This window comes from Cornus florida, unplaced genomic scaffold, assembly GCF_030987335.1.
Source record: "Cornus florida cultivar Cherokee Brave unplaced genomic scaffold, ASM3098733v1 CherokeeBrave_3.0.0_Hap2_Chr11, whole genome shotgun sequence".
Taxonomy (NCBI): Eukaryota; Viridiplantae; Streptophyta; class Magnoliopsida; order Cornales; family Cornaceae; genus Cornus; species Cornus florida.
Window position 1 is genome coordinate 74,701,813 of NW_026775581.1, and position 72,089 is coordinate 74,773,901.

Below are 72,089 nucleotides of genomic sequence, written 5' to 3' on the forward strand. Positions count from 1 at the left end.
TCACTACTCATAATATATATACTAAATTCATCTACTTTCAAAGAGAAGGGCATTCTAACGTGGACCATGAGACCCACTCCAATTTTATCAGAGTATGTTTCATCATACTTTAAGTTTACAAAATATTTTATTAAGTTTTCTCATTTCTAAATCCAATTTCAATTCCAAAGAGCAACGACAAATTTTAATTTGGGAAAATGTATGGGAAGCAACAATTCAAACAGGTCACAAGGAGCTAAGACATGGGTAACAAAGTTTGACACGACCCTCCAACACTACGAGTTAAACGAGTTTGAATTTACCTTAAACGAGTTTGGATCGTAAACGGGTAATTAACCCGTTTACTCAATCATATCATATTTGGGTTAAGGTAGTTCAATCCGTATAACTCATTTATACCTGTTTAACTATACGTGTCATAAATAAATTTATATTTATCTTTTAAAATAATTATCTAAACTTATATCTTATAATTTATTCTTTTGTAAGGTAATGACTATTTAGTAATCTAATAGAATTAAAACATATATTTTTTTAGTATTTATTATTTGATTGAGTATTATTTAATAATTTAAATAATATAATTTTTGTTTTAATAAATAGGTTATTAAACAAGTTATACCTGTAACTCATTTAATAAATAGATCGGATTAGTGTTGAAATTTTTTGATACAAATATTAAATAAATAGTGTTCAAATTAAATTATTTAATAAAATATGCTTAAATTGATAAGGACACATTTATCACCCACAAATACGAAATATCACCCCAGCCAAGACCCTTTGTACTTGTCAGGTTATCATGGAATCCCACCATGATCCTTGACCTTACATCAATAGGCCCCACTTACACACCCTCTAGGGATGCCCAAATCCGTGACCTTTACAAAAAGCAATAAGCTCCTCTCTCTCTCTCTCTCTCTCTCTCTCTCTCTCTCTCTCTCTTACTTTTTTTTTTTTTTTTTAGGTAAAGTCTTACTTTTCCCTCTTATAAATGCATATCTACTCATTTTTCCATTTCTCAATCCCACACCACTTTAATACGCCCTTTCCTTTTCTTCATTTGGAAGCCTACTCTCCAAGATAGAGAGAGAGGGTAATTAAAAAAACAAAAGGCATAGTTAGGAGAGAGAGAGAGAGAGAGAGAGATGAGAACTATTGGGGCAACCTTAGACAGTACTACTATGACAACCCCACCAGAGGCAACATTCTCTCCGCCGGCTACTCTACAACATGACTCGCCATGGCACTCTCCAGTGCCGTACCTCTTCGGAGGTCTCGCCGCAATGATGGGTTTGATAACCTTCGCTCTCTTGATCCTCGCTTGCTCTTACTTGAAGCTTTCCGGCCACTTGGACAGCAACCAAGGTGGCGAGAGAGATTCCGAGGTTGGCGATGACGAACCGGGTGATTCCGAGAAGGCTATGCCGGTCTTCGAAGAGAAGATTGTGGTTATAATGGCTGGAGATGTAAATCCGACGTTCTTGGCCACACCCATGTCCAACAGAGCTTCTTCCTTGGGTGATAACAATGGCTATTCGACAGATAACATGGAGAGAGAAAAAGCTGAAATTTATGTTGAGAAGCAAAAAGAAGAGATGGGTGATCAGACTACAAGAGCAACAATGGAAAATGGAGAGGCTAATTTGGAGACGTCCCAAGAATCCCATGAGAGCTTAGAGCAAAACCACTGATTGAAGTGCAGTTATATATATATATATATATGTGTGTGTGTGTGTGTGTGTGTGTGTGTGTGTGTGAAAGAGAGAAGAAAGTTTTTCCTTATTCTATTCTCTCTCTATTTTTTATTTTATTTGGGTTAGAGGGTTTTCAGGGGGAAATGTAAATTTTGCTGAGATGAAATGGAAGATTTTGAGTTTTCTTTTTTCCTCTCCCTAATAGCAATTTGCTTCATCCACATTCCATTTCATGTCTTTTTTTTTATATTTTATATGAATATGAATTCTAAAGAAATAATGCTTACCTAAATAAAGATTAATGTGTTTTACTATTATTATTATTATTTTAAATTGTGTTACATATCAAAGGTAGGAAAACATTCATGATTCTCAAAACCTTCCTTGAATTTTTTAAATTGAACAAATAAGGACATTTTCTCAATTTAAAGACCAAAATATCTTAATGTACTTCAAGACAAAATAAAAATAAAAACTCTATAAATATTTTGAAATTTTAAATAAAAAAATTAATCAAAATTAACCGTCAACCAATATTAAAGAACAATTTGTACATATTTTTTTATTGTTGATGAGTTAGTATATGCTCATACTCAATGAGTAGTGATGGGAGGCATCTTACCATTAGAAGACTTTGGCTTAGTATAATTAAAGCTTTTCAAATATGCTAATTTAAATTCAGATTTCATTTTAATTGCTCTCAAACCAAAAATGGAATAGAATACTCCCAAAAACCTTATCGATTGAGTTAATTCGGACAGCATAAAGATCAATACCATATGCTAATTTTAATGAGTAGTGATGTTTGGTGCATAATTTTTACTCCTATATGATAGGAGAGCTTCTTACCCTATTGAAGGGGTAAATGTTAAGGGTTAGTTGGTGCCAAAATTCGAACTCATGCGCTCCAAGAATTAACAAGAGGCATCTTATCAGTTAGGTTAGAAGACTTTGGCTTAGTATAATTAAAGCTTTTCAAATATGCTAATTTAAATTCAGATTTCATTTTAATTACTCTCAAACCAAAAATGGAATAGAATACTCCCAAAAACCTTATGGATTTAGTTAATTCGGACAGAATAAAGATTAATACCATATTCATTTCACAACAGAATAGATGGAAGAAAGGGAATAAAATGACAAAAGTATATAGTATTAGGGAATTATATTCTGTAGGATCTAGTCTGTATGACGTGACTGCCGGAATATTACGGGCGACGACGACGACCGGAGAGACGGTGGAGAACGGAGCGGCATTGAAGAGGACACGTGGTGAGGTGAGCTTTCAATTTTCTTGGGATGCAAGTAGGGAGACACCTGTCAGCGTATTTATTGGTGGTGGTGCTTTGTTGAAAGCAACGTGTGAACTCTGGCGGGTTGCCCGTGCTATGCGGCTACGCGACTCCGCGTTCCTCTTAAATGCAGCCGTTTTCTCGTTTTCGAAATACAAAGCAGCTAGCTGGTCATGGTCTGCGAAGGGATTTTGAAAAAAAATTCTAGTTATGGAATTATCATTATTAATTGTGATTATAAATATTAAAGTTGTTCTCTAATATTTTTTATTTATTTATTCTATTTACTGTTGAGTTCTAGTTATTATTTGTGGTGTTTTTTAAAGGAATTACTTGTAAATTCTTTAAAGTTTAATAAACCTCTTGCTTTAAAAAAAATCTCAATCCACACTTGTATACAAATAGAGTTCTTAATAATATACATTAAAAATGCACTTACAAAAATTTTTAATCACTATTATTTTTTTAATTTTATATTTTCGTGTGGAACAGATGGGGGTGGGGGGGTGGGTTAATATACTTCGCATGACTATGTTCTTCCTAATATTCATTACCAGTAACACACCACTATATCTTAGATTTTTTTTTGGGAAAATTACATATAAATGGAGTCAAAGTTCCATATTTACTTAGAGACTGAGTCAAAATTCCATATTTCTCTAAAATGGATTGCTGAGGTGGCACATAGTTTTTTACTATTTAGAAAATTGTGGTGCCTAAAATGCCATTCCCTAACAAAAAAAGTAGTACCTTCAGTGCAAAAAAGTAATACCTTCAGTTCAAAAAAGTAGTACCTTCGGAGAAAAAGTAGTACCTTCGCGGGTGTTTAAAAAACATGGTACCTGGACGCCAAAAAGTAGTACCTTCAGTTCAAAAAAATAGTACCTTCGAAGAAAAAGTAGTACCTTCGCGGAAGGGTATTTTAGGCACCACAATTTCTAAACAGTAAAAAACCATGTGCCACCTCAGCAATCCATTTTAGAGAAATATGGAACTTTGATTCAGCCTCTAAGTAAATATGAAACTTTGACTCCATTTATACGTAATTTTTCCTTATTTTTTCCCTAATGATGAACAAAAATTCGATCAAAATGCTTTTGTTATTTCTCAAAAATAAATAAATAACTACAAAATAAGTTCATATCCAAAACTTTATGCATGAGTATAATTGGGGTGAGAGTCTGTGTGGTCATATTGTGAGCGGATGTAAGGAACTACTAAATTACAAGTACACATTCTCACATTGATTGAAAAGGGAAAATGCCATATATATAAGATTTAGTACATTTCAAATGGTGTGAGGTCTTTTGAGATAAAACTTAGGAACAAAATCGCCTATATATATATATATATATGTAGGATTGATACACTTCAAATGGTATGACCCTTTTAGGATAAAATTTAATAATAAAATTGTGCGGACCTGACCCTTTTTGGTGGAAAAATTTAAGAACAAAACTGTGCAGACTATGGTTCAAAGCGGACAATATTATATCGTGTGCTGGAGCGAGTCTCGGGAACATTGGGCCTCATGGGGTGGATTGTTACAACCTTGTGGACGGGTATGAGTTGATTGATTAAATTAATATCAATCTAAAAAGAAAAAATTTAAATTTTTAAAAAAGAAAGAGCATTCATATCTATATTTATACTACTATTAGGAGTATATAATTGTTGTATTTTGGTTAGCTAAATATAATGAAACATTTATTGATTCATTAACATTCTCAAATAATTACAAAATTTAAATTACATGTATATAAAAATTGCTTACATTTTATTAAAAAATTGGTATGAAAAATGTATATAAAAATTGCTTACATTTTTAATAGTATTATAGATTGGTTTTTCAGTGAAGCTTAATGTTAGAGATCCAAATGGAACGTTAAATGGGTGTAAATGGGTGAGTATGTAACACTATTCAATAGTTTAAGTTTTTGAGTCAACAAACAAGCATCCACCCGTTACAGTTGATATTAAAGGCAGATCGAGTTCTTGATCCGATGTCACGTTAAACACCCAATCCAAAAGTGTCCAGATTATCGTACCGAGTAAGCAGGTGATCCGATCTCAAACGAGTGCGTTATGAATTTAAGTGTGGAAGGATGTTACCCAATAGCGGACTCATCCCCGGCTCTTAAGCGGGAGTTTATTTTGTTGGTTGATTGGGCCTTCAAGAGTCAATCAGGCCATGCAAAACGAATTAGGCTTGGAGGTTTGGGCAAAATACAACTTGCTTATGGGCTGCAAATTTGAACCTCTTTTTAATACTGGTAGATCAGCCCAATAAGGCCCCCTATCTGAGGAGATTTGTACAGACACTCTCTCTCTCTCTCTCTCTCTCTCTCTCCCCCTAGAACTCAAACCGCCGCCTCCTACGCCGTCCTCTCTCTACGCTGGAAAATGCAAACGGTAAGTCTTCCGATTCTGTGAAGCTCGAACCACTCTCTCTTATAAATCACAAAATTTTATTTAGAAAAATGTATAAATAATATATCTATATGTAATATAAATCTATATATGTTGCCAGATTTTTACTCGTATTTCTCACTATTTCTTGGTAATAAATTTGGAGTTTCAGCTCTTAATTGCCTCCGAAGAATCCCATATTATTCTTCGACTCTTGAACTTCAGTGCACAAACCGTAGATTACGTCAAGGACGGTATTGGGCAGATTTTTGCTGAATATTTTTGTTGCAAATCCAACCTTGATTTAGTCAATAAAAGGTATACAACTTTAAACTCTTTGGTTAGATGTTATATCTGTGTGTGTATATATATTGATTTGGCTTCTGCTTCAACTACATTTTAATTTTGTTGGAATTTAAACAATAAAAGAATCACACACATCATATTGTTTTGCTCTGATTTTGTAGTTGTATACATTTCCACTATCTATAAGAACGTATCTCCATTTTGTTGCACATGATACACAAATCATCTATAGATTTGCTCACAGTGCAATGGGTTAGTACCTGGTACAAATAGAAGGAAGGTTTGTAAATTTGGCTTGAACTTTCTTTTGGGGTGTATTTGGAGGAAAGGAGCATTGTGAATATTGTGGAAAATGCGTCGAAAATCATATTTTGGTATGGGGTCAAATAAGGGTCAGGATTCAATTTTTGTTTATTTATTTATTCTTATTTTCCCTTAGTTTGTAATTGTCTTTGTGTTTTCGTATCCTTGATTACATGGTACTTTCCCTTTCAGTTTATAGTTTATTTTAGTCAGAAAATACGCATTGCTACTTCTTCTTCCTCATTTTTTATTTGTTTTGGAAGAATCCTATATGTCCTCATCTTTAATGGTTTGTGCCAGAAACACAATTTTTTATCACTCAGTCACTTGATCTATTTTCTTTATTTTCGTAATTTCTAAACTTTATATTTGGGACTTCTAGGCACGATGGGTTACTGCCTTGTACTCTTGAAGATATCATTGCAGCTGTTGGTAATCAATACCAGCAAAAAACCAAAGATTGGTTTCCACAGAACAAGGGTCATGACGATAAAAGAGATCCACGTGCAGTTTTCAATGTGTTGGATTCAATGCTGAAGGGTAGCTTGGAGCGGTTGAAAACAATGAGGTTAGCTTTTGTCATGTGTAAATTTAAAGAAAAATTATTGCCTATGTTGTTTTGGCTGGTTTGGATGGTAGAGTAGTGCAGCTTTCTTGTAATTTTTTACTGGAGTTGCCGAGTTGTTATGGAAGGATAGCCGTAGCAATCCTTCTTGTTTTGAAATTGAAGTTGAAAAAATGCTACTTTAACTACTTTACGTCTTTCTTGCCTATTTTTTTATTACTTCCCTTTTTAGTTTTTAGTTTCAAATTGCGGCTGAGTCTAAAAGCTCCAATTGATACTTGTAATTTCTCAAATTGGTGAAAGTAGAAATGGAGTGCAACAATAATGGAGTGCAACAATAATCGAGGTTTGAACTTGCATGAGTTTTAGGAAAAGTTCCATCTGAAGTTATTGTTGCTCAAATTAGCTGAAGTGTGATACGAAGATAATTCTTTAGGTTTTGAGTTTGTTCCTTACAGTTTGAGTCCTTTTTTAATTGGAAGTAGTTGAAGTTTTTCTTAAACATCATATTTCGGGGTTTCACCTAATGTTATTAATTTCGGTCTGCCAAGTTGTGCTGCCTTCAATTTAGTCTACCACTACCACTTCTTCTGTAGAATTCTCAATGGTTGGATGAGACTGGATGACTCATATACAGTCTCTTGTCAAATAATAAAGCCCTAGTTTGCATGATCAGCAGTTGAAATGGGAATATGTTTGATCTAATTAACAAAATGATAATGGGAAATCCTGTAGCTTGAATATATGTACAGTTAACAATATCCTCTGTAGCACACAGTAATTTCTCTATTAAACAAAAATATTTGTACAGTTCTCTTTAAAATAAATAAGATGTACCCTAGGAAGCATGACACTTTTAGGGAGATTTTGTATGCATGTCGGATGTGTTAGACACGGATACTTTAGAAAACATGTTCGGCAGAAATTATGCATGTTAATACAAACATAAGAGCAAAATTCTTATATTTGAAGACATGAGTTCCTGGATACCCCAGAACGTGGAACCGATGAATCTTTTGTATGGGGCATGACTTTTTTTTGGCGTGGAAAAAGAATCTAATTGAAAGAGTGTATCATATATAGGTTTATACAAAATCAATAGAATGTTCGACCACATCTAAAAACTAAAGATACACAAAGGCTTTGAAAAAGGAGATCTTTTGAAGGAAAGGAGACTCCTCCTATTGGGACTCTTAAGTTCTGTATTATTACCACCCTTTTTTGTTGGGTTATAGGGAGGAAATTGTAAATCTATGGAGGAAATTGTTGATAATTTGGTCTCTTTGAGTGTTTAGAGGCCCCATTTGGCCTTGTGTTTCTTTTGTGGGATGTGTCCCCCTCTTGGGATCTTTAATACAACCTTACTTATCAATTAAAAAAAAGTGGTTTTGGGGGGGGGGGGGGGGGGGGGGGGGGAGGGGGCATGCATGGTAAAAGTAGTAATGGTTATGGTTGTCTTTATATATACATGTACACATGTATACATACATATGTTATACCCTTCTTTATGTGACATATTTAGTTATCTTATAATGATTCATAAGTTACAAAACTTTCATTGTTGAAGAGTTAGTTTTCATAAAGTAATGTTTATTATGTACAATATTAATATAAAAAATTTATTCATTGTCGTGTTCTTGTTTTGTCCTTTGCCCTAAACTTTTAAAAAAGAATTATTTTATCATTTCAGTGTCATGAGGGCGGGTCCTTGGCGCAACGGTGAGGTTGCTCCATCCGGACCTGGAGGTCACGGGTCCGAAACGGCAAAACAGCTTTACAGAAAAAAGCCAGCTATCGGAATCGAACCGATGACAATCGCATTACAAATGTGATGCTCTAACCTCTGAGCTAAGTGGGCTTACATAACAGAAATTTTACATGGATAGGAATTTAACAAACAATTGGAATCTTAGCAATTAACTATTATTTTCATTCTTAGCTATTCATATTAATATGAATAGAGAAACGAATAGAATTTAGGATTTAAAATCTATATCGAGTATTATAAAACATAACACTTAATATAGCAATATATAATTTCGATTTATTTATCACAATTACAATTCTATGCATGTAGAGGTAAGGCTGTGTACATATAGCCCTCCCCAATCCTCGTAGTGGCAGGAGCCTTGTGCGATTGGCTAGCCCTATTTCCGTTTCATGTCCTATCTATGTCCCTCCTTTTCTCAAGATGTACGCAAATTGTTGAATTTATCATATCTTGGTGATTAATGTCCTTGAATTTTTCAGGGAAAGCATGTCATGGTTACATGTAGGCCTTAGTGACTGCAATGTGGAAGCTGATTACATTCAACATGTAGCCACTATTAGGACATTGTGCTTAGAAGGTAAGTTGGGAGCTGCCCTGTGGCTTCGGAGCAAAATGATGCAGAAATGTGTTATTCCTGACGTGCTTACGCATAATTACCTTGTAAATGGACTTTGCAAATCTGGTGATTTGGAGAAGGCAAATTGGATTGTTAGAGAAATGTTATACTGGGGCCCCTCTCCCAATTGTGCTACCTACAACACTTTAATGAAGGGTTATTGCCTTGTTGATAAGGTGGATAAAGCTTTCAGTATTTTCTCTACCATGACTAATTCTGACATCATGCCAAATAGAGTTAGTTGTAACATTCTTGTACATGCACTTTGCAAGAAAGGTCTACCAGATGATGCGAGGAAGATTCTTGCAGAAATATTAGATGAAAATTGTGACAGTGATACCTCAAAATTAATCACCTCAACTATACTTATGGATGGTTATTTTAAGAATGGAGACATGGTTCAGGCACTCAATCTCTGGAATGAGATGTCTCAAAGGGGTACTCAAATAGATGTTGTTGCTTATAATGTTATTATCCATGGATTTTGTTTAAGTGGAAATATGATCCTTGCATATAAATACTTGTGTGAAATGTTTAAAAGTGGCTTGCATCCCGATGTTTTCACTTACAATACTCTTATAAGTGGGCTTTGTAAAGAAGGAAAGACTGATGAGGCTTGCTATATCCATGGTGTTATGTCAAGAATGGGTGTTGCTCCAGATCATATATCATACAAATTGATCATTCAAGGCCTGTGTATTCAAGGAGATGTAGTTAAAGCTAATGAGTTTCTTCATTGTATGTTAGAAAATTCAATTGTACCTGAGCCTCTCATTTGGAATGTCATAATTGATGGCTACGGTAGACGCGGATATGTACAAAATTCTTTCACAATTAGAGACCAGATGGTGGCATTTGGTTTTTTCCCGGATACATTTACTTATAATGCGTTAATTCACGCGCAAATAAGAGGAGGAAACATAATTGAGGCTCATTCTCTAAAGAAAGAGATGCTCTTAAATGGTATTTCCCCTGATTTGGTTACTTATAATCTGTTGGTAGGTGCTACTTGTAATTTTGAACACATTCAGCCTGCACTCCGATTACATGATGAAATGCTGAGGAGTGGTTGTCATCCGGACATAATAACTTACACCGAACTAATTAAAGGTTATTGTGTGAGAGGTAAAATAAAGGAGGCAGAAGAACTTCTTGTCAAGATGCAGAGGTCTGGTTTACCAGTTGATCATGTACCATTCCAAATACTTATGAAAAAATACTGCAAGATGGGAGAGCTTGACAAGGCATTTGACCTTTATCAAAAATGGTTAAGAAGGGACAAATGAATATCCCTTCATTACCAAACTTTTTTAATGCATAGACACTGAGGATATGCTATTTCTGGAAAGCATGGCTCCATTATGGCACGTGAGTTCATTCTTTTATCTACGTGGCTCTCTCAGTTCAGGTTTGGTTAGGCTCATTATTTTAGCTGGTCACTTGGAAAACAAGGTCATCTTTTGTTTGAAGAAAGGTCACTTATAACACCTTGTTTCACTGAGATTTGGATGGCGACACAAGATGCCTCTTATTAATCAATGGCTGAATCAGTTCTCGAGCTTGCTGCACATGACCTGAATTTCTCAGACTTATGGTGGTGGCAGCTTTCTGCCTGTTGTAGCTGTTGTCTTCATTTGATCCTTCAGCAGGCATGTGACTAAACTGGTGTTTATTCAACCTTCTCATGATAATTGATATTTGTTTAATTTGTTCTGTACCATTTTAGATAATTTTTCCCTCTATTAATGATCAATATATACTATCTTACTGGTGTATGAGTATTATTGGGTTGAGAATAATTTGATTAAATTTAAGGAGATTAATTCAATTTTTTTTTTTTTTTTTTAACTCAATCTCGTGAAACACTAACTCTCAATAGAAAATAGGATGCAGGAGCTACTACAAATTTTCTGTAATAAAATTTTATTATTCAGCTTTTTGTATGATAGTCAGCTTGTAATCTATTTATTTAACTTTTAGCTTGAATTTTAATTATGGTGCTATATTTATGTTGAATCAAAAGCTATTGAGATCATAAAGGATAGTTGTTTTGAATTATATAGCATAGTTATTGGTTATAATATGGTTAATTTGTTTCGGAGAAGCAAATTGATCTATGTATCATTGCCAGAATTATTCTGGCTATCTATGCTTGTGCATTTTACTAGTTCAAATCTTGGAAAGAAAACTTTGATTGAAATTATGTGTAACCAATGTCTAGCTTGAATTATTAAAAATGTGTAGAAGATGCGCAATTGAGTTGTATTATGTTTTTTTTTTGGAATTTAGAGTTGTATTATGTTGTGAAACATAATATAAGGATCCAAGGTATTAACATGGTTGTTAAGATCTTGACCTGGATCTTACAATCCTACAATTTTATGATCGAAAACTACTGAATCGATCCTGATCCGACAAAAAATTCCATGTAGGTTGAATTCTTGTGTAACCGCATAGGATCACTGGAATCATGGGATCCCAATTTGACTCCTGATTCTATTGAGCCCACTATAAAGCCATAGAATGCTACTCTTTTCTTCTTTTTGATAATTTATGTTCCAAGATCCAAAAATATTATGAAACAAAAAAATATTTCTTTTTTGCATTTGTTAACTAACCCCTAATGCTAATCATATAAGATGTAAATGTATTTTTTGCGTTTGTATATTATGTCATGTATTTTTTGCGTTTGTATATTATGAATCAATCCCGATCCAACAAAAAATATTTATTTTTTGCATTTGTAAACTAACCCCTAATGCTAATATTATATAAGATGTACATGTATGTAGGTGTTTCCCTTGTGTCCATGTAGTTGTTCCCATTTGTTACTCTCATTTTAGCCGAGTTCTCTTATCCTAAGACTTAGTGATTAGGTAAGTCCGACACTTGATGTGTCCATACTTGAAATCAATACCCTAGCTCAAGCAACATAGCCTGGGTCATTGCAGTCTTCATTATAATCTTACCCAAAAAAAAAAAAAAAAAGAAAGAAGAGAAATTAGTCTGCGTCATTGACTGAAAAGCTTCTCACATGTCTTGTAAGGCTGCTCCAATTTTTTTATTCATTACATACTTAGTCTTCCAAGTAGTTGTCATTGCTTGGTGTAATGGTGAAACATGAAGAGTTTGACTTGAAAGACTGACGACGTGGTTCGAGTGTGAGAGAAGTCTTTTTGTCCAAAAATAATGTCAAATTATTAAGCCTATAGCTTGCCTTTCCAGAAACACACGTGTTCAGGACCGAGGCTTTTCATACTCTGTTCTATAGAACTGAGCAGAGGTCACAATAACATACCTTTCCCAAGTGAGTGGTGCCATATTTTCGTTTTCTTTTCTTCATCCCCACCCTCTCCCCTTCTTTCTTTCTTTTTATTTTATAAATCTCAGTCTTCCACGTCTTTGTTGTTCTTACTGATGTAAGATCATGTAATTATGTTGGAACTTGGATTGTTAATCCTATTCCTTGTCTTTTGTTCACTATATTCTTAAGTTTTCAGTTTTCCTCGTCTGCCATTAAGTTGAAGAATACTCTAAATTGTCCACTGACTTCATTCTTCTTATTTTTTGCAAGACTGCAGAATGATGCAATCATTTGATGGAGGCTGAGTGCTGGATGGCATTTAAGTTCTTAAACAGGTTCATGCTATTGGTGTCGTGGCTTTTCATATGGCATCTTCCTTACAAGTAAGTCACATTTTTGTCTTGGACTTCCATCCTTAGTCCTTCAAGTTGACGATTCCTTCTGAGGTCTATATCTTGATTGTAGTGTGAAACTTGTCAGTTGGGCAAAACCATAGAATCTAGTTTGTTTCTAGATTAATCACTTAGCATCTTATGATTTGGTATGTACTGATGTATGAGTATGTTAGGATTTGCTTATTGTGTGATTTTTCTGGAGGATTATGCAATGATGACTTGGTTTGTCTAATTTACAATTCTTTCATAAAGAAGTTGACAACAACTTAGTGAGTTTGATCATACCATTCGTATATTGAAATCTGATAGTGTTATCCTCTAGAAAAATCAGCAAGAATGGCATATGCAGGATGTTCCCAAAGAATTTTGGTGTGATGCTACTGTCACCATGGACGGAACCAGAAAATTATGTTGGAGGAGGGGGGGGGCGCAAATTTTTAGTAATTTCAGGGGGGACAATAGTAATATTTTATGGGTATATAATTGAAAAAAAACAAATTAACAAGGGTGTATTACTTAAAAAAAAAATTCGGGGGGGGGGGGGGGGGGGGGAGAATTTGCCCCCCTCATATACATGAAGGTCCCGTGCTTGACTGTTACTGCATGCTTTCTTATCTATCACTGACTTCATCTATTTGTAACAGTCAAATCTCTTATGCCATTTGTTTCATAAGGTCCCGCTATTGCGAGGTTTGGGGAGAGTTAGATGTATGCAACATCGTAGCCTTAGCTCTGCATGTGGAGAGACTGTTCCCGTTTTGAACCCATGACGTCCAGGTCACAGTGGAGCAATCTTCCTGTTGCTCTAAGGCCTCCCTCATTTGTTTTCTATTCTATAGGTTTTAAGTTGTCACATTATTGGTTATGTTTGATTTCCTAGGTCATACTCTTAGTATTGAGAAGTTTTTCTCTTGATACTTGTTTTGGGTAATTCTCGAACCCAAAAGTGAAAATCTTGAAATTCTTACTATCGCGATTATGCTATCCTTATAGTATGAAATCAAGTCACCTATTTGACTTTATACTTATAGTTGACGAGGCGCACAGTTGAAAATCTTGAAATTCTTGCTAGCCTGCGATTATAAATTTATGCTAGATTTAAGTTAAAAGAGTAGAAAAATTCAAACAATTGGAAAACTTACCGATCAGAGTATTGGATGGCTTTAATTCAAAATTTAGGCTTAAATCTTGTCTTTGTGAGCTTTGAAGGGCAACTCTAGCCTTTTGGCAATCTTTGGAGGGATAAGAGGCAATCTTTTGGCAATCGTTGGTCCTTTGCTTGGTGTGTGGGAGGGGATTTCAATGTTGTTCGCTCACCTTTTGAGAGGTCAACGGGGGGTAGGTGGACGTCAGATATGGAGTCCTTTTCGGAGTTTATTGATGAGTTTAGGCCGGTGGATTTGCCTTTGGAAGGAGGGTCGTTTACTTGGTCTAGTGGCCGCTCTCCCCTTACCCTCTCTCGGCTCGACAGATTTCTTGTGTCGGGGGAGTAGGAGGAGAGGTTTTCTGATGTTGTGTAGGCTACTTTGGCTCGTCCTATCTTTGATGTGGGGATGTTCCTCTCGCTCTCGCTTTTCCTTAGCTTTTCAGGATTGCTTCGGATAAGCAAGCCTTCGTGATCAACTGTTATCATTTTGATAGTGGGAGACTGGTTTGGGATATTCGATTTAGGCGATTGTTTCAGGACTGGGAGATTGAGGAGGCCATTCGTTTCTTGGAGTTGCTGTATCGCTAGAGGATTGTGGTTGAGGAGTTTGATTGTTGGATTTGGGCTGCCAACTCTCAGGGGCGTTTTGAGGTGAGGTCTTTTTTTTCCAGGTGTCTCTTGGATGATCCTAGAGTTCGCTTTCCAAGGAAGTCTGTTTGGCGCTCAAAGGCTCCTCTCAAGGTGGCTTTTTTTGCGTGGACCTCTGTTTTGGGAAGGATCTTAACCCAGGATAACTTGAGAAGGAGAAACCAGGTGGTGGTCAATCGTTGCTATATGTGCTTTCGAGATGAGGAAACAGTGGATCACCTTCTCATTCTTTGCACCATGGCTAGAGATTGTTGGGATTTGATGATTGGCTTGTTTGGGATCCTCTGGGTTATGTCGGGAACCGTTAGAGGGTTTATTGAGGCTTGGAGAGGTTGCCATGTGGGGCCGGGGCCCACATTCAGGATGCTTGGAGGGCTACACTTCTCTGTGTGTGGTGGTGTTTATGGCTTGAGAGGAATAGGAGATATTTTGATGGAATGGAGATGTCGATTTCTACGCTTAAGTTCTCTATTCTTTCCACTCTTTTTTGTTGGGTTTCAGGGAGAGATCATAAATGTTTAAAGGAGATTGTCGATTGTTTGGCCTTTCTGAAGGCTTAGAGGCCCCTTGTGGTCTTGTGTATTTCTCTTGGGTTCTGCTCCCCTTCTGAGCGCTTTTATATAAAATTTTATTTATCAAAAAAAAAAAAAAAAAAAAAGATTGAATAAATGGCAAAAAAGAAGGGAAAAACGGGATTTTTATATCAAAGGTCTTGATTTTCCATTATTAGGGCACTAGTGGCCATGATGGCATAATTACGATTTGTTACAGCTCCATAACAATGATATTATAGTTGTAAAACGTGATACACCCCGTGTAATTTATTTGCACTTTGATATCAGTGCGTGATTAAATCAAAGCCCACCAAGCGCATTAAGAATCAACTGATGCACCACGACTCCAATTGATACTTGGGAATTTGGGTGGAAGACTTTAGTACAGGTAATTTTGATGTTAGATCAGTCTGAGAATCTTAAGAGGATCAGGCATTCTTAATTTTACTTGAAGTGACATTTGGTGTTCAACAAGGTGGCTTTCTTTTGTGGGCTTCAACCTCAGAAAAGTCTTTGCTCATTTATGGTCTAGTTTGAAGAGGCAAATTTTTACCAAATGAACGTTGTATATGTAACAGTAATATGTAAAATTTCAATCATCTAGTGATCTATTGTTTGATGGTTTGAAGCATAGATGCAAACATGGGTTGCAGACTTGAAAAGGACACTCCAATACAACAAATCTTAAAAGAGGACACAAAACAGTCATAAGAAATGTATTTGTTTCATTGAATGATAGTCTGTACAACAAAAATGACTATAATATTAAATTACTACTCACATGAAAGAAAGGTATATCTTCAACCAGGGACGGATCCAGGAAGTTGTGGGTGGGGGGGCAAAAGTGAATTTAGTGTAGTAATTTTAGTGGGGGCAAAGTGAAAATTTTATACGTATATAATTGAAAATAAGAAAACTTAGTGGTATATAGCAATAAAAAAAATAAAAAATCAGTGCCCCCACTGACTGTAATGCGCTTCCGTCCCTGTCTTCAACGTCCAAGATTTGTTGGTCACATGCCAGCAAATGTCCAAAAATTGTAGGTCCAGTGTCTAAATTGAGTATTTTATTTTTTAATATGAACAAAGTTGCTTTGGACTTGTTCGCAAGTTTTAAGAAGTGTTGATATCCAACAAGGACACACCTTGCTCTTAGAATTATCCATGCTAACTTGGTCTTGATAAAGTTACGGTTCCTTATTTTCTCCTTATTTCAGATTTAGCGGGTTTTTCCTAATCCAGTGTGAGGTGTTGGTGGGATGAAGGAAGGGCGGGTTTTGTAGAGGCGAGAGGAGTGTGAAATGTGGCATTGCTTTGTTTATGGCGGTGTATATGAAACAAGTGCAACGATTGCTTGGTCAACGTTATAGAGCTTTCAATTTGGAACTAAAGAGGTATTTGATATCCCTTTAATTTTGGCATTCAGGAGTGGTTTCAATTCTTTCAACTGATTTGTTGTTTTTATTCTTTTTTGGGAAATATGGGGGCATAGATTGTTTGTACTTTTCTTTTCTTCCTTTTTTTTTTGTTGATATATCGCGTGGGCATGGATCGTGACTCGTGGTGAATTGCTTTATCTATCCAAATATATATGTATACACACACACACACACTAGTAAAAGACACGTGCAATGCATGTGGTGAACTTAGAAGTTAGTTTTTAATCTTAATTTAACAAGACTCCAAATTACATAAGGCAACTCTTTAAAAAAAAAAAACTCTTTATAGAAACAAATAATAGAAACTCTTTTACAAATAATAAAAAATCTTTTATAATGTATTTTAATTCCTTACACTTTTTGCTTTCTCCCAATTCTAATTTTTTTTGGACTTTAAAAACGTATGAGAATTTACTCATTCTAACCTATTTTTTAATAATAATAATAATAACTCCAAATTACATAAGGCAACTCTTTTTAAAAAATAATAAAAACTCTTTTTTAAAAAATAAAAAATATCTAATTAAAAATTCTTTAAAAATGTATATATAAATATGTGATAAGTCTAAATAAAAACTCTTTTAAAAAAATAAATATGTAAATATGTGATAGAGTTTTTTAGAAATTCTCTTATATATATATAGGATAGAAATTTAAAATTGGATAGAAACTCTTTGTATAGAAATTTAAAATTGGATAGATACTTTTAATAATAGTATAGATATATACAGGTTTAGTTTTCTTGTGTTCTTTCTTGTTGATACATCTTATGTAAGGGTGCACACCGTTCGGTTCCTTACGGTTCCGGTCGGAACTGGAACCGTTCACAACGGTTCCTAAAAAACAGAACCGGAACTGGAATCGTATAGATTGGAACCGAGCCGTCATTCACGGTTCGGTTCCACAGAACCGTTGACTGAGGAAGATGATGAGCCGTGATGATAACGAGACGACGATGCCACGACGGTGTGTGGTTCTGAGAAAATAAGAGGCCGGAATCACCAATGGACAACTAATCAAAGTTGAACAGAGGATACTAATACAGAAGGTGGGAGGAGGCGGCTTCACTAAAGAACAGATGAGAGGTTTTTCATCAGAAATAAAAAGAAAAAGATGGGAGGAGGCGGCTTCACCAAAGAAGAGATGCGAGGTTTTTCATCGAAAAACAAAAAAAGAAAAAGATGGGAGGCGGCGGCGGCTTCACCAAAGAAGAGATGAGAGGTTTTTCATTTGAAAATAAAAAAGAAAAAAGAGATGAGAGGTTTTTCATCGAAAAACAAAAAAAGAAAAAGATGGGAGGCGGCGGCGGCTTCACCAAAGAAGAGATGAGAGGTTTTTCATTTGAAAATAAAAAAGAAAAAAGAAAAAGATGGGAGGCGGTGGCTTCAGCTTCACCGAAGAAGAGATGAGAGGTTAGGTAGGTTTAAAACTGTACTATTTTGCTTTATTGCTTTTGTGGTTCCGAGAAGTCACGTGGGTGAGGAATCTGATGACTAAAATAGACTAATTGTGACTATACAATTAAATAAATATGGCAGACAAACTTGACACTTGACTGTAGGGTTAGTAATATAATATAATTAAATATAATATATATATATATCCGGTTCCGGCTCGGTTCCACTGGTCTAGAACCGGAACCGGAACCATAAGTCACAGTTCCAAATTTTTAGGATCGGGACCGGGAGAACCGGAACTGAAGCTTTCGGTTCGGTTTGGTTCTCACGGTTCCACGGTTCTTTTGTGCACCCCTAATCTTATGTATTGCTGTTGCGCCACCTTAGCATTCTCTTAGTGAATTGCTTTATTGATAAAAAAATAAATAACTAAAAAACAAATATTTTACCACACCCTCACCTAAAAAATAAAAAAAGTAATTGATTGTTAGATAAAGTAGTGTGCGCTTGACAACTTTAACTGTCATTAGCGTCTCCCATGCATAAAGCTTGGAGAAACTAAGAATGACACTCTTGTACCTAAAGAAGTGTCACGAGTCACGACCTCTAAAATATATGCACACACATATAGATACATAAGATAGTTTTTATATTTTTAAAACGTCTAAATATCTGGGGTAGGTCTAACCATGTAACCTAACTAGCGTGTAAGTCCAAACCCTGTATTCCCACGATGATAGTTGTTTGTTTCCATTTACATCCCACATTTTCTAGTGATACTGTTCATCTCATGTTCACCACATTCGCTTTATGGGCTTATTATGTTCCTAAAATATTAGCCTCTTCATGTAAAAAAAGAAAAAAAGTACTAAATTAAGGACAAACTGTAGAAATCATCAACTTCAAAGAATCTTGCTTGGTGGGGAAGTGAGGTCGGCAGTTCCTCACCAAGGACCGTCGTTGTACATTGACGGGGAGTCCGTCGGAGGTAGGAAGTCTGTTCTCTCCTCTTGTTTGGTCGGAAGATTTGATAAGGAAGTGGGGAGCTGTGATCGTGTGAAAGAATGGGCAGCGCGGGCTTAGAATACGACTTGTGGAGTGGGGGTAACACCGTTATCCGACTCACTACTTTTCCGGTTTCCTTCTTAAGCAGAGGCCTAACGTGTGCTGAAAGAAGGGCGACGACAGTGGAGTTCTGCAACTTTGAGGATCGACGTGTGGTCCTTTCGTGTTGGGTGTTGTGGCGTTTCTGAGTGATCAAGGTCTCAAGCAGATCAGGCTGTTTGGCCTTCCATTGCATCTCTAGTGTCATGCTCTGTTCGTTGAAGTGGGGGAGCTTTGTGGTGGATACGTGAGATCTAATGCAGATGAGACTAGGGATGCCGAAGGCGTTCGGATAACAGTGCGATCCGGTCGTGATTGTCCGAAGTTCGTGTTTATTAACGACGACACCTTCTGTTACAAGGTTGCAATTTGGGAAGAAATTTTGTCGGAGCTTGTTCCTTCAACGGAGAGTCTTGAAGGCAATGACGGATCTCATCTTATGTCGGAAGAGAAATGGAATGAGATTCTTAGTAAAGGAAAAGAAGGGGTTCTCGAAATTCAGCAAGCAGTGAAGTTTATTGGAGGTAGACGACGAAGTGATCTTCACGCGCTGCCCAAACGCGTCGTTGATAAGCAGCGTAGGAGTACACATGGAGATCGACGAGATGCCCCTTCAGATTCAGCCTTATCCTTATCTCTTGATGATAAGGTAGGGGAGGATTCGTCTTTTTGGGCTGAGGATGGCGGTGTGTTGGGCCAAAAGATGTCAATACAGGCCAGGGCCTGGTTTTAGTCTTGGGCTCATTCAACCTAAACCCAACAGAGCGAATTTGGGTTCTAGGCCTTTTCGACGGGTACAGAAAGGGCCACTTAGATTCGGCCAAAGTGGGCAGCTTCAGGTTGGGCCTATTAGATCTGGGCCTAATAGAAGGGTGCGAAAAGGGCCTAATTCTTTATTTATCTCTTTTCAAAACACCAAACCTGGTCCTAAGCTATTTAAAGAAACACAAGCCCATGTTAAGCCTTCAACCCATTTGCTGAAACCCCGAGTGGAGGATGATGGACGTCGGTCGCCGTGGATCTCGGTGGACTCGGACTGAAAAACAAAAATGGGTTGCATGATCTCACACTTCTTCTCCAGGTTTGAGTTCTGATCATTCTCTAAATGCCTTCTCTACTTCTACTTCTTCGGGTGGAGTGGTGAGTAACAGGAATGTTGTAGAGGATGTTTCGAATCAATAGAGGAGTCTTATTGGGTCTTCAAGTTCGGGGTGTGTTGGGTCAGAGTTGGATGTCTCAAAAGTCACAACTGGGAGTGTGGGTTTTTTCGATGGAGTGACAGTTTGCGTTGGGAAAGATCTGCATTTCAAATTGAATAATGATTCAGCTGTAGCTCTGCTTAAAGAGCTTCGGCTCTTTGCTGCAGTTGAAGGTTTGAATAGTCAATCATCTGTGAATGAGGTGATTTTGTCAACTCCACCTGTAGAAGTTGATGCTTCGGAAACAGAGGGGAATATGCAGTTAGGAGTGGTTGATGTTCCTTCTCAGCAGCACTGTTCTAATGATTCTTTTTCCGGGACGGACTTTAATCAATCTGAAGTGGATTTAATGAAACCTCTGGCAGTTGTGCGGCCGGATTGTTTGGAGACGACCAGTGATCTGGGTATGGAATGGGTTATTGAGAATATTGGAACAGTAAGTGAAGCTTTGGGTGTCTCTGCAGAAGGTTATGAGGAACAAACCTTGTCTATTCTTCACGAAATTGTTGCAGGAAATGGTAGTACTAAACCAAATCGTGGCACAAAAGAAGTCAAAGTCAGAAATTCACATCGGAAAGGCGAACATGAAGTGAAGAATCAGATTTTTTGTGTATTATGACGGGAAGAATGGGACGACCAAAGAAAGGGGAAGAACCAGAAGTGGTAAACGGGGAGGAGGAGGAGAATTGATCGTTTTTGGTTCTACATGAAGCTACGACTAATAACATGGGATGTTCGTGGTCTTAATGATCTGAAAAGAAGAAAAGTTGTCAAGGTAGCTTTGAGGAAGTGGAGTGCTCATGTCGTTTATTTATAGGAAACTAAGATGGCTACTATCACTGTTGAGATTGTCAGGAGTCTTTGGGGAGGTAGGTTTGTGGAATGGGAAGTGCTAAATACAGCAGGCACTTCAGGTGGTATTCTTCTCATGTGGGATCGAAGGTGGTTGTCAAGTCTGAATTGTTGGAAGGGTATTTTCTCTGTGTCTTGTCTATTTCATATGGAGAAAGACAATTTCAGGTGGGTGTTTTCAGGTGTTTATGGGCCTGATAGTGATATACCAGTCTTGTGGGAAGAGCTTCGCTATGTTAAGGATTTATGGTCATTGCCTTGGTGTTTAGGTGGGGATTTTAATTTTGTTAGGTCCCCATTTGAGAGGTCCACAGGGGCAGGTGGTCTTTAGAAATGACCATGTTTTCAGAATTCATTGATAGTAATTTCCTTATTGACCTACCATTGGAAGGAGCGGCCTTTACTTGGTCTAATGGTAGGGAACTAGTTACTTTTTCCCGGTTGGATAGGTTTCTGATTTCTGGGGCGTGGGAAGAGCATTTCCCGGATGTCTCTCAGGCTGTGTTGGTTAGAGTCACATCTGATCATATGCCTTTAGTTCTTGATTGTGGTGGCTTGAGTTCTAGACGCACTCCTTTCCGCTTTGAAAACATGTGGCTTAGATCCGAGGACTTTCAAGGGAAGGTTCAGTCTTGGTGGGAGAAAGCGAATTTCACAGGCTCTGCTAGTTATGTGTTAGCTAGAAAGTTTCAGTTTCTTAAAACTGAGTTAAAGAGGTGGAATAAAGAAGTGTTTCCGAATCTTGAATGGAAGAAGAATAGAGTTCTTGCTGATATTGCTGAATCGATCGTCTTGATGAGGTGGGACAGAGTAGGGAATCATTACGATCTAAAAGAGCCTCTTGCCAAGCGGTTTTTGCTGAGATTGCTCTTATGGAGGAGATTTCGTGGCGCCAGAAGTCTCGGGCTTTGTGGTTAAAAGATGGGGATCGTAATACAAAATTCTTTCATAGACTTGCCAATGCTCACAGAAGATGTAATCACATCGGGCGTATCTAGGTTAATGGTTCTAAATTGTGGAGGGAGGATGAGGTGCGCGGGGGAATCGCTTCTTTTTAATTGAGACTTTGGATTGGAGACCCACTCTTGATGGTCTTCCATTTAATTCTATTTTTGCGTTGGATAGTGATATGATTGAGATTCCATTCATGGAGGAGGAAGTGCTTAAGGCACTTTCTAGTTGTAACGGGGATAAAGCTCCAGGGCCAGATGGGTTTACAATGCGGTTTCTTAAGGAGAGTTGGGAGGTGGTGCGAGCTGAGGTGATGGGCACCTTTCAGGATTTTTATTCTCATGGCACATTTAAGAAATCATTGAACGCATCTTTTATTGCTCTCATTCCCAAGAAGGGCGGTGTCTCTGATATTAAGGACTTTCGGCCAATTAGCTTAATTGGATGTTTGTATTAGCTTATTGCCAAGGTTCTTGTCTCCAGGATGAGTAATATTTTGGATGGTCTCATTTCAGAATCACAGAATGCTTTTGTTGGTGGGAGGCAGATTTTGGATTCTGTTCTTATTGCAGGGGAATATGTTGACTCTAGATTAAAAAGTGGGGTTCCTGGTGTTTTGTGTAAGCTTGATATTGAGAAAGCTTATGATCATGTTAATTGGAAGTTTGTTTTGTATCTGCTTTGGAGGATGGGGTTTGGTGAAAGGTGGATAAAATGGATTGAAACTTGTATCTCGTCAGTTATGTTTTCTGTGCTCGTGAATGGTTCACCTGCGGGTTTTTTTGCTAGCTCGCGTGGTCTGCGACAAAGAGATCCATTATCGTCTTTTCTTTTCCTTATTGTCATGGAAGGTCTGAGCAGGTTAATGAGAAAAGTGGAAGATTTGGGTTACATCAGGGGGTTCAGAGTTGGCAGAGATGTTGAACATCAGATGCAGATTTCCCATTTGTTGTTTACGGATGATACTTTGGTATTTTGTGATGCTGAAGTTTCTCAACTCATATATCTGAGGTGCATTCTTGCTTGCTTCCAAGCGGTTTCTGGGTTAAAGATTAATGTCAGAAAGAATGTGCTTGTCCCAGTGGGAGATGTCCCAGATATTTCCTCCTTAGTTGCTGTCCTAGGGTGTGGAGTTGGTACTTTTCCTCTTCTTTACTTAGGATTGCCTTTGGGAGTTTCTTCTACACGAGTTGGGAATTGGGATCCAGTAATTAATAGATATGAGAAAAGATTAGCTGGATGGAAAAAGCAGTATCTATCTAAGGGGGGGAAAGTCACACTCATTAAGAGTACTATCTCATCTCTTCCTACCTATTTTTTATCTTTGTTTCAAATTCCATGCTCTGTTGCTGAAAGGATTGAAAAAATTTAGAGGGATTTTCTCTGGGATGGAAGGGGAGAGGAGTTTAAGTATCATCTTGTTAATTGGGATCAAGTTTGCCAACCGTTGAGGTTAGGTGGGTTAGGCATTCGAAAAATCGTTCCTTTCAATCGTGCTTTCTTGGGAAAGTGGTTATGGAGATTTGGAAGGGAACGTTATCGTTAGTAGAGAAAAGTTGTCTCGTGTCGTTTTGGTGAGGAGAGTGGGGGCTGGTCATCTCTTCCAGTCACTATTACGGGAGGTGTTGGTGTGTGGAAATTCATTCGGAAGGGCTGGGATGTTTTCTCCACACATATTAGATTCAAAGTTCGTGATGGCAGACATGTTCGTTTTTGGGAGAACCTTTGGTGCGGCGATCAGTTGCTGTCTCACTCCTTTCCTAGACTTTACAGTATTGCAGCCAATAAGCATGTCTACATGATTGATTGTTATCAACTTGATAACAATGGAGTTACGTGGGATGTGCGGTTTAGGCGGCCCTTCAGGATTAGGAAATGGAGGAAGCTTGTGTTTTTTTGGATACGTTGTATAGGCAGAAGGATATTGGTAGAGGGTGTGATGATATTTTGTGGGTTCCTTTAGCTTATGGTCGGTATGGCGTCCGATCTATGTTCTTCTGTTTGTCCAATTTCGTTGGTCCTGAGTTCCCTTGGAAATCTGTTTGGCGTTCTAAAGCTCCTCTTCAAATCGCATTCTTTGTTTGGATTGCCACATTGGGAAAGATTTTGACATTGGACAATTTGAGAAAGAGAGGCAACATCATTGTTAATTGGTGTTGTTTATGTAAAGCTGATTGTAAATCCGTGGATCACATTCTTTTGCATTGTCCTGTGGCGTATGATTGTTGGAGTTTTATTTTTTGCATGTTTGGCGTTTTCTGGGTAATGCCTAAACACTCCTCACAATTGATTAACGCTTGGAAAAGTTGTCCTGTTAAAGAACAAGCTCGTGATTATTGGAAGATTGTTCCACATTGTGTCTGGTGGTGTTTGTGGCGTGAGAGGAATAACATATCCTTTGAAGGAAAAGAATCGTCTTTAGCTAATTTAAAAATTCATATTCTTCGTTCTTTGTTCTGTTATGTAAGAGGAAATGCATGCTCCTCGATTGATGATTTCTTTGATCTCTTGGATTCTATTGGTCCTTAGGCCTTTTTTGTTCTTGTATTAGGGATGCGTTCCCCTTTTGAACGTTTTTCTAATATATTTTTACTTATAAAAAAAAAAAAAAAAAAAACAACTGAAAAGTTAGAGATTAGTGATGATCTACCCTTTTTAAATCTGTAGCCATATACTAGTGAGTTTTTCTTGGCAAGTGAAGATCCTACTTGAATACTTTTACTATATGCTTAATGTTTTGTCTTCATGAATTGGAATACATAGAAGTTTTCGTAGATATGGATACATATATACATATAAATGTTGCATAACATGAATTCATGGCTGGTAGTTTATATAAAGGCACTAAATTAGGAATCAATAAGATACATGTCGTACTGACAATTATATTGCATGAATTTTATTATTTTAAATTTTTTTAAGTACACCCATACACCAATATATTGCATGGATATGAAGTTAGATCTGATGTGTGTTGTTGAACCTTGCTGTGTATTTAGTCTGATTATATATAATACAAATCTCCATATGTAAATATTCCTATATGCATGTAGATTTGTAATTTCTGTTTTGGGGATTATTGTTCACATGAAGGTTCCAATGGAGATATATATATATATATATATATATATATATATATATATATTTCTCTTGAATGGATGATTTATAGTAAAATAAAAAAATATATGTGTGTATTTATATTAAAAAATTTAGATCTGGTTTATCGTTATAAGGTGAGGAAACCCAATTTGTAGTATGTATTTTTAAGCTGCACCTTACTTTACCATGTCATGAATCAATGTTAAAATTGATCGATTGGGACTGTTCTAATAGAAAAATTAAAGTAAATGAATTTGCCTCATTAGAGAGTTAAGTGGTTAGACGAAGGAAGCACAAGTGGAAAACACCGCTGGGACTGAAACTGGAGGAAACATAGGGTAAAATTAGGATAAAGTAGAATTAAATAAAATTCATCTAACTTGTGTTGAAGTAAGCTTAAAAACTTAAGTTTAGGTGAGACCAACACGGACTGATAGTGAAATAAAATTAGATAGTAACACGTAATAAATAAACAGCAAATGGGACCCTTATTTGTGGTTGTGGGTCAGTGTGCACTCTCCCTAGTAATGGTTATAGGTCAAAGTTGGATACATAGGTAGTACTAGTGACATCCTGACATGGGTTTGTGTGGAAGTAGCAAGGACTTGAGGAGAGTGAATTTGGCGGTGATGGAAACATGCGGTGATGGAAACATTAAGAGTTCAGTCAAAATGTGTGAGACCATGATCTTTAATAAGGAACAATTGTGTAGGTCCAATTAAGTAGTGGTACTAAAGCGAGCATATCTTGGGGGAAAGTATGTACGACTATTGCCATTGAGGTATGTACATAAGGAGTTATATGATTCCTCTACGTCTACTGATTACCTGGTCTCTCAACCACAAAGAGGGGATGCCGATAGGTTTTATACGAACTATTCCTTGATTTTTGGAGAGAGATGTCTTCTCATTGGAGATGATATTGGACAATGATGTATGATTATAGAGGGATTTGGGTATGATTTTTACCATTTTGGTGAAATTGTATCCACACAATTGAGTCACAATTGAGTGGTTAGATGTTAGCGGTATTATTTGCATGTTCGGGTATTGGTTTGAATCATTGACACAGTAACAAAAATAAAGTTATAATTAATGTAAAATCTTGCCGATGTGATGATGAAATTTAAATTGTCCAATAGTGACGTGCCTTAAGGAAGTGATTAATGGGATTGGTGAGGAGTATTGATTTTGTTAAATGCATATTAATTGTTTAGTTTAGATATTGCATTGCAATTCAGCTTATTTAACTTATTAATGGATTTTCAACGTAATTGTATTACCTGCTAGTTACATGATATATAATGTTGAGGTTAGACCATTGCTTACCGGGTTTTCTTGGCTCACTTTAATTTTTCTTACATATCATGTAACTGCATATTTGGAGTGTCGGAACTATCATAGGGTTTTGTTAGTAGAGTATTTATTCCTTTAGTCGGTTGTTATTTTTGTAGAGAGACCATTTTAGTGAGATAACTTAGTATATGAACAGAATATGTAACCAGTCGTGCATTTGTTGGGTGAAAAGCCAAAAGATCTCCTTGATCTCAACTTGAGGGCGTGTCCGGCTTCTATCTGATTAGCTGAACAGAAAATGTAACCAGTCGTGCATTTGTTGGGTGAAAAGTCAAGATCTCCTTGATCTCAACTTTTGGCCGTGTCCAGCTACTATCTGATTTTTATTTTCCAATAGTACAGTCGCTAGAATTGAGTTTGACCTTCTGGGGAAAAAAAGAAGAAGAGTGAGATTGACTGGCTTATGGGATAATTTATTAATTTGACTACAAAATGTGATCATTCCCTTAAATTAAGGAATCAGTTGAGACCTTTATATCCCTAAAACACAAGGTCAAACCCATTCTTCAACATGCATCTTCCACTTAAAAGTTACAACCTTTCATTTAAAGATATTGCTATTCTTCTCTACCCAAATAAACCAAAAAGACTACATAAAAGACTTATCCCTAGAATTTTCCGTTCCTCTTCCCAACCAAAAGATAGATCTTTAACAATTGACAATCCAATTAATACCTGCCAAACTTAAAGCCTTGTCCCACATGAAGTTGTTCTAAACAATGGGTGAATTTGTGAAATGATAAATCCGATATGATTTTGTGGAACTGTAGTCCAAGAGGTTTAAGTTTTTTCAAAGACGACCTTTTCAATGATATATGTATTTGAGAAGGATATTCCTCCTCATTGTACTTGTAACTTTGTATTTAACAGGCTGGGAAAGGAACAAATAACTATGGGGTTATTTTTTTCTTAGAATAAATTTCATAATGAGATCTCACTTAATTTTTTTTATACCCGGTTGTTTGCTTGAGTGCCACTCCTGCCACCCCTAAAGTAGAAGCTGTAGGTTCAAGTTCTGATTGAGATGTTTATGTGCATTTGTTGTAGCAAATAAAATTCTTTTTTGTTTTGTGATTTTATATGTTTGGTTGCCATAGTGGGGTTTGCTCCTTGAAAGCTGCTTGCTTTTCAGTGCTTTAATTCTTAAAAATTGCACTGTTCAATCCTAATCTTCCATTCCATTTAATTTTGTAGTTTGATTAACTCAATATTCCTCTCCTCTCCCATGGTTTTTTTTTTTTTTTACCCCCAAAGTTTCTTAATCCTTTTGTAACACCATTTTGAATTGGAAAAACATAAAAGTAATTTCAAAGTTTAATAGTGTAATTGCCTTATTCCAATTGAATTTCTTCAATCCTTCTAATCAATGCATTCATTTCTTATTATCTTTTCTTGCACTTCCATTTTTTAATTATGAAGAATTGGAACTTATTTTACCTTGCTCAAACCTAATCTTCTTGCTGGTTTAGCGGGGAAATGAAAGGAACGCGTGGAAGAAAAAGATTCATGGGCTTTTACATATAACGTTGTCGGTCAGTTGAGTTGGTTTCTTTCCAGGAGCTGGTGAGTGATTATGAACGATATCCCGTCATGGAGGACACAAAAAGAGATTTTGTTTGGCCTGCTTTTCTGTGAGCATCTTTTTAAACGAAAATGTCATAGAATCCGACATCCGTTACATCTGGGCTTCACTCTTTCTACTCTTTGTGGGATATAGCAGAGGCCTGAATACATGGATAATTAGGCTTTCGCATAACAGTAAGCTAACAGGTTTCCTATGAATGATGTTTCATCTGGATTCTATTTTAATGTTTGCTGAATTCTAATGCCATCTTTACTCTCAGGTTCTTCTGGTGCACTTGGCAGGTTTAGTGCATGGTTGGAGAGAGAGAATTTATTTGGCAGACTCATTCATATGGGATTAAGGCAACGATGATGACGATGATGAAAAAAAAAAAAAACGTAGTGAAAATATATTACTGTTATTCAATGTTTGGTTGTATAGTTTGATTAGTAGTAGCACATTTGTGAAGAAAAATCTTTTATTTGCAAAGTTCAAAATTGAATTATATACTATTAAATTTGGATATTCAAATGTACTTCGAATTGTAACTTAGGTTAATCTTATACGAAGTAATTAATAAGAAAATGTTGTAAGATTTACCATTTCTTAATCTAACCATGATAAGAAATTTTCTTTTGGTCCAAGCATTACTTGCAGAAGGGATTTTCTGCTCACCATCCCCTGCACCTAAAGTCGGGAACAATCTGAGGTGGCTAACCTAAGCTCAATTAAACGTGATTTTTCAGACTTGGGCAGCCATGTTTGGAGTTAAGCTTGAAAATTTTGACCCGAACTTAATTAGAGTTGGACTTGGCGTCATTTGAGGTTTGGGTGTCAACAACTCAATTTCAACCCAAACATAAATTAAGCTCCAAACTTTCACCAAACTTGGGTAGCCATGTTTAGAGTTAAGTTTGGGTTGAAAAATCTCGACCCGAACTTAATTAGTGTTAGATTTGGCACCACTTGAGTTTAGATGCCAACAACTCGATCTCAGCCCAAACATAAATTAAGTTCCAAACTTTCACCCTAGTTCACCACAATGTAGACGTGTTTGGATCACGAAAGCTTTCACAACTCTTCAAATACATGATAAAAAATGGATACAAACTTTACAATAATTGTTACAAGATATAAAATAGATTACACCGTGTATAGGCTCGATCTCATCCCAAACTAACTACCACCTAATATCTATTTCACTTCTATGGCAAACAATCACGTAATAAATTTGAAACTTTGGACAATTCAATTCAACGCCCAGTTTTATTTATTTATTTATTCTTTCGTATTGTACGTTGTTGGTTAATTCTTCTTATTCCTATATGATTGATTTGAATTTGGGTCTGTAAAAGTGCAAAACTTTTGTATTCCCAAATTGGATTTGTTGGGTTTTGTTTGTTATGTCTGAATTATTTTTTTCTCTTGAATTACACATCCAATCCAAAATCTGAAAGCATCGATACGCAAAATTTGTGTTGGCTTCTTACTCTTCAGTTCATCTTTCTCATTTCCATTTTTTTTATTGTTAGGGTTCGAGTTGCGGCGAGACATGACCCCTCAATTATCAGGTAGCTAATTTCTAAATGGCAATTTTAGTTATTTGCTAATTATGTCAAATTTTTTAGCTTCATATTCTTCTACTTTCTGTTATGATTATTGTTTTGATTTCATGGTAGGATAATTAATGAATTAAATACTTTTGAGAATTAAAATTCAGTTCATACTTTTATATCTTTTATATGTAGGTTTACTTCCTGTGAAGGCAAGAAATTTATGGCATGAGTTGGATCGGAAATATTTTACTTGTTTGTTGAGAGGTTATATTTTATTAATTTATAATATTACGGACTGTTTTCTTGATGTATTAAAAAAATTGTCTTATTTTGTTGGGTCAACTTCTAAGAATTCACTCTCCAATGAATATCCAAATTTCTTTTGACAAAAAAGCCTGTTTGGAACACCATTTCAAATATATATATATATATTCCCTTACTTGGGAACGATTCTGACTCAAACAGAACTTCAAAATTTAATTCAAGTGGTCATCAATATTGTAACCAAATGCTACGGAGCTTGAAGAGGCCGTTCGTTGAAGTCCCTACCATTCGGATCTGCTATTAGAGTCGAGGCGAACTGAGAATTTGTATTTGTGATGGTCAATTTCAACAGCAACTTAAGGTTGAGATTCATTGTAGTTACCAATTGCTTTCGTGAACATAAAATAGATTTTAAGGGTTTGGGGGGAAGGGGAGATGAGGAATTCAATGACTTGAGAGCCGACGACGGAAATGGGAATAACGGCATCGATCCTTGAAGATGTGTGGACTTGGCTTTGCCCTGATGGGAAGCATGGAGGATCGAACAAGGACTGTGTTGGGAGGGGAGGAGAGAGGTGGGTGGTCGAAGAGGTGAGAGAGGTGGGTACATTCAGTGCGTATTTTAGTACAGAGCAGGACAACGCCATTTTAAATTTAGTATTGTAGGTATATTTTCTCAGTTCACTTGAAGGACATATTTGGCATTTTAAAATTACACATTCAATTTTATAAAATAATATTATGTTATCAAAGGTCATTTTTGTCAATTCACATAAAGTTAACAGTTCAATGGGACAATTTTCTAGTTTTTGTTAGTTACGGGAGTAATTTGTTAATTTAGGGGGTTATATGGAGTTTTTGGTAACTACAGGGTTTTTTTTTTTTTCTTAGACCTATATATATTCCTTCTTAATTTATGTAGCTCACTGAGTTAAGTGACTTTGATTCGTAATGGAAGGGATGCCTTTGCTTTTCTCTTTGTCCTCTATTTATATCGAAAAATATATTTTTTTCCTATTTTAATTTTATCAAAATGTTGAGTGGCGTGAATTATTAGATTAGACTTGTATTTTTATTTTTTTTTAACCATATCCTAAAGTAGGCCTAAATAATCCATAAACAAAAGATACTTTTGAAGACAATGTCCATTCTTAGACAAAAGATTGCTTTAAAGCATTAATTCCATGGTCTCTGTTCAACACATGAACAAGACCATTGTTGGGTCACCTTTTAAGGTACTGTAATACCACCTAGTTATATCCTTATCCTTTTCTGCCAACATGGATTTGATCAGTCTCAAAAACCAAATATAAAAATGCCATATGTGGGTGTTGGATATGGGCTCGGATCAAAAGAACTAATTTTCTAAAATTTTACTAATTTACATAATGTGGAAAATGGAAGTCCTTATTTGTAGATGACAATTTTCTCAATGGGGACGGGTACCCGCCCCACCCTGTTCCTTTTTCCATTTAGCTTGGACGGGAGGGTTTTTATTAATAAAAATTTATGCGGTTTCGGGGCTGGGGCTGGGGCTGGGGCCGGGCCGGGGCGGGCGACCGTTAACCTAGGTAAATTACTAAATTAATTTTATTTTATTAGTATATATAGGGAATTCTAGAAACTTTAGATTCACTTAGTTTTTCAGTCGTTTTAGAGAGTGCAAAGCCTTGTGAATTAAGAATGCTCGTACTTTTAAATTTTATGTTAAATTATTGTGTCTATTTTTTATGAATTTTTTTAATAATTATATAATTGTATTTGAGGAAAAAATCAATTAGATTCGCACCTCAATATTTGTGAATGATCATGAGAGTTAATGATATAACATTACTCTTTTAAGGTTTGGTTCCCAAAAAACTTGTAGAGTTGCATTTTTTTATTTTTTAGCCAAAGTTTGAAAGATCAAATTCAATTGTTGGTGAACCACACAACTTAGGAGATGATATATATATATGTGTGTGTGTGTGTGAACAATGATATTTTAAAATATTTTTATTTATATCAAATATTTTTTAAAAACAAAATTGGGTTTATGGTTCAAGAACTTGGATTTAAGGAAGAATTCCAAATGATTTTCATATTCAACATCAATAGGTTTTATTATGCTAAATAGTCTTTTGCAAGAGAAACTATTTGTCTATCTTAGTTTTTCGCGCACTATTTTGGCGCATTGAGTGATAAATTCATGTGGAGTTCTTTGCCTGATCATCAAAGTAAGCTACTTGGATTCATCATTTGCAGCAGATAACCAAATCCTCCAACAACCACATTTATCTGCACCACTACATGAACCGCTCTATCATTAGAATTCTATACACGGTCTGCTAATAAAACCAACTTCATCTCACGCTACATCTCATATTTTCAAATAAAAAGTTAAAAAGTTTTAACCAAGGAGACAGTCCATAAATAACGTTATAAACACGGATTCAAATTTTGTACGATTTCAATAACTAAGTATCCAACAATGTCATATTTGATAAAAATAGAATCTCTTTCTTAAGATGTTAAATTCAATAATTGTCACATCAATCAATAATAAAAATTGATCTCTAAATTTTTGTGTATTAAACTCTAAATTTTTACTTTGAGTAACGCTATAAACACGGATTCATATTTTGTACGATTTCAATAACTAAGTATGCAATAACGTGTCGATATTTGATCTTTCTTCTTAAGATGTTAAACTCAATAATTGTCACATCAATCAATAACAAAAATCGATCTCTAAATTTATGGGTGTTAAACTCTAAATTTTTACTTGGATGAACTGTCCTCAATTTCTTTTCAAAGTGAAAAGTTGTGAGTTTAAAAAACAAAACTATCCTACAAAAGTCTTTGATCCATTCGCATTTTTTTTTTTTATGAAAATCCTGAGTATTCGATGCTTCTTCTCGACTAATTCTCGAGGTTCTGTGTAAAGTGATTCCTCACACGAATTGGGTTAAACTCAGATTATGTTTGCGATTGTAGTCTAAAAAAATTACTTATATTTAAAAGAAATTAAATCTGAGACTTGAGATTTAACGGAACTCCAAATCCCAAGTCTTTTTCCCTAGGCCAACTCCTCGTGATTATCCATTTGGATAATTGCTTTGTCAATTCTGTCCATTTCTACCCCCATACCTTCACCAAGAGCCTCCCCTACTATTTTGATTCAGATTTCTCAAGAACATTTAAGAGAGACCCCACTCACCCACACCCGCACTTGGCATTATCAATTCTCGTTTTTCTTCTTATGATACAGATTGCAAAAAGACAAACACCACACAACCCACGCACGTCTCACGTGGGTTCCACCCTAAAACGACACCACTCCTCTCCCCTTCTACAACCTCCTAAGTTTTCTCTTTATTTGGCTAAGAAATCTCCACGTGTCAAACTCCTATTCGTCACTCATTAGATCTTCTTTACCAAGTGGATAGAGAGAGAAAATGAGTGGCAAATGACTATACCAACTGGCTAAGACACAAGAGATGACCAAAGGAGTGGTATCTGTATCGCCAAAGGTACGGGAGTTCTAGAGAGAGAAAGTTGTGTTTTAGATAGAGAGAGAGAGAGAAAGTAATGGGGGGAGAGAGTTGGAGCTTGGTGGGGAAACTGTGTGACTCGTGCAAGTCGGCAACGGCGACTCTGTTCTGCCGAGCCGACTCGGCGTTTCTGTGCATCGGGTGTGACTCCAAGGTCCACGCGGCCAACAAGCTCTCGTCGCGCCACGCGCGCGTGTGGATGTGCGAGGTCTGCGAGCAGGCTCCGGCGAGCGTCACGTGCAAGGCCGACGCGGCCGCCCTATGCGTCACGTGCGACCGCGAGATCCACTCCGCCAACCCCCTCGCCCGCCGCCACGAGCGCTTTCCGGTTGTCCCCTTCTACGACTCCGCCTCCGCCTCCGCCGTGAAGTCCTCAACCGGCGACGACAGGTACTTCTCCGAGCATGACACCGCCGGCGGGGAGGCCGAGGAGGCTGAAGCGGCGTCGTGGCTCCTCCCAAACCCTCACCTGAAGGTCGTCGACAGTCCCGATCTCAAATCTACAACTGAATATCTCTTCTCTGATATGGATCCGTACCTTGATATGGATATCATATCGGTGGATCAGAAGCCTCATCAGCATCAGCAACAGCAACAATACAGCTCAGGCACTGATGGAGTGGTTCCAGTTCAGACGAACAAAGTTCAACCAGCACCGCCACAGCCTCCGGCGGTGGTGGACGGTGTGCCTTGCTATGACGTCGATTACTCTGGATCTAAACCTTTCATGTACAACTTCAACGCTCCATCTCTCAGCCAAAGTGTACGTACATATTCTTATCTCAAATCAGTTTATCCTCTGTTTGGTCGCCAGTAATATAAGAATGAACAAATTAAGTAGTCAAAATAAAACTAATAACCAAGTGAATACAAACAGATGATCAGATTCGGAGACAAAAAAGAAAGTTTTCTTTTCATTTATAAGGAATCTTCTGACTCTGTTTGCTGGCCAGGAAAATTGAGGAAAAAGAAACCGGAAAATGTAAGGAAAAGTGAAAATAAGAATACAGATGATTCTGTTTGGTGGCCAGGAAAATGTAAGAAAAAATGTCAGTCTTATAAAACCAAATAACATATAGTAAAACGTGAAAATCCACGATTTGATTTACTTTTCCTCATTTTCTCATCCACCAAACAGTTTATTTATTTAGAAAAGATGCAGAGATATAAAATATGCTGCGTACTCTTAGTTGGTGTTTGAGGTTTGTGATGAGTTGATGATTTGATGGCAGTTATCATCGTCGTCTCTGGAGGTCGGAGTTGTGCCGGACTACAACGCCGGCGTGGCCGATGCATCGAACAGTTTGGGACGGAGCACAGGCGAGACTGTGGCGAATCCGATCTCGGGAATGGACAGAGAAGCTAGGGTTTTGAGGTACAGAGAGAAGAGAAAGAACCGAAAGTTCGAGAAGACGATTCGATATGCTTCGAGAAAGGCCTACGCCGAGACCAGACCCAGAATCAAAGGAAGGTTCGCGAAGCGTTCAGAGGTCGAAATCGACGGCATTTATAATGCTGTTTCGTCGCCGGCTCTTATCGGCGCCGATGGTGGATACGGCGTCGTTCCCTCGTATTAAGTTTTTAGCTTAGTTTTGTTTGTTGCTTTTGGGTGGGGTGGTGTTGTAATGTGTTGATACCGTTGATGAATGAACGATATGTATGTACAGTACGTGTTTTTGATCGACGGAGTTCGAACCGTCGATTTAGTAGTTATTTCTCTGGTAATGTGTAGTGTGTAATCAGTCACTTTCTGAACACCCCGCCTGATAGAAAAACTCTCATGTTATGTTTGGTAGCACGGAATCTGAAAATGCTTATTCTGAACTGCAACATCGCATAAATTTTCTGAACACCTAGGGGGTATGATAGAAAAACTATCATGTTATGTCTGGGAGCTCGGAATTGAGAAAATCAATTTATTTTTTGAACACCTAGGGTAGTATGATAGAAAAACTCTCAGTTATGTTTGGGAGCACAGAACTGAGAAAAGTATAGTCACTCTCATATTATGTTTGGGAGCTCGAAATTGAGAATTGAGAAATTCTATGGCTAGGCTTGTTCCCAACCAAGGCATAGCTTCATCTTTCTGGTAGAGAGTTTTGAGGGGTTTTTTTTTTTTTTTTTTTTTTTTTTTTTTTTTTTTTTTTTTTTTTTTAGGTTGAGAGTTCTAATTTCTTCAATCCTTTTTAAATTTTTTTCATTCATCAATGTTTGTTAATCTATTTTACATGTTTAGTCCGATAAACTCAACTTCAATTTCAGCCTGAACCTTTACCAACCAATTAGAGCCAAGAAATTTTTTTAGCACTCGTGCCCTTGTATCAGAAGGTTGCAAGAGCTCATAGACAAATTAAGAGATTAAAAAATAATATACTAATAAAAAAGTGTCCTCCTTCCTAATAGATGTTATGGATGATGATGGTTGAGTTTTTGGAGCATGATAGGAGAGAGAAGTGTATCAAAATGTGGAAGGTGATTAGTCATTGAGATACTATTAATTATTAAATAATTAATATGAAATTAGATCTGATTATTCCTCTTTAAATAATTATCAGCAACCTTTTGACTATAGGAGTAGTAGATATGATTAATTATTGAATAATTGTTCATTAATCTGTAAGGTTGGCTATAAAAGTGAATTTTTGTCTTGCGGAGGGATTGAGATCCTCGTTTGTATACAATTTTTGCTACAGTATTTTATACACTCCTTTATTGCAAGAATTCAATATATTTACTTTAAAAATGCAAGAAGTACATGTTTGTAAAGGAAAATGCTTGGATGCTGTTTGTGAAGTATTTTTTTTTATCCTGCAAGCTGAGTTCGCCTAATAAGAGGTTGACATCTCTATTTAATATTAATAAATATAAAGCATGGGTTATACCCATTACTTAGGACTAGACCCGTTTTGCTTCTTTTCCACCCGTGAGCGTATATCTCCTTCTTTTTTCCTCCCGTCATGATCTCTATTTTACATTGTTTCCTCTATTCACAAATCCAAACTCTAGGAAGCAACTCATTGATTTCAGACAGTATTATGATCTTAGCAAGGATTGTTTCACATTTTTGAAGTAGGTATGTTCAAACATTATATTTTCCAATGCAAATTATTTTTTCTTCTTTCAAAGAGCTTAAATCGAGTATGGGTATTGTGAAATTTTTGTTCAAAATGAGTTTAATTCAAGCTCCAGACCCTCATTTTTTTTTTATTATTATTATTTTTTTTTTATGCAAATTTATGTCTTTGTTATTACATTTATAAAATTTTCTACATTTAGTTTGATGTCTTGGGCAATATGTAAAGTGTAATACACATCATCTGGAGTAAAAATTATTTACAAAATATAAATTTATTAAAATGAAACAATAATGTACAAAGTCAAGGAGGCATCCCTTTGGTGCAAAAAAAAAAAAAAAAAAAAAAAAAAAAGAGCATCCCAAACCAGTTTCTGGATTTCATTATTCAAATTTAAGGCTCCAAAGAAAATAATCTTTTGACAACCAAACCAACTCTTCTGGTACAAGATTCCAATGGGCTTTAGTATGACACAGATTTTTTGGGAGCTTCAAGTTCCTACAACAGCCAAGTTTCAAAGGGTAAAATTTTCAAATCAAAACTAACCTTCAAGGAAAAAACATCACATCATTGTTATGCATAAACGAAAAAAATATATATATATTTTACATTTTCTCGATTTTACTTTTCTAATTCATGAGCCTTTGCCGTGTGTGGTGAGGGCAAGACATTGGGAGATGGGACCATAACGTGAGAGAAATAAAAAAGAAAAGGAAACTAACACACGTGGGATGTGATGACTTTGTAGACGGGTGTGTCGTGGGCAGGTGTGAGAGACACTGTCAGGGTACCACACCGGTGAGCTACAGGTGCACAAGTCCCACATCGCCTGGGTAGAGGAAAGTTAAAGTGATTATATGTAATTGTGTTATCTCTAATTGGTATGAGGCCTTTTGGGGTGAAACTCAAGAGCAAAACCGTACGAGCTCAGACCCAAAGCGGACAATATCATACCATGTGGTGGAGTGGGTCGTTACAAATGGTATCAGAGCCTGACCCGGGTGTGCCGTGGGCGGGTGCAAAAGACACTGTCTTTCCCAAAGCGGACAATATCATAGCATGTGGTGGAATGGGTCGTTACATGGGAGGAGAAAGAAATAAAACAAGTCTAATCCTAAGAAATGGGTATAACCCATGCTTTATATTTTTTAATGTTAAATACTGGTGTCAGCCTCTTATTGAGCCAACTCAGCTTGCAGTTGTCCTGATAAGACATGATCCAAGTATTATCCTTTTGTTAAAGGAGTGTAATTACGAAATAATAATTACATACAAATATAATAATTACATACAACTACTTAGGTATGTAATTATTAATTCGAAGATGCAAGAACAAGTTATATGCAATAATTATGAAGTATTGGTGTTGCATTCTCAAAAACAACATTTTGTTGCCAAAGTGATGCACTAGAGAAGCATAGCATCCCCTTCTAGTGATACAAAGAAGTTGAAAGAGGTGACCGCAATCCAGTGACGGAACAGAGATTTCTATGAAAGAGGGTGGCTTTGAACAACAATAATGTATGGTGGGATATCATTAGAAATTGAGTGAAGACATATTTAAAATTTTCACAAAAGAGTAGGGACATTTTTAAAAATTTTACAAAATCTATAGATAATTTTGTAAGTAGAAAACATTTCTGCGGGGGAGGCTGTCCCCACTGGCCTTTCATGGGTCCGTGCTTGCCACAATCTCATCATAATCAACACAACTGCATTTGAGGGTCCACAAGACTCATACACGTCATGCAGACTGCGAAACCCAAATTCAACCACCATGGTAAAAGAGACATGTATAAACAGTAGAGAGAAAGAAGCTCATCATTCATACAACACAATAGAAATCAGTCTTGCTAAACTATATAGCCCTTAACGATCAACACGACATGGTTTCACATACAGTGGCTTCTTATGCAAAACTTCAATCATTCAAACGCGCAATGCAAGCCCGATAATGTCAAGTGCCATTAAAAGGACCAAAAGGATGAAGTTTAAACAGCTTATACAACATATGAGATAAGAATGTAGTTCATCGTCTTTACAGATTCACGCACAAAAATTTCCACGTAGCTGCATTTAAGGGTCAGGTATACCAGGATACAATAGGGATGACAATTTGACCCGCCCCCACGGTTACCTGCCCCACCCCGCACAGTTTTTGGTGATTTTGGGGAACCGTTTTGTTTATTTGGGCGGAGATAGTTTGATGTAATAAAAACCTACACGGGTTTGGTGCGGGGGCTGGAAAAGGTTGCCCCGTACCGCCCCACCCCGTTTAGATAGACAAATTACTTAAGTACCCTTATTTCATTAATATATATATTTCTCACTATATATTAAGTATCATATATAACAATATTAAAGTAACAAATGAATTTGATTAAAAGGAAATTTGCAATGACGAAGAATTGAAGATGAGGGAAAAAAAAAAAGAAAAAAAAAAGAGCAAATCTATTTCAACAATAAATAAATTTTGGTCTTAAACGAGGCGGGACGGGTACCCGCGGGAGTAAAAATGTTAAACGGTTACGGGGATGGGGTGAAAAATTTCCCTATTTTTGCGGTTTTGGGCAGGGACGGGGAGGGGGGCGGGGTTTTTAAATGGTTGTGGGGGCGGGGGAGGGTACACCCGCCCAAACTGGCCCCTGTTGCCCTCCCTACCTGCACTAAGCGGTTTGGTTCTCCGCTTGATGCAAAGTGGGTGGGAACACTAATGTGCTTTACGTATTATCGGCTTTTTAGAATGTAGTTGTATCCTAGGGATCGCAACGGGGGCGGGTTTGGGCGGGTGTACCCTCCCCCGCCCCCGCAACTATTTAAAAACCTCGTCCCCGTCTAAAACCGCAAAAATGGGAGAACTTTTTACTCTATCCCCGTAACCGTTTAACATTTTTACCCCCGCGGGTACCCGCCCTGCCTCATTTAAGACCAAAATTTAATTATTGTTGAAATGAATTTGCTCCTTTTTTTTTTTTTTTTTTTTTCCTCATCTTCAATTCTTCACCATTACAACTTTCCTTTTAATAAAATTCATTTGTTACTTTGATATTGTTATATGGGGTACTTAATATACAGTGATATATATATATATATATATATATATATATATTAATGAAATAAGGGTACTTTAGTAATTTGTCTATCTAAACGGGACGGGGCGACCTCCCTCCGCCCTCGCATCAAACCCGCGTGGGTTTTTGTTGCATCAAATCATCCCCACCCAAATAAGGAAAACGGTCCACCAAAACTGTCAAAAACGAGGGGGGGTGTGGCGGATAACCGCGGGAACGGGTCAAATTGTCATCCCTAGGTGCAGGCAAAGATCCTTAAACAAGAGCCATGATTAGTGCACTCGCCTTGGTTTGCCAAGAAATGGACAGCAACAATAGCAATGTGATCTGCACTCTCTCTGATAGGGTTTCGTGCATCAGCCTCGTTGCTGGCTTCCTCTGCGTCTTAAAGAAAGGTTTAACCATTGCAACAGCCTCCTGAGAAAAGGCACATATATCATTTCAGAGTTTGAAGAATGTTGAAATGTGCAGACCTATGGAATAGGGCCAGGGTAAAAAAAAAATGCAGATTGATAAATAAATAAAATAAAAGACTAGATCAATTTATGCTGAAGTATTTATGAGGTGGATCATAAAGGTAAAAGAGACGAATACAGAGTCCAAATATAAAGAGAGACATCAGATAAACTTGAAAAAAGGTGAAACTTTGGTATATACCTCATTTGTTACAACATCCCATAGTCCATCACTTGCAAAAATAAGGAACTCGATGGAGCTATCAACTTTTTCCTATTGCAATTTTAATAAAAGATGTAGAAAAAGTATCAATCCAGATATGGTAAAAGAAATGTTGATATATGCCATCGTAATTAAGGACTTGCAATCCACCCAAATATCTCCATCATATATGCCATCGTAATTAAGGACTTGCAATCCGCCGACACTACTGGATGCTAAAAGCACCCCTCCAGCGCAACTCTTAAATGTCATTCTATGTAGACAAGGACATAGGTCCCCATATCAGACATGTTATGTTTTATATCAACATACAGCCCTTTGTTCTTTAGCATATGGTACCATTAGAAAAAAAAGATTAGGAAGTTGGGCCATGTTTTTTCCCTCTTTTTTGTGCTAAGTAAAAGTTGGGGCCATGTTGATGTCTAAAAATTTGAAGATTAGAGGTTTTTGTGCACTGGTTTCCATGTAAAACATTGTGTTCGTAATAAAATTGAACCAACATGAACAACAAAACACATTTTCAAAAAAAATAAAGGTGACGATGACGAGAAGATATTGGGTAAGCCAGACATACCAAGTTATTGGTATACCCACCCAATGAACATACACCATTTCAGTTGGTTGAAAGCAGTTTTAATGTGTAAGTTGGACCAGTTTGATTGAAATATGCAAGTTTATTCAAGGGGCATTCCTATGACATGGCATGCTAGGCTCACCCAATATCTACTCCACGATGACGCGTCTATGCGGATGCACTGGCACCTCTTTTCAAAAAGAAGTCCATCTTTCACTTTATATGAATATAAATTCATTCGAGTAATGCTCTTATGAGAACTCCCTCGTCATGAGCTCTTCATTTTAACCAATAAATTGAAAAATATATTAAATGATTCATTTGAATTTTTACAGATCTCAAAAAATTGTCTCAATCCCGTGGTTAAATATGGAGAGCTCGTGCCTCTTCTCACGAGGGAGTTCTCACGATAGCACTACTCAATTCAATATTTGCACCTAACCAGACCTGAATTTCTGGATCGGCTGCAACATTCTGCTTCAAAAGCCTATCACCAAATGCACACGAAAGAAGAAGTACACCTCGAACTCTCCTATTAATAAAATTTTGAGTCACTAAAGTGCCACCAATTTGATAAACATAACAACGGATAAGGTAACCAGATGACGCCCTTACCAGCCCACATAACAAATCCTCCAGCATCTTCAAACCATTGTCACTCATCAGTTTGGTCAGGCTAGTGATCTCGAGAAACAGCAATTGCTGAAGGAAGTAACAAAAAACGTCCATCAGATATTTAATGGATGCTGGGGATCATCATAGAAGCAAGCATCCTCCACGAGATCTCTAAAATTATGATACAAATATCCCAAAAGTTATGTATATTTTGGAATTTGTCACTTTTAAATTTCAAGTATGTAAACACATGCATTTTCATCATTTATTTTGGCTCTTTGACCAAAATGTTTCCCCTTTCTCTACGCGCATATAGAGAAGTATAGATGTATTCAGCACTTTCTTCTTATGTCATATATTTCCTACTAGAAACACATGCATGATTCATGTAGTTGACCGCAAGTAATTGGGAAAAGGCTTTGTTAACTTGCGTTGACAAACACATGCGGGCAATCATTTGGAGATAGTGTAAATATGCTTTGCTGATCAATATGCATGCTAGAATTGGTGCACTAGTGGCGTCGGTGATCGCAGTCCATGCATAGTAAAGGAAATTGGTATCAGAGAAGGGATTGATGATGAGGCCTTGTGCCAAAGATCAGAGTATTCCAATTTCTTATGTTGACAAATTCCTAGACAAAATTGGGTTGTAATTTAGCAAAATGTCTGTTAGTCCCGTATATAAACAAATGAAGACAAGGGAGATGGATCTATGATTAAGATGCAAGGAAAGTTCATCGAGCTGAATCGCATGACAAGTACTTAACATGAAGCATCAACCGAAAGCTCGGTCGTTGACCTTTCAATTGAGGTAGGGTCAGAAACCCAAAAAAGAACGTCTGATACTTCAATCAATCGACTATATTGATAAGAATTCGGAATCACTAGACTTCTTCGATTAATCAAACGTGAAGCCCAACTGACTGCTCAAATGTCAATATGCAAATTTAACTAGGGGGTAAGACAGAAAAGGGGAACAAGTAAAAGAGATAATAAGAGAGAACATGCATATATCTTCGACAATCAATATAGGACTTCATATATGTGATTTGACTAAATCAAAACAAGAAGGTCAATCAAAGATTATCAACCAACCAATTAGGTGCTTCTGAAGGGAAGAGAATCAGATGAGCAATCAAGGAGAGCGAACTTTCAAGGCTTCGGCTTGGTCAGGAAGGTAAAGAGTTGTCGTCTGATGTTTTTGGGCTAATAGAGGTTGGCAACAAGTTTAGTCCACATCTACCACAAATTTTGAGCATTTCGAATTCAGAAAATCGGTTCATAAACAGATCATAGAGAAATTAAAAGATGACAGGAATTACAAAATCAGAATACATGGAATGGCATGTACTGGAAAAGTGAGAATGGCTGAAGAAATCGCCAAACAAGCTGAAAAAGAGAAGCTTTTGACGAGGAAGAAGTCAGCTTTCATTGAACTTTCCACTGTTGTTAAAAAAAGTACTTCAGCTTTCTCCAACAAAATATTGAATTCCTTCCTCCAAATAAGATAATTAATTTCCAAGATCCTTGCTCCCAAGTTTTCTTCACAACACTCGAAACCCCTAGTCCTACCAATCGATATGTTAAATCTGTACAATGGCTTGGAGCAGAGCTCAATGAGCAGTAACATGCCATCTTCCCATGTGAATCTGTAAAGTGGTTAAGCAAGTCAATGAATTAAGTTCATCAACCCTTGCATTCCCTTTTTCGGTTCATCCCCCGAAATTCATATGGAAAGAAGAATTCATCCATGGTGGATAAACTTTTTATTACACCAGATGGAATGTGATCTCAAGCGCTCTACAGCTTATCAAATGTCCTACTTCCAAAGCCACCTCTTTGAGATTAGAATCATAATCGCTTAGAATCTCAAGATTTCTTAGTTCCTTTAGAAAAGCTAGGCTCACCTGCCCACAGTAACATAGACCCAACAGGCAACATCCGAAGGTTGATCAGATTTAGAGGCGATGATGGAAGTCAAGTCGCACACTGCCGAAATCTAAAACTTCAAGCTTTTCCGTCCCTTTAAAAAAGCTATCTGGAATTTGTAGTTTATGATTGAAGTTGAGTAACAATACCAAGATGTGTAGTTCTGGACATTCTAGCTACAGGGAAGCTCACATATATTTTGGGCTATCAGTGAGATTACCTGCGGGGTTTCTTCAGCAAATGAGATTTCTTCATTGTGACTAAACTTCTGCAGATATCAGACTGTCACAATCAACACTGATTTTCAGTAATAAAACAACAAATGGTTTAACCAAAAGAAGAAAAGAATAATAATTGTAACATGTTCCCAACCACTTATTTTGTCATTGAGTTGTCATTTCTCAAAAGTTACAGTAGCTCCTATCACGCTCCCCGCAAGCAATTAGACTTGATACATGTACAGTACCATAAATGTCAAAAGATAACTCATCTTTTGAAAGCTAAAAACGTTTCATAGTGCTTCTCTTTACCATTACTCTTGAAAGCCAAGTTACTTACCCTCTACAACATAAAGACCTAAACTTTGGCATTATTTTGCATAAAGTGGATACTCTTATAACATAGTAGAATAAACCAGCCAACATTGCAAGTATTTGTACAAAGATGAAACTATTAACTGATTATGTAAAATATATGAAGAATTGATCCCATGGTATTATACCAATAAACAGAAAAGTAGAAAGTAAAAAAATATAGAGGACAAAGATATCGGAATTGTAAATGATAAGTTTCAATCAATTCTTGCCAATATCCACGCCATGAAATTAAGAACATAAACCCAATACCCCAAACATGATGTCCAAATAATAACATCCACGCCCAGACCGATAAACTATTCATAGCAAAGGGGTTATATCCATCATCAAAGTTGTGATAAGTTTAACCATAAATAATCTCTTAACCATCCCATCAAATAAGTGGAAGATTCATTAAACTGCGAAACATTATCCAGCCATAATGTGATGTGTTTCCAATGCACATAAAAAGTAACCCATCCAATGGTAGTTAACATCCAGAAAAACTGCTAAATAAAATGCGTCCCAAGCCGAAATATCACAAATACCGCCTCGTCCCCAACCATCGCAAGGAAGACTATAACCGAAATCCTTTTTATGAAGAGGGAAAAAATAATAATAACAACGCTTAGAAAAAAAATAAATAATAAAACAAAATCAAAAAAGAAAGATGAAACTGGCCAAAGTTCCAACATTGACAATAATTTACTTGGAATTCACTAAAATTCAAAAGAACATCCAAACAACTAACTGCCAAGTGGTCTAAGGTTCGACTCCTCTTGGGTGCAAACAATTCCTTGGATGGGGTGTGTGTCAGTATCAACCAGGGAAACAAACAAAAAAAAAAACAAAAAACTAATTGCCAAGTGAACAGTAATTACCTAATGCAACAAACAAAGGCTGTATGCAACATAGAATAGTGGAGAAGGCATGTTATGTCTGCAGTGGTATTGATTTTTCCATTCGCATATTTATTATGGCATAACATAACCACTTACGTCTAGTATACATAAAATAAATCTCAATAATGCTCTATTTCATACAATGGGATGGAATCCTTGAGGGGTGAAAGGTAAGAGGAATAGAGAAGGTATCCCTAGGAAAAAGAAGGGGTCCTTCCATCCATTTGTTGGCTGAGTAGGAAGGAAAGGATGAAGGGAATGAGTGTTTCACAATTTTACCACTATAACCTAACAATTTAGGAATGATTTTGAAAATACAAAATAATGTTAGGAAATTGAGTCATTTGTTGGCATATTCCACATCAAAGCATACTTGTATAGAGTGTCAGAGTGTTGAGTTAACAAAGAACATCACTTGAAGACATGACAGGCACAACTTGCAAGAAAGATGGATATTCAATCACTTGAATAGGGTCTTAACATGTTTTGAAAATGTTTTAAAGTTAATTGGCTTTTCAAAACTAAGCTAAGAATGTGTTTTTATGAAAATTGGAGTCAGAACCTGAATTCAGTAAGGTTCGATAGATCAAAACTTTTTTAGATCGATTGATAGAACTCCTGTTGACTATAAAATGGGTTTAGGTTAGATAGAGAGTAGAGAAGAGAGAGAATCTTTCATGCTGAATACACATCAAAGAGATTGAGAAATCCGTTTGCAACAATCAACCGACGTAATAGAGCACTGAGAGGCGAACAATCAATAAAGAAGCAAGTTCGTGGGGATTGGATGTTGTCGAATGGATCAGAAGAATGACCTGGAGATCGTTAAAGGACTAAAGATTTGGTATTCTAGTATGTCTAGATATCAGTAAGGAATTCGACAGTACAGAACTATTACCTGATTGTACATCTTTCTCTATAGTGGATTGTTCTTGACCTGACGAGGGACAGTGATTTTTTTACTCTCTTTTTAGGGTTTTCCATGTAAATTTGTGCATCTCTCATTTACTATACTTTTTTTATTTACTGCTTAGTATATATTTGTGAAATGGAGTTGAATTGCAAACTAATATTTTCACAAGTATCAAATGTTATAATTAATTGGTAAATTAAGTTTAGTTTAAAGGGCAGAAAAATATCCCTAAGGCCCCCCAACCCCCGCGCGTGCCGGGGTCCGTTACATCAAGAGAATCCTATGAATTAGTATATTTTTGATTGTTACTGAACTGTTTCAGTTGACCCCATCAAATAAAATAGAGGGAAGCACTTAAACTCCTTTCCACCCACTTTTGTGTGAAAGAGATGCGGTGGGCTTAGAGAGAGAGGCCGCCTCTTGTCTTTCTGTTATCTTCCCTTCCTTTTTCCTCCTACCATACAATGGAAATCTTACTCATCCTTCCCTCTCCTCTTCCCCTTTCCTTCCTTCCACTCTTCTCTCCTATCAAATGGACCATAAACAAAAAGTATAATCAAATAATAAACAGTACAGCAGATAGTGGTGACAATTGCGCATTAGAAAACTTCTAGTATAAAATTACAAGGGCATTTCTTTACTTGGATATTTATAAGTGGATTTATGAGAACATTAAATCAAACAGAAGAAAGGCACATTGTAAACCTAAATGACTATTAGGACAAAGACTACAAAACAAACAATTCAGAACTTTTTGAAGAATTGATGTTCCATAAGTTGGACAAGGCTGGATGTTACCCAAGCAGAACAACTACCAATAGCAAATATGGAAATAAAACAATCTCCTGGCATAAAGGAGAACATAAATTGTCAATGTGCTATTAATATCAAGACAAGGAAAGACAAAAACAAAAGGATCAAATGACCACCAAGGGCTGTAGCCTAGTGGTACTTCCCCACCTTCCAAAGTAGAAAGTCGAGGGTTCAAGTCCCATAGGAGCAAAGTGCGTGCGTGAGTTTCAAATAGGAAAAATAAAATGATTAAATATAAATAAATAAATAAAACTTATGAGTCTTACCATTGCCCCCCCCCCTGCAAATAACAGCTCTGATCCCCAACATTTGCATCCGGCATAAGATCACCAAGAAGGATGGCAGTGGAAGCAGTTGATCCAGCATCTCTGTTCTGATTACTTTCTGATGTCAGACATTCTGAATCTGTATAGTGGTATGCATCAGCTGTAATGACGGAGAAATATGTGAAAAACCATGAAATAATGAAGAAATCAGCAAAAAAACTCATGAAATAATTAATAATATAAAAAATAATAATTTTGTACAACATCAAGAAATTGTATAGTTAAGATGAGATAAACATATGGTTGATTTGGTATCAGAAATGAACTTTGGATGTCTGATCAGCTTACTGAAAAGATTTTGCTTTACATATTTCGCAGCTCGAGCACCTCCATGACCTGAAACAACTGAAGAACAGAAAAATGCAGAGCATGACAAGAGGCAAGCAATGGATTGAGCATACATATGAAATATCTCTCATTTCATATATTGCTGAACCATGAAAATTTTAAAACCAAATGGAGGTACATGAGGATTTAAAAAGAGACTAATCTTTCATCTAGGGATACCTAAGGCCTTACTTCTCAAGGATAAAGCAAAATGAGTACTATCAAAGAACTCAATAGAAGAGATTGAAAAAAAGAAAATGTCAAAAAATTAAATGAGTGATGAATATGCTTACAAAACTTTTCAATGAGGAAGTGTTGATGATGCATAAATCCATGCGAAAATATTAATATTCTGTGAACATGATCCTACTGTTTGTCGATAACGGTAAACAAGAGAGAGAGATTGAAAAGACTGGTACCATCAAAGACTCCAAAGACACCATCTCCCCATCCACGCCATCAACTCTTGTCTCGAAGAAATCCTCCATTGAAGACCTTTTCCAAGGAGAGCTTGCATAATCATAGCTGAACTTGCCATTCTGACTGTATTAAGGTGACAAATTACACTTAGCATTGGACAAATCCTGTTCGACTCTTGGGAAAGAATTGTACTGATTCCAAAGATATATGATGTCCTCAAACTACTAAATTTCATAACCAGTATTCAAAACCGACAATTGTTCTTTAAACAATTCACAATTAGATAGGTCACAAGCCCCTATTTATTAAAGAACCAACTTCAATCATGAAACTGATGTTTTTATTCCATGCAACCCTCTTAAACACAACAGTAAAGAAAGAGAGCTAGAGATTTATATATTATAAGGAACTCTGTGTGGGATCTTTATCAGTACAGAAATTTTGATGCATCAAACCTTTATAAACCAAATAGTTTATGAAACAAGACACTGCAAAGGAATGCAAGAAGTAAAATGACGCAAGTGCCACTTGAGAATCAAAATCATTACTTGTAGACTAAAGTAAGTGGATTTATTACCACTAGTTGATTGCTGTTAATATAGCTTTAACAAGACAAAGTAAAGTTATTTCATCCTGCAATCATTTAAACATGGAAAATTTTCACCACTGCTAACATAAAACTACATAATTTTTTTTCCAGCATTATTAACACACAACTACATGACTTTTTGTCAAGCCTCAAGACTCTATAGCAGAAAAAAAAAAAAAAAAAAAAAAAAAAAACATTTCTGGAATACCCACATGTTGCTTCCTGGTTGAAACATTTTGAATTTTTGACGTAATCTCACATTAGGATGATCTAATTGGATTTTGGATGGTTAGCTAGCTTCATCATCTTATCATCAAAGAAAACTCAAACCAAATTTCCAGCAAGTATTTATGAAAGAACAAACATGTCATGGTTTAACTGTACACAGTTGTACAGTTGTGCAGCAAATATTTCCCAGTGTATAGAACTCTTTCTTGTACACCTTCATACTGATGAATCATAAATAGCATACAACCACCCAGAAAGAATATCATTAGTTGCTTAATAAGAAAATTTATTTCCATGTATTGTTTTTAAAAGTGAGATAAATGCTGCTATGCAATTTTTTATTTTTTGGTAGGTGATGTTATTATTATAAAAAAAATATTGACATCAGGCTTTTCATGTTTTTTTGTTTCATTTCTGTAAATCATGCTGTTTGAAATATTGAACTAAGTTTTCATCAAGCTCCCAAATGAGGTAATATCTTCAGTGGCATACCGATGGATCTTCATATAACACTTAAAAGTATAAGTGATGGAAGTGTGCAGCATATATTAACACGTACCACTACCGAATTCTTTCTCACGCATCTTGACACTGATGTTTATGCATAATGTACCAGTGTACAATAAGCTATGAGATTGTAATCGTTTAACGTCAAGAAATTTCCACATATTTTGGGTTCACAGGGATTACTTAAAGGCTTGATAAATTCTTTGGATTGGACTATTTAGATTTTGGTACCGAACTCAGATCTTGCCATTGTTTCAGGAGTCAATGTGATGCTTACAGTATGGGAATGAAAAGTTTATTAGTGGAAGGTGATGCTTCAATTTGCATAGGTGATAAAAGGAATGAAGCACTGACCCTAGGATGCTAAGTGAGACTGATTTCTATGCTAAAAAAGGAGCATTTACTTTCTTTCCTTTTAGGGGCCACTTCCAACGCCATGTGAAGTAATTTCTAGGGGAAGTTTTGCAGGAAGTATCGTACATGGATATTGCATCGCCTTTTTAGTGGTTCTCTTGTCTTTACCTATGATTAAGATACATCCAATCGAAGCAATTGACCTTTCAATCGAAGTAGGGTCATAAACCCAAAATCAAACGACCGATACTTCAATTGTTAGACCCTACAGATCAGAATTTGGCGTCACTAGACTTCTTTGAGAAATTGAACCTGAAGCCTGAGTGCAACCGATCAAATGTAGATAGGCAAATTATTATTCTTATCTTTCTTATATATTTAATAGAATTCAAATTTTCTATTTTGTCTAGGACTCCCATAGCAATTCCAAAAGTATACTTTTGGTCAATCTTCGTGGTAAGAAAGAGAAAAGGGGGAACGAGTAAAAGAGAGAATAACAGAGAGCATGCATATAGCTAAGACAATCAATCAAGAACTTCATAAATGTCACCATCTTATACATGATTGAGTAAAAAAAACATCAAAACAAGGAGATCAATCAAAGATTATCAACCACCAACCAACTGGGTCCTTCTGAAGGAAAAAGAATCAGGAGAACAATCAAGGAGAGCGAACTTCCAAGGCATCAGCTTGGTCAGGAAGGTAGAGAGTTATTGTCTGATGTTTCTAGGCTAATAGAGGCTGACAAAAAGTTCGATATAGTTGGACACCCTGCTCCTCTGGTTGATATTTGGTACACATCTACCATAACATTTGAGCATTTCGGATCCAAAGAATCGGTTCATAAACAGATGCGTTGAGAGATGATAGGAATTACAAAATCGGGATACATGGAATGGCAGGTGTTGGAAAGACGAGGATGGCGGAAGAAATCGCCAAACAAGCTGAAAAAGATAAGCTTTTTTATGAGGAAAAAGTGGTGCTTTTTTATGAGGAAAAAGTGGTTAGGCGTGTCTATAAATTAAGTTCATCAGCCTGGCATTATTCCCTTCTTCAGTCCACCGCCGACATTCATATGAAAAAGTACAATTCCTCAACTGTCCTATTTCCAGAGCCACCTCTTTGAGAATAGAATCATAAACACTTAGTACCTCAAGATTTCTTAGCTCCTTGGAAAAACCAAGTTCACCTGCCCACAATAATAGGGACCCAACATTTGAAGGTTGATCAGATTTAGAGGTGATGATGGCAGTCGCACACCACCCAAATCTAAAACTTCAAGCTTTTCCGTCCCTTTAAAAAAAGCTATATGGAATTTGTGGTTTACGATTGAGGTCGCATAACAATGACAATGTGCGTAGTTCTGGACACAGGGAAGCTCACATATGTTTTGGGATATCAATGAGAATACACCACATGGTTTACGATTGAAGTCGCATAACAATACCAAGAGGCAGAGTTCAAGACACAAGGAAGCTCACAAATATTTTGGGATATCAATGAGAATACCCCACGAGATTCATACTCATCTTTCTCTGGCCACTTTGGGACACCCATTTTGGCTAAAAATCCCTCTTTTGATGCAATTGAGATGGCATGCATTTTGACGAAGTCCTCGCTTTCACCTTCCAACAGCAAATGAGATTTCTACAGGTTATCAACCAACACAAATGTTCTATCTTTGGTTGTTTTCATTGTATATTAGCTATCATTGAGAAACCTCATTGCCACTCCATACATCGCCAAGTCATCAATCGGAATCTCAGCATCCCCTGGAAACAAGGTCGCATTAGATACTTGTAGCTCCACTCTATGCATGGATGTTCTCTCCCCTGCAATTTCTCAATTATACAAGGGCATCATCCCAACATGCTTTTCTCAATTGTAGTTCGAGCAACACTGAGCTATCAACAGAAAAGCATGTGTGGGATGATGCACTTGTACAATTAAGTTGAATGCGCACAACTTTTCTCCGGGAGATCAGCAAAACTTTGCAGCCCTTGATTTGAAGATGAGATTTCTATTTCCTCCAACTTAATTTCTATCATTCCAAATGTCATCAATTATTAGAATGAATCTTTTTTACCATTCTTCAATCTGTCGTGGAGCTCCCCTTTCTCCCAACTTCAATCTCTGGTTTGAATGACAGATTTGACCACCTTTGTTTTTTTAGATCTGGATTTTGGGAGAAGACTGCCTTGGCAACCTCATAAAAAAGCTTATCTTTTTCAGCTTGTTTGGCGATTTCTTCGGCATCCTCGTTTTTCCACTACCTGCCATTCCAGGTATCCCGATTTCGTAATTCCTATCATCTTTCAACGCCGATCTATTTACGAACAGATTCTCTGCATTCGAAATGCTCAAAATTTGCAGTAGATGCGTACCAAATATCAACCGGGGGAGTATGCAACTGAATCAAACTTGTTGCCAACTTCTATTAGAAAGAAAATCAAAATATGACTTCATGCGGCCAATAATCTTCTCAGGTCTTCCTGCATTTTATTCACATCCGTTAGCCAATTCAAAACATGAATCTAGTAAATTATGTTAGATGCCCAGGAAATTGTAGGAAAAAGAAACCCTAAAATGTTATACAATTGACACTCAGTATTATAAAACAAAATATGACATAGTAAAATGTGAAAATCCCCTATACGATTTTCTTTTCCTCATATTTTATCCTCCACCAAATAGTTAATTGTAAGAAAATAGATGCAAAGATATAAAAAACAAGCTAATTTAAAAAAAAATAGATGCAAAGATATATAAAAAAAAAAAAAAAACAGCTGTTTCAGGTGTGTGACGAGTTGATGATTTTCTTTTCCTCTTTTTATCCTCCACCAAAGAACTAATTTTAAGAAATTAGATGCAAAGATATAAAAAACGTACTAGTAACAGCTGTTTGAGGTGTGTGGCGGGTTGATGATTTTCTTTTCCTCATTTTATCCTCCACCAAACAGCTAATTTGAAGAAAATAGATGCAAAGATATAAAACGGTAACAGCTGTTTGAGGTGTGTGACAAGTTGATGATTTTATTTTCCTCATTTTATCCTCCACCAAACAGCTAATTTCAAGAAAATAGATGCAAAGTAACAGCTGTTTGAGGTGTGTGACGAGTTGATGATTTTATTTTCCTTATTTTATCCACCACCAAACAGCTAATTTTAAGAAAATAGATGCAAAGTAACCGCTGTTTGAGGTGTGTGACGAGTTGATGATTTTCTTTCCTCATTTTATCCTCCACCAAACAGCTAATTTTAAGAAAATAGATGCAAAGATATAAACAAAAGTACTGGTAACAGCTGTTTGAGGTGTGTGACGAGTAGATGATTTTCTTTTCCTCATTTTATCCTCCACCAAACAGTTAATTTTAAGAAAATAGATGCAAAGATGTAAAAACGTACCGGTAACAGCCGTTTGAGGTGTGTGACGAGTTGATGATTTAATGGCAGGTGTTGTCACCGTCGTCTCTGGTGGTCGCCGACGTGGCCGACGCATCGAACAGTTGGGACGGAGCACAGGTGAGACAGTTGCGAAGCAGACAGATTGGGACGGAGGCGAAGCAGATCTAGGGCGTGGACAGAGAAGCTAGGGTTTTGAGGTACAGAAATAAGATAGAACCGAGAGTGCGATTTTAGTTTGTTGCTTTGGGTGGTGTTATAACAATGTCTTGGTAGTTGCTTGTATTGATGATGATCGAGCTGTATGCCACGCGTTTTGATCGATGGACTATTAACCGTCGATTGAGTTTGGTGAGGCGCCTCTTTCAAAAGTGTAACAGTCACGAAAGTCAACAATGGTGGGCCCTACACGTTTTTTGCAAGTGCTCTTTTAGTGTGCAGTGTGCCACCAACAATGGTGGGCCCTACACGTTTTTTACCAGTGCTCTTTTAGGGTGCATTGTGCCATGTAAGTCAACAATGGTGGGCTCTACACGTTTTTACAAGTCCTCTTTTAATGTGCACTGTGCACTCTTTTTTCCCCATTTTATTATTTTTTAGTTCTACAATCACACACCATTATTTAAGAAACAAAAATATATTACCTCCATTTCAAAATTAAATACCCTATTTAAAACGAAGAAAGTATATAAAAACGTGTAAGTGTAGTGTGAAACTTGGTATGAACTCCACCGAATCAAAAAGTACACGCCAAAGAATTGAAAGCCTCCATTGTGCTGCTATTATCAGCATTTGTCAATAAATAAATAAATAAATAAAGGGTAAAGTACACTAACACCCCCTGAAATTTAGCATAAAGACAGATAAATGAAAGTTATTTTATTTTTGGACATTCACACCCCCTCAAGTTTGATAAAATGGACAAAGACACCCAACAATGGTAAATTGACTTTATTACCCTTTGATATAAAATTAACAAATGCAATTGACTTAAATATCCTTACCCTCTTCTTCTCTTTCCTCTCTCTCAAACCCTAACTCAAACAACTACTATAATATATATATATATATATATATTGTCTGTATAGACACACAACATATACATACTCATATATATATCACCACCACCACCACCAGAAATCACGCAGTCACATATATCAACATCATCCCTCAACATCATCATTATCAATTCATCACGATGACGAGCAAGGAAGACAAAATTGCCAAAAATTGGAGCCCGATATTGATCTAACCCACAATGGCGCTCAAAATTGGAGCCTGATCTTGACCTAACCCACGACGACGACGATGTGAGACGGCGACTTCAAGACATCGACGGCGATGTGAGACGGTGGCTTTAAAAAGGCGATGGATTCTTCCCCGCAGCAAAACCATGAAAAAATGGAGCCCGATCAAATTTGTACCCATGGATCGACCATAACAGAGCCCCGCAACGAGCGAAACATCAATTGCTGATGAAGATGGTGAGCCGTTCGTCGGCCGGTGGTTGGAAGGTGTGGAGGTGGTGTTATGGCCGAAGCTTTCAGGTCTGGGTTAGGGGTGGTGGTGATTGTTATATGTGTGTGTATATATATAGATATATTTAGTCGATATACCAACCCCAGTTTTAGTCGCGAAACTGTTAAGGTTCCTGTTTCTGTTTGCAAGTTTGATCTAGAAAACTTGTCTGTGGCTTGATTTCATATTTTGCTCTGGACATCATATTGCAGCCCTCAGTACTAGACCACCTTTTTCATAATCATCGGAACAACAAAGGATTTGGTTAAGACAACCAATTTGGGATAGTACTGGCCGATTAAGGCAACCAAATTTGGGCGAAACAACAATGTTTCGTTCTTTCATTTCACCACTTATATTTTTAACCTGAGGATCCTCTTTCCATTTCAAATGGATTTGCAACCGATTTCTATATTTGTTTAAAAGGGTAAAAGGACAACAAGATAGATATATATATATATATATATATATATATAGAGAGAGAGAGAGAGAGATGAAAAGGGTAATTTGGTCATTTAAATATTTTGATATTTTATAATTAAAATTAATAAATTAAGGAAGAATAAAATGGACTTTTCACATATTTTAAGGCTTTGTTTGGATGAGAAATTTCACAAGGGGGTGTGGTTGTCCAAAAATGGACTAACTTTCATTTATTTGTCTTTACCCCAAATCTCAGGGGGTGTCTTTGTACTTTACCCATAAATAAAATAAAATTTTAGTAGCTTTTGAGGGGAGAGGATATAAAAAAAAAATAAAAAGAATTCAAATTTCTCTATTACCCGGTTTAATTATATCACAAATATAATTTTATTAGGGTTAACTTCCGTTACACTTTTTGAGGTATGTCCTAATTTTAAGGAGACCCCCAACGTTTGCAAAATTTCAGTCAGACCTTTTACGTTTTTTTGACACACATCAGTCTCCCCCCTCGGTTAACGGTCAAAGCTGGTCAGAGATATTTTTTGCTGACATTAGTAAAAAATTAAATTTTAATTCCCAAATTACCCCTCAACGGTTATGTTTGGCTACATAATATCTATCTAACCAAACACTCCCCTCAAAACGCGCACACACACACATTCTCTCTCTAAACTTTATCTCTCTGCAAACCCATTCTCTCTCTAAACTTTGTCTCTCTGCAAACCCATTTCTGTCTCCAACCTCGAAGGTTTAGGCAGTTAATATAACATCTTTTGGAGTATGGAACATTATCAAGCACTAGTTCAGTGACACCCTTGAGATATATTTCAATTTTATAAAGATCCAAATTCCGGAGTTCCAAGAACTTCAAGTACTTGTGATTAGAAATAATCTTAATATAGTCTAATCCAATACAAGAACACAGGCTCAAATTCTCCATGAACTAACAGTTACGTATGATTCTGAAAAGACTCTCGGGGGTTACTCGGACCGAGTTGAGTTTTAGAGTCGTCGGATTCACACAACCTTCGAAAGCCGCAGTAATGGAGTCGTCAGATTCACACAACCTTCGAAAGCCGCAGCAATGGATTCGTCAACGCTGAGTTGGTACTTGTTGAGTTCAAGGACATGGAGAGTTCCACACCTGAAGAGACTCAACAGCAAGATGGACGACTCGAGATACTGCACAGTTCCATCATCTATGCAAGTGAGTCGGAGCTCTTCTATGGATTTGTTCACTTTGAGGCGATTGATCAGTTTAAGCAACAACCGCCAATCCTCCGGGGAGTGAGAAATCCGGCAGACGGTGATATTAGTCCTTTGAGACGACATGACGTGTTCAATGATCTGGAATAGAATTAAATCAAGTAGGTTCACATCTTCGACGTGGACGGGGTCGAAATAGAGGCGATGAAAGGACCTCCACAGGTGGCTCCACCGGCTAGATAAGATGGTGGTTGCTACAGCTTCTTTTGCCGGAAGCAGTGAGATGATTGAACATAATTTTTTGTGGTTATGCAAAGAAAACAATAAATAAATAACTAAATAAAGAGGAAAAACAAAATTCTCTTTTTTGTTTTCCATTTCTTTGTACGAAAATCAGTAAATCGATCTTCTACTTTAGGACACCATTTCTTTGATTAGCATTACACCACATCAATCATAAAAAGTAAATATGGACGGTTATTCGCTATATATCAGTGAACCCCCTCTCTCTTTATATATATTGATGGATTTGTTGCTAAACTAGTTTGTAAAAAATGCAGAAGGTAGTCCAACGAGAGAAAATGAGTGGTATTTCTTCTGCAAAAGAGGCAGAAAATATAGGAATAGCGTAAGACCAAATAGAGTCACTAGATCTAGTTTTTGGAAGGCAACTAGGTTTGGCGCAATGGCTCAAGAGGGCTCAAATGTGTTCTTTAATGATGGATTGTCTCGGCCGTTACAAATCGACAGTGAAGATGAACCGCACCAGTGACGCAAGGATACAGATGTGATGGAGGTGCTCGTAGACGACGAGCTTTCCAGCAAGCCAAACCCAGTTTTTTGTAACCCTAACTTTGCTAGTGAGATATGAGAGATGAGAGAGATGGACTGTTTGGTTCAAGAGATAAAGCTAACCCAGAGTTATAAAACATGTTTGGTTCAAGAGATTGACTGTTTGGTTAAGTGTATATACGAAAATGACAAAAGGGTAAATTAGTCATTTTATTTATTTATTTGTTTTTGTCAGCCGACAATGTCTGACAGGGGGTCTGACTTAAATTTTGCAAACGTGGGGGGTCTCCTTGAAGTTAGAACATACCTCAGGGGGTGTAACTGAAGTTAACCCATTTTATTATGTCACATGCACAATTTTTAAATTGCTTATGCAAACGGCTACTATAAATATATTTTCGTGTGTGCAGCATTTCATTCTATTTTACAACTTGTATCTCTTTTCTTTCTTTTTTTAATAAATTCCTCAAAAAAGCAAGTGTTGTACATCATTGTTTTTTGGTGTTGGAATATGATATTGGTGCCTAAACCAAAGTACAGGAGTCCTCCATAGGTAACATGTGTATTGAAACATGTCATATGAAAGGTGATTAGCATTTGATATAGGATCAATCACCTGGGGTGTAACTTAGTGTGGGCTAACCTGAGCTATAGCCCAGGTTTCCAAAAAAAAAAAAAATTTGGTACTACTACTTCATATTAATCATAGTGCAACCCAATCAGTCATAACCCAACCCATGCCCGTGTCCAATCCATAATAAAACAAAAATAACAAATAGCACAGCCTAACAATGAGCAACTCTCTGAACAAAAGAAAGAAGCAACAAGCTGACGAAATCTCACTTATCTTATAAGAGAATATTCATTCCATTCAAATAGCTCTTTTAGTGTAACCAAAGCTACAAGCCCATCACTTATATATATTTATTATTATTATTATTATTTTGCTATTTTTGAATATATATAAAATATCTGTCATAAAAATTATTGTGTTCATCTTCTTTCTCTTCCCTTTTGCAATCCTAGCTCCGCCCCTACATACACACATACACATAAGGGCAAAATATTTGTGCTGCAACTTAGAGAGAGAGAGTCATGTATAGTCACCTGAAACAGAAAGGAGCTCATCATTCATACAACAATGGAAATCAGCCTTACTAAAGAAAGGTTGGCCCTTGACATTGGTGACATTACTTTAACCACTGGCTCAATATAATTTGAGACCTTAAGTGAAAAAATAAAATGGTTTTTTAATAGAGTCTACTCATATGTTCATGCTATTAAAATTTCAATCTCTAATTTTATCGTTAATTAATTGACTATGTACTTTCTAGAAGACATATTCAACAATATAAATAAAAATGATGACAACATAAACAAAATAAATAATTTTATGATAACAAAACTTAATAAAACTATAAACTAATTGAAGTTTTAGAGCATTAATAGAAATTGATTTCAAAGAATTTAGTTCAATACTCCAAAAAATCTTTAATAGAATAAAAGTTCATTCAAAGTCTTGTGACGGAGTGAGGTTGTAAATAATAGAAAAAATTTAAATTTTTAAGTAGCTTATAATATATAAGGAAAAAATTTTGGGGCCCTTGAAAAAAAAAAAAAAAAAGGTGATAAACAATAGAAATCTTGTAGGTAAGTGTCAAATCCATAATTAACATAATTATTTTAAGAAAGTTATAATATATAAAGAAATGAAAAATAATAAGGTTTTTTTTATTAGCGGGGACCTTAAGCGACCGCCTAACTCGCCTAACGCTCTAGCCGCCCCTGACTTCAACTATGGTCCTGCCCTTACCCACACGCATGTAAGGAATGACTAGCATTTTGCTCTGAACCTCAAACCTCCATGAAACACGCACTAGTTGCTACCAAACTTGAACAACCATAGCCAAACTTCAATCTTTTCACCGAGCCATGCAAACCTAATAATGTCAAGCACCATCAAAAAATCTTTTCACCTAGCGAATTCGAAAGCGGAAGCGTGAGAGCGGCAGAATTAAGTTATAAGCATTGAGAATTTGAGCGAGAATACGCGCGGAACGTGAGGACAACATATGTTAAGAAGAATTATGTGACTTAGAATATAATGCAAAACATATGTTTTATAACTCAACTCAACTCTAAGGCGATAAAGCCTTTTTCCCAGCTATTTGGATAAGCTACATAAACCGTGCCCGTGTTTTTAGTATGTTTTTAGTAGGAAAGACACGGAATTAAGAAGAAAGTGGTGAACACATTTTATAGTTATGGATATGTGTTCAAATAAAGAAGGCACAGTTTGGTCAAAAAGCCCAAATAAATGAACAAAAAAAGGTTGCAAAAAGAAGGTAAAGCGACAGCTATCTTCACGTTCTCCTTGTTCAGACCAGACACGCCCATTCTCAGATGCAGAGCATCACCCTCCTCCATCCACTTCCCATCCTCTCCTCCATCCACTTCCCATTCCACGAGACCCTACCAGGAATGGAGAAAGTGGATCAAACACATCTGATAGCTAAATATCATAAAATATTATTCTTCAAAGTTTTTTTTAAATGAAATGACCTGAAATTACGATTTGTTTTGGCCATTAAAATGATGGCATGGAGTGGACTTAAGTTTGTTGCTCCTATATGCTATCTTCTTTGGAAGTTGGTACGAAATTAGTGTTTTAAAATTGAAAAAAAAATTAATAATTTGAAATTCAAGACATCAATTGCATGCTATTTAATATAACTTTAGTATATTTGGTGGTTCAAATATGCTGAATTAGGAAATTTCCATTTCAGAGTACATATGAGTTGAAGGAAGATGAAAACGCCTATTTCACTCGACTTGACATGCCCAAGGGAATTCTGAAGTTGCAATACGACAATGAATCTCTATACATTACCCGAGAGGAACACGGTAGGTCCATCGGGTGACATGATACTCAATGAGATTTACTACTTGATTTTGTTTTGATGTAATTCAGATTTGTTATTTTTACCTTGAATTGCTTATTAGTGTTCAGATGAGTTTTTTTCTTAGTTAATTCAATTCTTATTTAACGTTGATTCAATTCTTATTTAACTAATAATGTAGTATCCAAATTCATGTCAGTGCCGATTCCTAATGTAGTATATTAACTAAAATTATTGGCATCCCAAATGAATTTTATGAGAAAAAAGAATTATTACTATTACGAAAGTATTGTACAAAATTCATCTCCACTATTAAACGATTCTGAGACGGAACGGAGGTAGCTATGCCAAGGGGGAAGGCATTTCTGCCGTGGCCATCCTAACTATTATTTTTTATTTTTTATTGGGAAGGCATTTTTTTGATAAATGTGATCTCTTGGCGTTATACATGACTTTCTCTGCATTGCCGTGCAAAACATGCCAGTTGAATTTGGGTTTAATGGATTGAATATGAGATTGTGGTCCCAAAACAAACCCTAGATTTAGGGTAACACACACCCCTCTGTCTTCCCTTTATAAAAAAAATTTAACAAAAAAAAAAAAAAAAAATGAAGAAACCAAGATGTACCTCTATGAATACTGAAACTTGCATCCGGTTATAGAGTTGCAAACCATTTAATCACACAGTTGCACCAAAATTATCAGCAAAAGTACAAAAGAAAATTATCAATTAAGAACTATTTTCTTGATTATAAATGTGACTTCCTATATATAATCCATTTCTCATGCATATGTAAGAAAAATAATATGACTCACCTACTTCATGCACAAAGTCTGAAATTGGAACTTTCAACGATCAAGTGTCTCAATCTAATTCAATAAACACCTTTGATTAATTCAAAGGTAGCAAACTAAAAAGTTGAAAGCCTTTGGCCAAGACAAATCACAAGAAGATCGATGGCCACATTTTGTATTATATACACATCAAACATATATAATACAAAACCATTCTCTTAATTTTCTGATTGAATAAACATCTACATTTAAAGCAATTGATATTTCAAATATGGCAGCTTCAATTGAGCTCCCCAAAAACAACACTGCACTCACTAGCTAATATTGGAGTTTACTGTTATAATATATAATTCTATCTCACTTCACATATATAGAGATATATAATTGATAAATGAACTTCAAATTCAGAACATACCTGGTTATTGAGATTCACAGAGAGAGAGCTCATCATTCATACAACAAAATGGAAATCAGTCTTACTAAAGAAAGGCTGGCCCTTCACATTGGTGGCATTACTTCAACTATGGTCCTGTGCTTGCACACATACGTATATACATACATATATATATATACACACACACAAGGAATGACTAGCATTTTAACTCTGAACCTCAAACCTACATGAAACACATCAAGACTGGCAGACGTTGTTTCACATACAGCACTTGCTACCAAACATGAGTAAGTATTTGTAAGCCAAACTTTCAATCTTTTCACGCAAACCTGATCATGTCAAGGAACGACAGGAAAGAAAAGGAAGTTTAAACTGCATATACAACAAATGACATAAGAACGTAGTTGTCTTTACAGATTCCCGCACGAAGATTTCCATGTAGCTACATTTAAGGGTCAAGTACATCAGCTAGACTCGGATACAGTTATATTCTAAAGGCCAATAATACTTAAAGCACATTAGCAGCTGAAGAAGTCTCTGTTTTATAATTAGTACATTCCTACCATACTTTTTCTCCCACCCCACTTTGCATCAGGTGGAGAACCAAGCCCCTCGGTGCCGGCAAAGAAGATCCTTAACCGGAGCCATTATTAGCGGACTCCCCTTGGTTTGCCAAGAAACGGACGACGACAATAGTAATGTTATCTGCACTGCCTCTCTGATAGGCTTCGTGCATCAGCCTCTTTGCTGCTTCCTCTGTGTCTTCAATTGGTTTTACCATTGCAACAGCATCCTGAGAAAAGGTACATATATCACTTGGAATGTTGAAATGTACAAACCTCTGGAATAGGGCCAGTGAAAAAAATTGAAGATTGATAAATAAATAAAAGGCTAGATCAATTTATGCTAAAGTATTTATGAGGTGGAGGATCGCAAAGGAAAAAGGGACAAATAAGTAATCTATCGGACATCAGGTAGACTTTAAAAAAAGGTGAAAGAAAAAGTGAAACTTTGGCAAACCTCATTTGTGACGACATCCCATAGTCCATCACTTGCAAGGATAAGGAACTCGAGGGAGCTGTCAACTTTTTCCTCCTGCAAATTTTAAAAATAAATAAAAATAAAATAGAAATAGAAAAATGATCAGTCCAGATATGGTAAAAGAAATGTTGATAGCAAGTGGAAAGAAGAAGGAACAAGGACTGCTTCGGGGCAACACACCCAAATGTCTCCATCATATATGTTATCATAATTGGGACTTACAATCCACCAACACCAGTGGATGCTAAAAGAATCCCTACATCAGATCTCTTAAATGTCATTCTATCCAGACGGACAAGGGTTCCCATATCAGACATTTTATGTTTTACATCAACATACAGCCCATTATGCTTTAGCATATAGTACCATTAGAAGATAGATTAGAAAGTCGGGCCATGTTGATGTCATATAATTTGAAGAATAGAGAATTCTGACATCAAGAGAGACACCCTGCACTGGTTTCCATGCAAAACATTGTGTTGCATATATGTGCATATTATAATTGAACAAACAGAAACAAAAAAACACATTTTCTGAAAGAAAAAAAATGTGGATAGACTGGCATATCTTTTCAATAGATGTCCAACTTTATACGAATATAAATTCAATATTTGCACTTAACCAGACCTGAATTTCTGGATCAGCAACAACATACTGCTTCAAAAGCCTATCACCAAATGCACGTGAAACAGCAAGTACACCACCAACTCTCCAAGTTCCTATTGCCAAAATTTTGGGTCACCACAGTGCCAACAATTTGATAATTATAAACAATGGATAAGCTAACCAGATGATGCCCTTACCAGCCCACATAACAAATCCTCCAGCTTCTTCTATCCGTTGTCGCTCATCAGTTTGGTCAGGCTTGTGATCTCGAGAAACAGCAATTGCTGCAGGAAATAACAAAAAACTTTATCAGATGTTTCATGGATGCCAGGGAGCATCATAGAAGCAAACATCCTTCACGAGATCTCTATAATGACAATACAGAAAAAAAACTTCCATATAATCATATAAGTAATTAGGAGCATAACTAAACGGTCTGAAGGTATTGTTTTGTGGGTGCGGAGATGGTGGGGTAGGGGATCAGTAACAAAATGAGAAGTGTGGCCAAACTCGCTGGGCATATTTTAAGTCATATTAGTTTTCACCGGACATCCTATTTCAGATTTATTGTCCGCTTGTCGTGCTTAAAGGTGGAACTTTTTGTTTCTTCACCATTTCAAAAATCAAAGTATGTAGTTATGTACAGAGAGGAAAAGAATAATAAAAATGAAAATCATGGTAAGATGGAGGAGGAGTGAAGCATGTGATCACAAGTATCTAGATAACAAATTAACATCATCTGAATACTTAAACAGGCCTATTTAAAAGGCAAGAGACCCTCCTACTTGAGGACAATTACTGAACCGACGCCGTTAACATTATTCCTTACGATTCCATGTCACTCATTTCTATATAAAAGAGAGAGGTTTAAAAGAAACCTCAAGTAATTCCAAATTTGGCACAAGGCCTCATCATCAATCACTTCTCCAAATACCAATTTCCTTTACATACATGGACTATGATCACCGACATCACTAGTGCAAAAATTCTAGCAGGTATGATGATCAGCAAGTCATACTTCCACTATTTCCAAATGATTGCGCGCATGTTTTATAACTCAATTCAACTCCAAGTCAATAAAGCCTTTTCCCAACTATTTGGGTCAGCTACAAGAATCCTGCTTGTGTTTCAAGTAGGAAAGACATGGAATAAGAAGAAAGTGCTGAATACATTTTATAGTTATCGAGGTGTTCAAAGAAAGCAGGCACAGTTTGGTCAAAAAGCCAAAATAAATGAACAAAAAGCATCTATGTTACACGTTTGAAATTCAGAAGTAACAAATTATAAAACATAAACTTTGGGATTTCTTTTACACATCACAGGAAAAGCTACAGTGAAACCTTAGGATTTCCTGAATGCATGAAATGTCAAACAACACTAATGTTTCTAGAATGCTGGCTACAAGAAGCATGAAAAAAGAATGAAGCCTTTGTTTTCTATATACAAATGCATATGAAAAGAGAAGCGAGAAAGAGAACAGGTAGGAGCATCACTATGATACTTGTTACCAAGATGCATTTCACATTAATAGAAACTCAAAAAACGTGGTAAAATTAGTAAGAACTACGAAAATTAAACTAACAGAAAAGGAGAGTCATTAACAGAATACAAAATAACTAGGAGGGTAAGATCTAAGAAAGTCTCGAAGCAAAGTTTTAAATGCATGAACTTAAAAAGCTAACCAAAATGTACTCTCTTTTTTTCAAGTGGTAAAAATTAGGGCTCCAGGCATGAGAATGCAAGTTCAAGACAGAGTGTAGTCATTTTGTCTAAATAAAGCCAAAGGTTAGCTTTATACTCAGTTTCTCTCTTCCAACACTCTCGATTACCAAGGACCACATGGCACACGAGGGGTGACAATTTGTGTTGGTGGGTCATATTCACATCATGTATGGGTCAACCCAACATGATCAATTTAATAATCTTGTCAGAAACTCCTGACAAGAACACGACACGACCCATGTGTTGGTTGTTAATCTGCACGAGACAACCCTTTTAATAATTATTTAACCCATTTAAATTAAATGGGTAATATAACCTAGGCTGCATTCACTGACAGAAAATGTTTCATGTTTTTTGTTGCCAACCCCTAAAAAGATAAAAGAAAAATAAAAATCATGTTTAATATTATGTTTTTGTTTCTCTATAATAGAAAATGTTTTCCATTTTTTTGAAGAAAAGAGGAAACATAAAAAAGGTGTTTCTTATGTTTTTGGCACTGTAACGCAAAAACGTTTTCCCTATTGTTGCTACACAGACGCTATCATTAGCCTGTTTTGAAGTATAAAATGCAAATATAATGAAAAAAAAATTGATATAATGGATGGTTAAGTTGGTGAAAATGAGGACAATACAATTATCAAAACAAAAAAGGACACCATTATACAATTATCAAAACAAGAAAATAAATAAATAAAATAAAGGACACCATTATCCTGCTACTATCTCCTGCCTAATAAATATGCTCTGCATTGTAACTAAACTTCTGCAGATATCAAATTGTCACGAACAATACCAATTTTCAGTACTACAACAACAAATGGTTTAACAAAAAAGAAGGAAAGAACAAATAATAATATTGTCATTGGGTTATTATTTCTCAAAAGTTACAGTATCTCCTAACATGCTCCAAATCAGTAATTACAGACACGATACATGTACAGTGGCATAGATGTCACAAGATAACTTAACTCCTGGAAGCTAAAAACTTCTCATAGTGATACAGACCTTAACTTTGGCATTACTTGCATGAAGTGGCAACTCTTATAACATAATAGAATAAAACAGCCAACATTGCAAGTACATGTACAAAGATGAAATTATAACTAATATGCTATGAAGAACTGATCCCATGGTATCATACCTAGTATACAGAAGCACAATAGAAAGTAAAAAACGTATAGAGGACAGAGATGTCAATTTTGTAACTGGTATAGAGAAGGGAAAGAAATATAACAACATTAGACTAATAGGATGAAACTAGTAACAAATGTTAGATGGCCAAAGATCCAACATTAACAATACCCACTTGGAATTAGCTAAAAATCAAAAGAACATCCAAACAACCAATTGCCAGGTGAACAGTAACTACCTACTGCAACAAACAAAGGCTGCAGCATAGAATTATGGAGCAGGCATGTTATGTCTACAGATGTATTGATTTTTCCATTCGCATATTTATGTTGACATAAGATAACCACTCATGTCTAGTAGTATAAGATGAAATAAAATATTTGGTACAACGGGATGGAATCCTTGAGGAGTGAAAGGTAAGAGGAATGGAGAAAGTATCCCTAGGGGAAAGAAAGGGTCCTTCCATCAATTTGTTGGCTGAGTAAGCAGGAAAGGAGAAAGGAAATGAGTGTTTCATAATTTTACCATTATACCCAAACAATTTAGAAATGATGTTATTTGAAAGAAGAATACAAAATAAAAAAAGTGGGAAGCACTTAAAACTCCCCTTCACCCGGTGAAAGGGATATGGGGGCCTAAAGAGAGGCCTCGCGGCCCTCGCCTCTTGTTGTCCCCGTCCCTTCCCCTTCCCTTTTCATCATATCAGACAACAGAGATCTTACCCATCCTTCCCCTCTTCTTTTCCCCTTTCCTTCCTTCCACGGTTCCACCCTTCTGTCCCACCAAGTGGACCATAAATGGCAGGTATAGTCAAATAATAATAAGTACAACAGACGGTGATAAATACGCATGACAAAAAACTTTTTGTAAAAATTTACGAGGGCATTTCTTTACTTGAATATTTATAAGTGGAATTCTGGGAACCTCAAATCAGATAGAAGAAAGGAACATTCTAAATCTAAATGACTGTTAGGAGAAAGAATACAAAACAAACAATTCAGAGCTTTTTGAAGAAGTGATGTTCCATACGTTAGACAAGACCTGATACTTAAATACTGTAACAGACAGTTTCCCTACCAGAACAATTACCAATAGCAACTATGAAAATAACACAATCTCCTTGGCATACAGGTGAACATAAATTGTCAATACACTATAAATTTAATACAGGAAGGAAGGAAAAAAAAAAAAAAAAAAAAAAAAAAAAAAAAAAAACCTCCCGAGTCTTACCATTGCCACCCCTGCAAATAACAGCTCTGGAATCCCCAACATTTGCAACCAGCAAACGATCACCAACAAGGATGGCAGTGGAAGCAGTTGATCCAGCATCTCTGTTCTGATTATTTTCTGATTTCAGAAATTCCGAGTCTGTATGGTTGTATGCATCAGCTGTAATGACAGGAAGAAATTGGTGAAAACCAATGAAATAATGGAGAGAGCCAAAAAAAAAAAATGAAATAATTAAAAGAAAAAACTTGTTCAACATCATGAAATTGTATAGTACAGATTTTTTTGGCAAGTGAAATTGTATAGTAAAGATGAGATAAACCTATGGCTGATTTGGTATCAGAAATGAACTTTGGATGGCTGATCAAATTACTGAAAAGATTTTGTTTAACATATTCTGCAGCTCGAGCACCTCCGTGACCTGAAACAAACAGAGAACAGAAATATCCAGCATGACAAGATGTAAGCAATGTATTGAGCATTCATATGAAATATCTCTCATTTCATATATTGATGAACCATGAAAATTTTAAAACAAAATGGAGTTAAATGAGGATTTAAAAAGAGACTAATCTTTCATTTAGGGAAACCTAAGGCCTTCCTTCTTAAGGGTAAAGAAAATAAGTACTATCGAAGACTCCAATAGAAGAATTTGGGTAAAAAATTCTCCAAAAAAAAAAAAAAAAAAAAAAAAAAAGAGTGGCAAATATGCTTACAGAAGTTAAAACTTTTCTATAACTAAGTCTTTGTGATGCATAAAATCGTGTGAAGAAAATGAGAAATCCGTATGTTGCTAACTCATGAGTGCAAATATTTATATTCTGCGAACATGATCTTACTGTGTGTCGGTAAAGGTAATGAGAGGGAAAGAGAACGAGAAGACTCGTACCATCAAAGACTCCAAAGAGACCAACTATCTCTCCATCAACACCATCAATTCTTGTCTCGTAGAAATCCTCCATTGAAGACCTTTTCCCAGGAGAGCTTGCATAACCATAGCTGAACTTGCCATTCTGACTGTTTTATGGCAACAAGTCACGCTTCACATTAGAAACATCCTGTCCAACTCTTTCAAAAGAATTGTAATGATTCCAAAGATAAATAAATACCTTAAACCATGTATGCCATAGACAGTATTGAAAACTGAAACCTGTTCTGAACAATTTACATTAGGTTGATCACAAGCCCCTAGCTATTAAAGAACTTTTTCAATCATGAGACTGATGTTTTATTTCATGTAATCCTCTTACACACAACAGTTACGAAAGAGAACTAGAGATTTAGATTTGATAAGAAACCCTCAAAAATATAGATACGTCAAACTTTGTAACTACAAATATAGTTTACGAAACAACATACTGCGAAGAAATGCCACGTTTAATGGCCTTTTGGAAAGTTTAACATGTGTATGCATCCTATATAGAAAATAACCAAATGATTTAAAATTAAGGAAACTATATATCTCAAAATATAATTCATGGCTATATTCTTTATAACATTTATGACTTTTGTACGACCATAAATTCACAGCTAATGCCAATTTGTCTAAAATAAAGAAGCCTAAACAACTAAGAGTATTTGTTTACTAGGTCCTCGACTTGCTCTCTCTGGCAGTATAGCTCCATAATGACACGTGGATAACCATGTTAAGTTTGCATTTAATCCCGCCAAAAGATGCGCTTTATCTTTATCTTTTGTTCGTTGCATAAACAAACAACCAATCAGGCAAAGCAACATTTATTTGATAAAGTGGCACTAGAATCAATTCCCTGATCTTTATTTTTTATATAGAAGAGACAAAGAAGCAAGTATATTATGAAATTAAATCATCGTAACACACTTTATTTGTTGTATGCGTACAAGGTCGTGCAAATATATATGTTTGTATAAATATACGTTTGAATGTCCTTGGTGTTCAAAGCTTTATAACCCAGGTGTAATTTAAATTCTAATGATACCAATTATTGTATTTAAAATACTTCAACAACACAAATTCAAAACTTCTAGTTCCCAATGCCACGTGTTCGTGGACACTGTACCACAGTACCAGAACCATGTGAGCTCTCAGTAAATGGACGTGATATAATTTTTTTATTGGTTGAAACAATCCTATCATTCTTGTCAGATGGGTTTACAGAATTAAATACGGTGAAGAACCATCAAGGATAACCATTTCACTTACCTAAAAGTAATTCAATAAAATAAACATCAGTCTCATGATTGACAAAATAACGGTTCTACAGAATTTCCCTCACCGTGTAGATTATATTACTAACTTATTTTCCTTATAGTGACACACATCAGCAATGCGACAAAATATGATTCAGGCATGTACACTCTCACGCCTAACTAACTAAAATGGTTCTATCAAAGAAATGTTGACAATCAACATATTCTCAAAACGACAAAATGCCATTTAGCGCGGATTTCCCTCATCATACAGATTGCATAGCTAGTTTGGTTCTCATAGTAATATTTATATGTGCCTAACATGCCAAAAGATGATTCATGGAGACTTCTCTCATCATCCAGATTGCATAACTAAATACGTGACATTATCCTGATGCTGACATATCACTTCTTTTTTTTCCTAGTTGGTACTCACACAGGCTCCAAGGAATTGTTTGTACCTAGCAGATGGGTTTACAGAATTAAATACTGTGAAGAACCATCAAGGATAACCATTTCGCTTACCTAAAAGTAATTCAATGAAATAAAACATCAGTCTCATGATTAACAAAATAACGGTTCTACAGAATTTCCCTCACCATGTAGATTATATTACTAACTTATTTTCCTTATAGTGATGTTGACACATCAGCAATGCGACAAAATATGAATCAGGCATGTACACTCTCACGACTAACAAACTAAAATGGTTCTATCAAAGTAATGTTGACAATCAACATATTCTCAAAACCACAAAATGCCATTTAGCGCAGATTTCCCTCATCATACAAATTGCATAGCTAGTTTGGTCCTCATAGTAATATTTATACGCGCCTAACATGACAAAAGATGATTCGTGGAGACTTCTCTCATCATCCAGATTGCATAACTAAATACGTGACGTGACATTATCCTGATGTTGACATACCTGATGCTTCGTGAGGCACCAAGACCCAAGCCTTTTCCAACTAGGCCAACCCCTTGGGGTTTGACATATCACATATGCCCTACACGTAAAAAGGTAATTTATATGATGATCCTTTTTAACATGCAATATGCACAATTTTGCGACACCCGTGGTGATGTTAACACATGTGCAACAAGATAAAATGACATTATTCAATGATCTCTTAATATGCATAAACTCCATAAAAAATCTGATTTCCCAATAGTAAAGGGATTTATTAAATAATAATAATAATTACTACTCTGTATGGTTATTGATGGTGAGTCTCAACACACAATACCCCTTCTTCCCTCCCCTCTCCCCTCACCGTCATAATTTGTTGTCATTACCTATGTGTGGTTATTAATAGTGATTTTGCAAAATAAAATCACATGTGGCCCCTTCAAAGCCCATTGAAGCTGTTTAGTCTCGCTTTTAGGAAACCAAATCTAGTGTAAAAAATTGCCCATTATTGTTTTAGTCCTTCATTCATATGAATTCAACTGAGAAGAAAACGACAGTTCGGACGTCGTCATTTATGACAGTCAACATGCTCTTCTCTTAATTTGTATTCTCATATCAATTTCCAGTCTCTATTTATTTAAGTTGTATTCTCTTCTTTTTTTAAGGTTATATTACAAAAAGAAAACCGAACTTTCATTAAGCTCACGCCAGCCTATTAACTTTTTTTTTTTTTTTTATATATAAGTAAAATATCATTGAAGGTTCAGGAGGGTGCGCTCCCAAGGTAACACACAAAAAGCCGAAAATGGCCAACTATAATTTCAAGTTATCCACAAAATTCCAAGCAAATTTACAACTCCGCCTGTTTACCCAAAAAAAAAAAAAAAAAGAGCTCAAATGATGTACTTGAGAGAACAAATAGGTGTCTCCTCTCCATCAAAAGATCTCCTATTTCTCTCACGCCACCCACCATAAACATTGGGGAGTGGCCCTCTAGGAATCTCAATTATCCACTATACACCCTCTCCAAGCCACGCAAAGAATATAGACCAAACATCCTTGCCACTAGACAATGAAGAAGAAGGTGATTCACCGACTCCTCTTCTAAAGAAAATTTATTACAATTATTTTATAATTTTTAAAAATTTTAATTTTGTATTACAAATTTTCTCCCACCCAAAATATATATATATGAGATAAAATAAAACACGTGCTTAAATATTTTTGCCTCGCACTTGACAAATGCGAATCACGCTATGATTTCTCTCATCATGAAAATTGCAAGACACTCGATGTATACTCAACGTGACAAATTACTATTTACGCATGTGTTTTATTTTATCATGCAAAAAATTTAATAAAAAAAATATGCGGGGGCCTTGAGAAAATGCTTTGAAAGTAAAATGGGCTATTTTGAAATTAATAGAGAATATAATATAGGACTATAAATCAACTTATATTCCTTAAAATAATTCATTTAGTAAAACCCATTCCTTCTAATTCTTCTTCTTCTTATCCCTCATAATTAATTTATTTTTTAATAGTTACTACAAATCAACTTATACTCCATAAAATAATTCATTTAGTAGAACCCGTCCCTTCTAATTCATTTCTTCTTATTATCCCTCCTAAATTCATTTATTGTTGAATGGTTATTGCAAACAAAAACCTTTTTTGCTGTCCCCAACAAATAAATTACCTGATTTGTGAACTTGCTTTAATTTCTGTAGCAACAATAGAAACTTCTTTGCCATGACAAAACCAAAATTTTAATGCCACAAAATACATTACATAATTGCTCATTCACCGAATCAAATTGAGATCAAGCCCATAGTTCACTTAAAACAAAGATCCAAGTTAAGAAAGATTGTATTCTGAAGGTATAAGCATGATACAAATAACACAATTGACAATAAATGGATGATAATACAAGGATAAAAAATTATCATAAACATGCATATCAAGAATCCTTATATATACAACATGAAATAAAATCTCCAGAAAATTTAGATACAACCCAAAACAGTACCAGCTAAAAACATTACAAGATCTGACAAAGGGTACAGAGAAAGAAATTATATTACCTGAGACCTCCGCCGCTAACGGGGCCATCTTCAATATGACTTTCACTGCTGGATGAAAACACCGAATTGAGATATCCCATAGTTTATTGCTCGGAAATTTTTTTTTTTTTTTTGGGGGGGTTAAAATCCCAACCTCTTCTCTCTTTGATCAAAACAACAAAACTTCTATATATGTTTACAACTCTATCGCTGAGAAAATGAAAATCGCCTATTCTGAAGACGAATCACAATACTCAGTGCATCATCACCAATTATGGATAATCAAATCCAACCTACAAAAATAACTGATTCCAAATTCAGAAAAATAAATTCCGTAATCAATTACATAGATCTCATGTATCCAATCACATGATTTTTATTTTTAATTTAAAAAAAGAAAAAGAAAAAGAAAGATTTGAATTCATAACCAAATCATGAAGATAAACACATTTACAATAATACAATTAAATGATAAGCATACATGAATAAATGTATATAGAGAGATAAAGTACCAAAATGAGAAGGGAGGTGAAATGCCATGAGAGAGTTTGACGGAAGAAGCCTAAAAGGCCAAAT

General features: G+C 36.2%; 4 protein-coding genes and 1 long non-coding RNA gene across 6 annotated transcripts in view; 3 read left to right on the top strand and 2 right to left on the bottom strand.

Annotated features, from left to right (window-relative positions):
• Positions 1-1,003: 1,003 nt before the first annotated feature.
• LOC132283470 (protein GLUTAMINE DUMPER 3-like) lies at positions 1,004-1,899 on the top strand. Its single transcript, XM_059785416.1, has one exon. It carries the CDS (start codon positions 1,149-1,151, stop codon positions 1,692-1,694), a length of 546 nt encoding a protein of 181 aa, XP_059641399.1. The 5' UTR covers positions 1,004-1,148; the 3' UTR covers positions 1,695-1,899.
• Positions 1,900-5,322: 3,423 nt separating this feature from the next.
• LOC132282432 (pentatricopeptide repeat-containing protein At5g24830) lies at positions 5,323-10,603 on the top strand. The gene is made up of 4 exons (XM_059784106.1): positions 5,323-5,401; positions 5,571-5,716; positions 6,390-6,575; positions 8,823-10,603. The coding sequence occupies exons 1-4, from the start codon at positions 5,393-5,395 to the stop codon at positions 10,243-10,245; spliced, it is 1,764 nt and encodes a 587-aa protein (XP_059640089.1). The 5' UTR covers positions 5,323-5,392; the 3' UTR covers positions 10,246-10,603.
• A 22,640-nt stretch (positions 10,604-33,243) lies between these two features.
• LOC132282459 (zinc finger protein CONSTANS-LIKE 4-like) lies at positions 33,244-35,044 on the top strand. The gene is made up of 2 exons (XM_059784151.1): positions 33,244-34,082; positions 34,552-35,044. Exons 1-2 carry the CDS (start codon positions 33,357-33,359, stop codon positions 34,894-34,896), a joined length of 1,071 nt encoding a protein of 356 aa, XP_059640134.1. The 5' UTR covers positions 33,244-33,356; the 3' UTR covers positions 34,897-35,044.
• Positions 35,045-49,726: 14,682 nt separating this feature from the next.
• LOC132284759 (uncharacterized) lies at positions 49,727-52,888 on the bottom strand. Its single transcript, XR_009472344.1, has 2 exons — positions 52,620-52,888; positions 49,727-51,706 (listed from the first exon to the last, which is right to left on the bottom strand). It is a non-coding gene; the product is annotated as an uncharacterized LOC132284759 (long non-coding RNA).
• An 8,107-nt stretch (positions 52,889-60,995) lies between these two features.
• Positions 60,996-72,089, bottom strand: part of LOC132284758 (probable protein phosphatase 2C 59) — an 11,336-nt gene continuing 242 nt past the window's right edge. Inside the window, exons 1-9 of one of the 2 annotated variants that reach the window (XM_059786885.1) lie at positions 72,026-72,089; positions 71,535-71,806; positions 67,261-67,388; positions 66,694-66,792; positions 66,375-66,533; positions 62,489-62,575; positions 62,313-62,404; positions 61,665-61,739; positions 60,996-61,437 (exon numbers count right to left, since the gene is read on the bottom strand). The exon at positions 72,026-72,089 is cut by the window's right edge and continues 242 nt beyond it. In XM_059786885.1, coding sequence (XP_059642868.1) covers positions 61,279-61,437; positions 61,665-61,739; positions 62,313-62,404; positions 62,489-62,575; positions 66,375-66,533; positions 66,694-66,792; positions 67,261-67,388; positions 71,535-71,614 — 879 coding nt within the window. In that variant the 5' untranslated portion in view covers positions 71,615-71,806; positions 72,026-72,089 and the 3' untranslated portion in view covers positions 60,996-61,278. Of the gene's footprint in view, positions 61,438-61,664; positions 61,740-62,312; positions 62,405-62,488; positions 62,576-66,374; positions 66,534-66,693; positions 66,793-67,260; positions 67,389-71,534; positions 71,819-72,025 lie in introns of both variants that reach the window. The other variant, XM_059786886.1, reaches the window with a different exon arrangement.

Bases quoted from the DNA above. Each gene is read 5' to 3' on its own strand.
- LOC132283470 (XM_059785416.1), top strand. From the start codon at position 1,149: ATGAGAACTATTGGGGCAACCTTAGACAGTACTACTATGACAACCCCA.
- LOC132282432 (XM_059784106.1), top strand. The intron at 5,717-6,389 runs GTATACAACTTT...TGGGACTTCTAG, and splicing joins CTTGATTTAGTCAATAAAAG to GCACGATGGGTTACTGCCTT. The intron at 6,576-8,822 runs GTTAGCTTTTGT...TGAATTTTTCAG, and splicing joins GAGCGGTTGAAAACAATGAG to GGAAAGCATGTCATGGTTAC.
- LOC132282459 (XM_059784151.1), top strand. From the start codon at position 33,357: ATGGGGGGAGAGAGTTGGAGCTTGGTGGGGAAACTGTGTGACTCGTGC. The intron at 34,083-34,551 runs GTACGTACATAT...ATTTGATGGCAG, and splicing joins CTCCATCTCTCAGCCAAAGT to TTATCATCGTCGTCTCTGGA.